This window comes from Ostrea edulis, chromosome 2, assembly GCF_947568905.1.
Source record: "Ostrea edulis chromosome 2, xbOstEdul1.1, whole genome shotgun sequence".
NCBI classification, from domain to species: Eukaryota; Metazoa; Mollusca; class Bivalvia; order Ostreida; family Ostreidae; genus Ostrea; species Ostrea edulis.
The window spans coordinates 48,512,279-48,584,367 of NC_079165.1; the positions used below are offsets into that span (position 1 = coordinate 48,512,279).

Genomic DNA, 72,089 nt, shown 5'->3' on the forward strand with positions numbered 1-72,089 from the left:
GACATACACGTAGTGCAGATTTATGTTTGTAAAAATCATGACCCACGGGGTAGGTTGGGGTCACAATATGGAATCAAAATTTTATAAGCAAATATAATGGGGAAATTTTTAAATATGGGCCGCGGTGACTCATGGGTCTCTTATTTTCATATTGCATGTCACACCGGGCGGGGCATTCATGTCCTATGGACATATTTCTAGTTAGTTTCAAAGATGAGAAGGAAAATAATGATCTTAGGGGAGGGAAAAGACAAAAGGTATGCGTTTACGGAAGACAATGCCTTGGTTTCAAGTCTCCAAAACACCGCCTGGAATCTTACGAGGGAAAAATATTAGTAGTGAAGATTTTAATACTAGTATGTAGGTAATTTGATTATGTAATTTTCACTGGCTGACTCCCTAAGCTTTTCTCAAAAGCTAAACTTATCAATATCAGACTGGTTCCGCCTATTCCACAATCTTTTTGTTAAGGGACCAATCAAGCTTAGTTGCGTGTCACAGGACGGTTTGAACATTACCGTTTGAAAATTACTTTTGTAACTTTTAAGTGCCTAGCTTGGGATTCTCATTGAGCTCATACATTTACATGTTGCAAATATGTTATGTTTATTGTGTGTCACTTCTGTTACGTTTTTTTTTTTTCGTATTAAAACTCCTACACAAGCAGTAAATCTTATGCTTTTTTGCTAAAGTTACTTGCATTTTCATATAAAGGACCTATTTATAAAATTCAAAGAATAGCAGTGTCTCATTCAAACCCAAGATAAACAAGTGAGTTTCCTTTCCAATATAAATATATAAGCTTTTACACAAGGAGTGTAATACACAAATTTTGATGAGTACAATGTTTTTTTTTTTTTTTAGATTTACGTATAAACAAACAATCACTACAATGCTCAAATGTAAATCCATGCACATATATGTTAGTCTAATAACTTTCTAAATTTTGCTTTCAGTTGTACATGTATTTATCTAGCACATTTGGATTCACATTATGTCCCACCCGATTTTGAATTGAAATCAACTTCATTATTGATTACTCCCGTGGGGATCCGGAGTTAGAATAGGTCATCAGCACCCCTTGCTTGTCGTAAGAGGTGATTTAATGGGGTGGTGTTTCGGATGAAACCATAAAAACTATTTTCTATTGTAATTTATCAGCGTCCGTTGTGTGATAAAATTTGAACACTTTCAACCGAAAACTACCATTACAATTGTTTCAAATTTTCAAGCACTATCAAAACTTTACCAATTTCCAAAAATATTCTTCTCCACAACATCACATCTGTAAGAAAAAAAAGCATTGCATAGTCATGTAGAGCAGGGAGGCCTTTGCCAAAATTGTAAAATTTATGATGTTTGGGGATAGAGGTTCTAACTCCAGGGTGGGGCCAAACTGGATATTTAGTGTTTATATGTAAATTTTTCAATAAAATTGTCTTTAAATGCTATTTATACTAAATTCTGATTAAATAGATGCTTAAAAGGAACAGGTGTCCTTTACCAAAATTGTAAATTTCATGATCCAAGGACAGGGTTTTGGTTCCGGATGGGACCAAAATTATTATAGTGACCATTGTGTTTAACAACGTCATATGAAGTTTATATTTCATCATGATGAAAAATTTTCTGGACATTGTTTCCCATCCTCCGTGGCCGAGTGGTTAGAGCATCGCGCTCAAAATCACACGGCTTCTCACCTCTGTCGGCGCGGGTTCGAGTCCCGCTCGCGCCAGTAAGTGAGAAAGTTTCCCAGTTAACTTACTTTCGGAAGGTCGATGGTCTCTTCCCAGGTACATTGTATCTGGGTTCTCTCTTCCACCAATAAAAACTGGGCGCCACCATATAATTGAAAAATTGTTGGGTGTGGGGGAAAACATGAATGAATGAATGAATCAATCAATCAATCAATCCCATCCATATTTTATATTTCCTTACAGAAAATTTAGTTGTGCAAAAATAAAGAATAGTGCATGAACTTCTTTTCCTGTTGTTCCTGCTGACAGAATTCATGAAGTCAGCTTAGCGCTTTTCAGTACTTTTAGTACTTTGATTCCATATCCAGTAGGCTCACCGTGTTTGCTGTCTTCTACAAAGGCAAGAAATGCAGCGACTCGCTCCGATTTTAACTCATAATTGGTTCCCAATCCCTGTATCGCATTTGTTGGCACCCCTCCTTATTTTGGAAAATAAAATTAAGAGAAAGAGAGATCAGTATGGTATATTTTTCGTGTACTTTATTACTTTTGTGTAGGCTTTTCTGCATTTATTCCGTTTTGTGAGGTAATTACCACGATGTCAAACAGGACATTGATTTCATATCTAACAAAAATATTCATTCAGATACGCCCGAGAGGAATCAATGTTGAACTCTTTCAGGGGAGAGATCAAATGATCAATGTCGGATAAAAATCTAAATTCAAATACAGGTACTTCGGCAGAGGGGTTGGGGTTGGGGGGGGGGGGGGGGGGCTGGTGGTGGTGGTGGTTAAAACCCCTGTACATTTATGTCATTCGATATCAATTTTCATACACTGATTATTATTATTTTCAACATTCAAGGGGGAAGGGTGAACGTGTTGATGCAAAATATGTGAATGTAGACAATGTTGAAACTAGCATTCACTGTCCAGCAGCCAATAAGGCCGTGAACACTAGCAGCGCCAAATAGAAATTTCATCAACGTACTGAGAGTACTCAGACAGAATACTAAAAAGTAACACATAATAAATCAATATTGATAATTTTTCAAATAATTAAGAAACATATTCTTAGTTATCAAGTTTCATACTTGAAGGCAATTAAGCTCACATGAAAATTCCAAACGTTACATCACATAATGTTATAATGGATGTTAACAACAACTTGATCTTTGAAGAGTCCACAAAAGGAGTATGCAGGCAAGGAAGTGGACCCCTAGGACTATCATTCTTCCCCCTCAGTTTGGGGATGTAGGGGTACCACCTGGGGCCTCCCGAGGGTGGGGTCACTTTTCAGACCTCTCTAATAATTGACTTTAAGGTGTCATATCTGTAGTGAAAACCTCAATAGATTTTGTCCATCATATACATCTTGTGTTTCTTGGGGCAGTTCGGGAAACTAGTGGAAACTAATGGTCATTTGTTCCTATTATACATACGAGGAGCAAGCCAGTTTCTGTTAAATTAATGCTGATTATTTTATCCTCGTATCAAAATAATCTCTATTAATTTACGATATAGCATGTGTGTTTTTTGTCATACCGGCCATCATCAATTCATGATATTAAGCGGAATAAACTAAAGTACAACTTAAGGTTAGCACAGCCAATCCCTTAATGAGTTGTCTAACCTCATTTGCCCTTCGCTTCCTTTTCCGGCATCATCGACAAACATCAGCAGCCAAAAAACCCACCCACCCTCTTACCATTTTAATGCTTTACATGCTATTTTGCACGTGCATTACAGTAATCTGCGCCTAGCATTTTTATCTTTACAGATTCATCGCCTCTGGTATTTCAGCAATATACACAAATCAGGGAAGAAAATGCCCTTGGCATTCCTTTACCTCCTTCTTCGTCGCATTGTCAGTGTGCTGCGGACCAGGGGATATAAAAAGGAATATTTGGATCTCATCTGGTCTGTTGTTCCTCCCCCATCTGTCTGTTACGACGGAGGGCTGTCAGTGTGCGAAGCTGGTCGCCATTCTAAGTCAGTGAATTTGTCTACGGTACAAAGTAAAATATGGATTGGAGAATCACTAGCCACAGCACGGCTTGGTTTCTCTCTCCACCTCTTTTAAACGGAGGGGAGACTGTGTCTGGAGTGCCTTGTATGGTACGAGGAAGTACCGGCACTATTACCCAGCAGCAATCCCCCGGAGGAACAGGGACATCAGTTAGGTCCAAAACCATTCCAAGTCCATTATGTCATACACGCATTTGGACTTCCGGCGCCTGTGTGTACCATGGGGCCACCGGTTTGCCCGTTCTACATTGTTATGTCGGTATCCGGTTATCTCCCCTGGTTCGGATTTGCAATCCACTCTCCTAATTAGACACCCAGACTGTTGTGTGTGCTTTGTGAAATGTGATGCGTCAGTTGACTTGTTACAACTGTATTAAAAATGTATGTATATATGGGATTTGTTTGCTAATGTTATCTATAGTGAAAACCTCAATAAATTTTGTCCACCATATACATGTACATTTTGTGTTTCTTGGGGCAGTTTCGGGAAACTAGTGGTCATTTGTTCCTATTATACATACGAGGAGCAAGCCAGTTTCTGTTAAATTAATATAGAGGTAAATAACTTATCAACACAACTGATACGCGTAATTGGTCGGGGATTTTTTTTTATCATTGGCATTGATTGGAACAATGTTTCCAAATTACCAATTATTAGGTTCTACACCACTGTCAAGACTCATATTAAACAAAGCAATAGAAACATGCGTTGAGGAATCTCCTAGTCTTCAATGATTTCATACATTTCAATATTTCATCCTCGGATTATAGGTTCATTAATATCGGTGTTTACATTTATAGTTGATAGTATATTCATTTCTTCTAAAAACAAAACATAATCTGGGGTTACTTGATCATTATCATCATCATCATTCAATTCTTTTTAAAAATTCATACAATTCATGAATGGGTATATTTGATTTTGGTTTTGGGTAATTACTTTTAATAATTTTCCAATATTCTTTTGGATTTCTGGATCTTAAAGTACCAGGTATGTTTTTTTTTAAATGTAGCTTTATGATTGGTGACTGACCTTTTTAGAGTTTACTTATACAGGCTGTCCAGCGGCCCTAAAATTCCTAATTTTTTTCAGTTTTGCTAAAATTCCTAAAAAAATGTAAAATTCAAGGGGAAATCCTAAAAAAGCCCTTATTTTTCATGTCAATTCCTACTTTTTTATCAGTCTTGAAAAATCAAAATGCATTCATACAAAATGTGTGTTATTAACGTAGATTGCAGTTTTTATTCAGATAATGCTGATGCAGTGAAAGGCAGTTGACCTGTGGATGCATGTGTCAAGCTTGTTTATTGGTTGTGACTTTGTGATAAAGAGTTGAGATTTTAGGTATGTAAATAATAATATTTTTTAATTAGCAATTTATCCCAATGAAGAATATCTTAGGGATGTTTGCTCCTTCATTGAAAGTGTAGCAAGCTGTTCACTTATTATTAACTACCTGGAATTGTTTTCTATGGGACAGGAGTTTATTACATTGTAGATTCACTATTTTTCAGTAGACACTTGTGTGTGTGTGTTATCTTTGATTACTTGGTATTTTGCTGTTTAGTTAAGTAAAATTGTGCAAATGTCTACTAGCTATAAACACTTCATGATCAATGCTTTAAAATATGTTTACAAGTAGTGAACTCATTATCATTTCAAGATTTTATTAGTTTGTTGTACATGTAAACTTATAACAGTTTAATAAATTTAAAAAAAATTGGTGAGGAAATGTGGTGGCTGAAAGGGGAGAAGAGGAGGCCACATCAATGAAGCTTTGATTGATATAAGGTATATAGCTAGTGGAAACTTGCTCAAATGCTTTTTAAAATGTGGTTTTCTAATCTTAAAGGAAATTATTACATTATAATTCTCTATATTTCAGGTTATAGCCAATAATAGCTGAGACCATGGAACACTGGAATACGCCCTTCCTGTACTTACATCTTATTTGTGTGTCATGTGAGTTTCTTTATTGTCAAATTTGACAAGGTAAGTCCTTTTAAATAATTAAAACTTCCGCAATTTGGTTAAAAATTCCTAATTTTAGCCCTAATTTTTTTAAATTTTACACCTAAAATTTGCCCTTATTTTTTGTCCAAGGGTGCTGGACAGCCTGCTTATACAATCAATCATTTTTTAATATTTCACCACCATATTTTTTATATATTTTCTTTGCTTTTCTAAAGTTTTGTCGTGCGTTTTTACAATATTTCATAAATCATGGTTTTTTAAATTTACATTCACTCATAATATTAACATGTTTAGAATAACTTTAAATTTTAACATGTACTAAAACTTGTTTTGCAGAGGAAACTATTCACCTGATCAGTATAAATAAATAACAGTCTGTTAACTATACTGTCAATATCATCCTTCTGATCAGCTACACTTTGACTGTATTCATTTTTCTTATCATCATCCCATTTACATACAGTTAATACATCATGACAATTACTATTTACATCATTTACATATAGCATGAACAATTGCCTTTTCACATTTCAATTCGACACTTGCATTATGTACACCAGATGAAACAGAAGTGAAGGGTAATACACTAAAATCAGATATTAAACTGATAAAATCTACGTCAGCTATACAATAATCAAATTTATCCCTTTAAGATAAATTCAGTTATTGAGAATGACGAATTTGACATGCTTGGATATCCTGAAGTGCAATTCAATTTTTCCGGAATTTTGCTGTCCTTTCTTGACACCAGACTTGGTCCATAAATACATGTAGTCCTAACGCGAGCATGCGCTCTCGGCCTTTTCATTTTCATCCTCGGGCAAGTGCAGACGAATTTCATGCGTAAAATCCAATTGGCGCAATTTTGACAGAAAACCATTTGCTGAGGGATACTGTTGTCTTCAGGTCCCCCAGCTCTGATATGGTTTGTTGAATATTTGTGAATGCTATGCTGCCAAAAGCTTACAGGTGGTAAGATTGGCGCATAGGGTATGAACATGCGAGTGGCATGTTAACGGTGAATGTTGTTTCAAATAAAAAGCCATGACAGTTCCGCCAATATGCTTTTGAGTATTTTTCTCAGGTCAGAGGTGGTTAAAATAAGTAAATTACCCATTAAGCTGAAATCTGTAGACATCAGCTTTATTCACGTGTATTGATTAATTTAAGTTTTAGGAATTTTCAAATAATCAATAACACTCGTATTTTTACATGTGAAATTCCCAATGTTTTGATAAACATATGATTATATTTGCATAGGTCCAGTAAATGGCGACCATCATCACATGATACTCTAAGTTTGAGAATCCCCAAGTCTTCTACTAAATATATATCATTTGAAAATATACCTTCATTTTCAAAATTGTCATTTTCAGATAAATAAAAAAAAAATCGCTTAAGTTAGCAGATTTACTATTGAAATCACCAACAATACACATACACTACCCACCATAAAAAGTTTTTACACATTTTGGCATGAAATATATTCAATATAATGAAAAAGACCTTAATTCACTGTGTATAATTTTCATTTTATCTCAGTAAAATAATCACTTGAAGGTACAACTTCAATATCTATACACCGTATATACATTCAACATTTCGGCATAGTCTGTTCTTAAATTGTGATATTGATTTATCTTAAGTTGAAAAATGAAAGGGTCTTATAAAAGTACACATCAAATGCACAATAATATGTACTAGTAATTACATGTAGTTTGAAACGGTTTCAAGTTAAGGTTTACATGATATCACTTTTTTAGAGAATTCAAAAAATCAAGTATTCTAATAAAAAAAAATATGGATGCATATAAAAAGTGAAAAGCCTAACATCATCCATTTATATGCAAGAGTTATGTATTTTGCATCGAAAGATCTGTATCTGATGTAACCTCTTTTTTTTATGTGCAAGTAACTTATTTTGGTGAGTGTATACTTATTTATGGTGGGCAGTGTATATTTGTAGTTGTTATTCAAAGATATTGCATCGTTTTCAATTTGTGTAAATACATCTGGTGACCAGAAGAGTACATATATCTAGAGTATATATACAGCTCCTTAATAAAGTATTATCTTTAAGATTAAGCAATTCACCTTTAATAGAGATCCATATAATGCTGTTACATGTTGATTCGACAAGTTTAATAAATAGAGCTAACTCTTGCCTTACATGTATTGCTATAACACCTGATCTACCTAAATGAATCGACCCCCAGAAGCCATCGCGTAATATCCAGTATATCATTTATACACGTACTAAGGATCGAAGCGGCGCAGTTCATATCATCACGTACACTGTCATTTCAAAAATGAAATCCATGGGTAGACATGCATGTATTATCGAATTCCTTTCTTTTAATATATTTACATGTATTCTTCCTTTTATGATAACTATTTTCCCCTCTCATATCATCATAGTAAGAGTGTATAGATACATAAACAGGTATTTGTTCTAAAGTTTCTTGTTATGTTCTGTTTGATGTAATAGGGTTAATTTAAATGTGGAAGTTAGTCAGGACACCATCCCTGGAAGCTGTCGTTTTCCCCTTTCTCTATCGTATAGTCATTTTCTACTTTATTTATCATAGAATAGCTTTCCTTGGAAATAAAATTATTGTGCAATAAAATACATATTCAAGGTTTTTATGACCTTGTGAAGTACAGTGTTTGAAGGTCAATTTAAAGTAAGATTGGTTTTGGTGTTGTTCTTTCTTTTTTTAATTCTATTATTCTTCACGTTTATATCTTAGAATTCGGTCCTGGAAAATACGGGGAAATGAATGACACTTTCAAACGCCATCCTCCTCCAAGCACTGAAAGCTGCTAAATCCGTGCATGTCAATATTTCGGAAATTTGAATAGTCTTAAATAGACTTATAAGTCATGAAGAGGAAGCAGACCTTTGAATTGCACTTAGGAGTACTACCGTACTGTTAAGTGTCTAGAATGATGTAAGATTTTGTAACATGTATACAGTTATATTTTGAGTCAAGAACTATATAGCATTGCGTTATAAAAATTATGTACCTGCGTATTGTTATCATTATTATATTTCACAAATGTCACATAACCATTTTATTCTCTGCAGCGGGATGTAAACTTTGGAAAAAATGTAAAAAAAAAACAACAAAAAACCAAACAAATTAATGAAAGAAAAAAAACCCACCCCGAAATATCGAGACGAAACCCACCAAAAAAATAAAAAAAAAACCAACACGAATCGTTACAATTTATTATTAAAAATATTAAGCAAGCTCCTATGGGTCCACTCCCTTTATCCGGCTTTGTCATTTTCTGACCCCCCTTTCTCCCACCCATTGTGACAGTAGTTAGTATGAAAAAAATATACTGAAAACGAATCATATAAATATAATATACTGAAAAAGTCTTTGTTTTGTACCTTAAAATATAAAGTCCGATTAACAGCAAGTCCGATTTAAATGGCTTTCTTCAGGGGAAATTATTTAGAAAATTATTATAAGATAAGTTTATTCCAATTTTGGGCCCAGAGGGCATAACAGCAAGACAAGCTTATTAAGATGGAAATTTCAAAAAAGAAAGTTTACAACATTAACTACAGGTTACATGGACTGCAAACTACATGTGGATGTAGCATGTTGGGGAAACGAGTACATACATATATGAATTGCTAATCAGGTGTATACACAAGTAAATGGGCAATATCAGTATTATACCAACATATGAATAATAAACTATAATGATTTTTGCAGTTCTTTTTCTGAAAGTTTTAACTAAATATTCACTCAATTTGACAATTACTGGTTTCTCTTAATTAATTATCAACCAAATTTGTCCTTATTTGTTAAATAGATAAATTTTTGTTGAGCTTGTATATACCATAAAAAAACCATTTCTCTCTTCAACATAGAATGGACAATCAGTGATGAAATGAAATTCATCTTCAACACAATTAAGGATACATAATTCACATATTCTTTTGTTTCTTTCTAAAGAAATCTTCTGGCCAGAATTGGTTTTTATAAATTCATACCTTTCTCTTTCAATTCGAAGGTCATGTGCACTAATTCGAAATCTACATAGAGTTTTTCTTAATTTTAGGGATTCTAAAAATATATAACTTTCCATATTAAAGTAACTCCATACTCGCAGTTTTATCTGATACAAGTTTGAAAAATTTAATTATTTTCCATTCATTAGAGTTAAAACTAACAAATTATCAAATAAAATACATAGGTCATCACACTTTTTAAGATACGAGACGTACATATACAGAATCATATATCACCGTCAGGAAATTGCAATTTTCCTTAAACAGCGTTATCAAAATTTCATACAAACTGGTTATTATGATATAGTAGCATTCATAACAATTTCATGAAACTGTATCTCCACAAAAATATACAAAATGTCTGTAACAAATAAAGGAAATATATCGCATAATAGACTTGATAAAGAAATCAATAGAAAGAGTTATTTTGAAACGTATCATTGATTATTCATCTATAACTTAGACTTTTAAAACAGTTTATTTTTAACGAGATATCGGAAAAGACTCCAACAAAATTTATGTTTCTATCATGCATAAATCTAAATAAATTATTGATTTTGCAAAATATGATGACATCACAGGAGGGTGGAATTATTTTAAAATTGTTTCCGTACCTGATTCTTCATTTGTTTTCTGAAAAATGAGAATTTGAGATTTTTACAATTGGGTACCAAAATGCCCATTTATTCTCAAAATAACTAATGTTTTTGTACCAACAATTTAAATTACATGAATTCAGATTGATATTCTCTGTATAAGCTCTGTATAGCAGGGATGATTCTGGGCAATTCTCAAGTCTATGCCAATATAGTAAAATACTTTGGATTATAGAGCAGAACATAGGACATCTACCCAATTCAGAGATTATTGCAATATTAGTACTTCTTTTACCGGCACCCAGTAGATGTTTACAAAACTTTATATTCAGGTTTTCTACCTCCCAATTTTTAAAGATATCATATAAATCTCTGTCTTTTTCTAGCATGCGTGCTGAAAGTGTTCCCCATATCTTCCAGCCATACAAGGCAATGGGTTTTACCATATGGTCAAAAAGATGTAAAAAATGTTTTAATTGGTGGATCTATAGATTTGATGTCTTTATAAAGTTGTTTTATTGTATAGATCAGATTTTGCTTCCTTGAATGAACCACAGAAGGATAATATTACTCCTAGATATTTATATTTGTTAGTACATTCAATATATATGTTACCGAACACAAAGTTTTCTTTAATTAGGTGTCCGATTTTATTAAAATTGACTATATATTATATATTACATGTATACATTGTAACGAGGCTGTCCAGGGGTTAGTCCCGTACAAGATTTAACCACCGAGTCCAATATAAAGGATGAAGAGATTTCCAGTGTTTTAAATGATTTATATAGTATAAAAAATATTATGTTAGACAGATTATGATCTATGAATATAAACAAGAAAGTTTGAGAAGGAGTGCGACTTTTAAGATAATTACCATAATTTTGCCCCTGTCCCTAAAAGCAGCTAATCATTAATCAATTAAAGTTATGTCTGTCTCTCTCTCTATCTAACGTTTTTTTTAAATACTAAACTAAAACCCGGCCGGTCCGAAACCCGGCCGCGCCCAATCCGGACGAGCTCATAGCTAAGGGAGTTAACTCTAAATAAAACAAAGAGTAAAGATGGAAAGTACCTAACGCTAAAATACATTATCAAGGAAAATATATACAAAACCATCACACAATTTTTCAATGTTGTTTCCGGGGGGTAGGGTGTGGGGGTGGGGTGGGGGGTTGAAAACCTATTAATTGGTTAGGTTAATAAAATCGTCATTTATGGTGGCAGCCAGTAAAACATAATGAAATTTGAAAAGTTGAATTATAATTCAAGTCTTTTGCAGTATATTTGTTTTTACAACATACTGTCACAATCGGTAGAAGAAGGAAGGAAGGAAGGGGGGAGGGGATTAGAAAATGACAAAGCAAGGAGGGGGGGGGGGGGGGTAGGCATCCACAGGCACTTGCTTAATATTTCTCACAATAAATTATGATGATTTTAATAATACATATACATTTGTATGAGGTATATGAAACGATGGATTCTGAGCATGACTTCCCGTTCTCTCTGTATTTTCTGCTTTCCTTGTTCATAAGGTCTTTGGTTTTACAAAACGCTGACCTCCTTTCAATATATCACTACATAAAATATTTTCCGTGTTCCGTTCCGTTGTCCGTTTTAGCAGCACCCCAAATACATAGAGTTGTCTCTAGACTTACTGCATATCAATGATAATTTCTAACCGAAATGTAATCATATAATCAGTGGTGGATTTGAGGGGGCCCACCCGGCTGTCCCCCGCCCCTAAAATTTTCAAATTTAAGGTAAATCATAGTATCATGGTCTCTTGTAAAGAAAAAAAAAAGATAAAAGAAGCAATTTTTTTCCACTCTCGGAGAAATAAATGACAAGATCTTTTACTTTTTTGAGTTACTTTCATCGGGAGAACTTATACATGGATATATATTTTTAAAATAAGAACCTTTTTATAATTTCACATAATTAAAAATGACAGAAGATAGTAAAAATGACTACATAGGAGACATATTTCAAGCCCTATAAAATCTGTAAAATCCAAGAGCTTCGCCCTCTGGACCCACAGGCAGTTATATCGCTTGGGTTCAAATTACATATGTTACTATATATTTTTTCCATGATTGAAAGCACTCACACCTAAGCAGATGAAGATAAAAATAAGATGCTACACGTCTCCCAGCTTTTCAACTTTCTCAGACACCAGCTTCTTCAAACAATGTTTGATGCTAACCGATGGACCGCCTAAAATGTATGTCAACCCCGAAAGATCACATAACAAATGTATATATGTGATCACTTTTACAGGGACCACGAGATGCTCGTCTATACCATTTTTATTACAATTAACGAGTTCGGTTATACAGTTTCGTTTCTTTCTGTTTCGTTAGATTTCCTTTTGTTTCGTTTCAGCAGGTTTCGTTTCGTTTCGCACTTTACAGGTACCCAATGTTAACAGACGTGGTTTTTGCCTCAGAATATAGTGTGCCTTGTGCAAGAATCCTGATGTAACTCAGTTTTTATTTCCATTATCCCTGAGATGATCTAGATTGTTATTTTGATATTCTGACACAAAATGGCTATTTTTCACAAAGCTCTCTTTCATAAAACATCGAATTTTCATTCTTTATCTCTATAAATCCATATCTTTCCACAACACGTTTAGTAATAGAAAAACGTTATTTGTCCAAAGCTGTCTTCGCAAAATGAGAATTTAGCTGAAGTTTTCTTAAAACTGAAAAATTGATGTAGCAAATTCGATTTTTTTAAATATATACAGTCATATTTTGAGACAAGAAATATATAGCAACATTTAACAATTTATGTACGTGTGTACCGTCATTATTGTCCTGATGAGTTACGCGTTACGATGGTTGTTTTGTACAAATGACTACCTTTTTTGATGTGAAGTAGACTTAAGACTCTCTTTAAACCCTTTTTAATTTTTTTTTTACCAGAAATGGTCATCATATATAAAATGTTGTAATTTTTCTAATATACCATCAGTTGATAAAACTTGGTCGATGAAGAGGCGTAACCGCAATCAACAAGAATTATTTGTGTAAATCATTTATAATAATATTAATTTACATGCTGTATATATTTCTGGAATGACAACTTTAGGTACGAGAGGTATGACATAGTAAACGTTTCCATATTTAATCTTTTCCATTTGTATTGTATAATTGTTTCAATTATTTATTGATCTATTTTAATTATAACTTAGATTTTCCATTTATATTGAATAATTTTTCATCTATATTGAATATTTTCTGTTTTCTATGAACATGCAATAAAAGCAAATTGTTTGTTCGTATTTGGCTCATTGTTGATCTCAGTGATGTTTTCAATCTTTTCAAGGCGCTGAATGAGCGCTCACTGGTAGCGTTAGTTGCAGGAAGTACCAAAATTAGTTTGAGAATTTTGAGGATCTCGGCAAACAGACTTTTTTCATTTGAATGTCTGAAAAATTCAACCACACTTGGTATATCTGGCATTGGCAAAACAGTCAAAAAAGCTGGCAGTGAAGATCCTTTGGCTTCAAATCTGTATCATATACGGTCGTGACAAAATTAAATTCTTCTTCAAACGTTTGACCTGTGCAAGCCTTAATTACGAGGTTTTCAAGATTAACATAAGCTTTGTAACCTGCTTGGTCAAATCTAGATTTTATGCCAGCTAAAAGCAGATCTAATGCCTCGTAGAAATCTTTCCTATACATATCTGCACACGATGAAAAAGTATGTGCTGCTGTCCCATCATCAAGTTTACGAGGAATTTTGCGTTTTCTAGGAAGAACAGGATCTTCGATGTTCATCTGTTTTGCTTTTTCAACAACTTCCTCGTAAAACTGAGTGAAGATTGTCTCATCTCGGAGACTTTGCAAAGCACTCATTGTCGTTGATGCCATTTTTTGACCATCACCTGCCGAGAGATTTGGAGCCTGCAGAGCCCTTGCCAAATTATCACTATAACGTAAAAGTTTTTCACTCAGTAAACACCGAAAGAAGAAATCAAACCTGCACATATAAGCAGCCACTCCCCGAATTCTGTTTCTCATTTCTACCTCACGCACGTATTGGGGGCTTTCATTTCAAACATTTCTTAGAATTTCATTGTTTGACAAAATGCTCAAAAATGTGTCGGCTTTTATTGTCCATCTTGTGGGACATAAAACCCTTATTCCCGCTGACGTTTTCTCTAGATTTTGGGCATTTTTTAATGTATTGAAAATCATCTCCCTTCTTGGAGATTCTTTAATCAACTTTGTTATATCCTTTGCAATGTCCAGGGTGTTTCTAAGCAACTTACATCCCTTAATAGAATCACTACAAGCTAGGTTAAGAGCATGACCATAACAGTGTATGTATGGGTTAAAGTGCATGGATTTGTTTTGCAACACCTGTCTTTGAACCAGCCATTTCATAACACTGGCCTCGTACTTTGTTGATAGGCAGATCGAACCTCAAAAGGGCATCTTTAATTGCTAGGGTTATTGAATTAGCCCCAATGTCAGAAAGACAGTACATCCCTAATAAATCTTCATGAGCGGTAAAATTTTGATCAACCCATCGAATGCATAAAACAAGTTGCTCTTTGTTGGAAATATCTCGTATTTTGTCTGCCATTATTGAAAAGAATTCAGACGATTTGATGAAAGCAACAATTTGTCGCAAAACCTGCAACCCCATCACCTGCAAAATTCCATTTTGTATATCTGGAGCAACATACTTATTTGTCTTGTGTTGTAGCCATTCCTGAAGCTGGGGATCGCGTTTAGCCTCTAGCATGAGAAGTTGATTAAAGTTCGAGTTTTTCTCGTCTTTGTCACCCCGAAGAGCAATTCCTTGTCGAGCAAGAAACTTCAAAATGTTTGTGATTTTAAGCAAATTCTCTCTGTTAGACTTCTTCTCGACTTCGTGCGTCTTTGAAAGACATTCTCCAACATCTTTAACCTCCTCCTTTATCGTAAACTCCCTTTCCATTGCCTCTTTATGGCAATCACTTTTCTCGTGTGCGGCGAATTTTGTGGTTGCTTTTTTCCAGTTTTTAAAACCACTTGATATGAAAGCTTTTTCTTTCTTGTGACAACTGAGAGTCTTCTTCTGAAATGATTTTATGCAAGGAAAACAGAATACAACATCTTTGATTTCTACATAATGTAACCATGACCACCGATCAAACCAGGAGGCATTGAAAGATCTCATCTTTTTACCAAACTTTTTTGCTGGAAAGAAAATATTCCGTGGCTGATTTGGGGTACTACCGATCTCTGGTGTATGCCATTTTTCATGTACAACCTGGGCCTTTTGAACTGGTGTTTCTGAGATATCATCTTCTGAAGAAGAAGAAGAAAAAGAATCAATAAAGGAAGCAACCTTAACATGTTTGTTTGTTTCTTTGTTTGTAGTTTCCCCCAATTTACCTGTTTCAATAGACTCCTCATTTGTGTTAGACTCCAAGAGTGGGGAAGGACTATCTTGTGATTGTTTTGGTTCAAATGAGCGATGAGGTTCAGAATCCTCAAAGGATAACCTCGAACGCTTTGAAAGAGGTTCCTTATGCTTGTGAATACAGGCAACAAAATGATTAGGTATCCAACCATCTATTTTTGTAGCAATTGTTTGAGTCCACATGATGTGGATAGCATCCTGATATTCTTTAGCATCAGCACGGTCAAGAGGAACAATAAGCTGATTATGATCTTGTCTGTTTACACCAGGGTTTTGCACCTCGGGGAAAATCGACATGATTGGTTTCTGCAAAACGTTAGAAGCTACGAACATATGTAAAAGGCTTGAATAGTAACCGTTCTGGGTTGTTTTTATTGTTTCCTTTTGTAACAAAGCAATCAAATCACCAGTAATTAAACACTCTTCTGACAGGGAACTTTCAAAGACATATTGAAGTGAACTTTTGTTTGTGGACATGGTCACAAAAGTGTTTTCATTCGTGTAGCGCTTCAGGTTTGAAACAAGTTCAAACACAATTCGTACCCTCATTTCCTTAAAATTGTCCTCATGTCCAAACACAAAGAAAGAGAGAGTTCTGAATAAACAATTCCCATCACCATATATCTGAATCGGGATAAGCTCAGAAGGAGCATCATTTGGATAGAGCTCTGAGGAAACAGCATCTTTTCGAATATTCGAAGTTGGGATATTAGGTATGCTTGTTGGAAGAGGATATTTCTTAAACATTTGCCCTTTGAGTCTAACAAGAAAACTTAGTGCTCGCCATCCCTTTTTTCCTGCATTCCTCGCTTCTTCGTGCACTTTTTCGAAAAATGCCTTTCTTTCGTCCGTCTGGGCATACATTGTGAAATATAATCAAAGTTAAAACTGTGCGGATGGTTAATCTTACACTGATACGATAGTGTCTACTCTTGGACCAAGAATGAAACAGGTCTTGACAGCCTGAGACTTTACAAGCTTTGAAAAAGTTGTCACACGTCATGACCTACGTCACATTGGGGGTGTTACGTCACTGATAAATAGTACTTCACACATTGTCGGGTTTACCTTTACCATAAAAACTGTGATGATAAAAAAGTCAACAATTCATCATATTAGCTTTACAAATAGATTTTAAATATTTTCAAACGTTGAACTGGTATTAGGGCAGTTGGGCATATACATTTTTGTATCAAGACGAAGTTTCTATGAACAAGTTATCTAATGAATTATTAGACCTTGAAAGTTAGTCAAGGTCACACATATTAGATACCTTTTGATCAGTCGTCCCTTGCGAGATTTTTTCACTTGTATGATTCGTCAACAAATACCGGTAAAGGACTTTAAACGACACAAGTGCCGGGCACTTGGCAAAGGAACAGTCACTACATATCATAGGTTTGACGCCAGATGCGGAGCTGGGAACGAGAACCGAACCATTACCTCATGATTACGACCTTTTGGATGATGCCCTAAGAAATGTTAAGGCATTAAGTGCTTTTCATAATATTTTTTTTTATTTAAGCTAAAGGACAGTCACACTGACTGACTCTGAGTCTCATTGAATTAAATGAACTTTCTGCTTAAAAATGATTATACATTACACTATATGTGAATTTTACTATATGAATTTTTTTGGGGGGGAAATATTGCCCCCCCCCCCCCCCCCCGGTGACCCCCCCCCCCCCGGTTCCTACGGCCATGAGCGATAACTGTTTCTATATTTGTACGAAACAACCATCGTAACGCAATCTCTCATCATGATGATACACATGTAAATTGATTGTATATTGTTTAATTCCCTCTCGAGAATCTTCCACTCATATGGAGATGTCGCCATAGCCGATGAAGGGCTGCAAGTTTTAAACCTATGCTCGGCGCTTAAATGGCCTTTGAGCAGGAAGGGATCTTTATCGTGCCACACCTGCTGTGACGCGGGGCCTCGGTTTTTGCGGTCTTTTCCGAAGGATCGCCCCATTTAGTCACCTCTTACGACAAGCAAGGGGTACTGAGGACCAATTCCAGTGGCGGATTTAAGGGGGTGGGGGCGCCGGAGAAATAAATGACAAAATCTTTTGATTCCTCGAATTACTTTATTGGGAGAACTTAATTTTTTTCGAAAAACCCTTAAAATCTGCGTCATTTTATTAATTTCACCTTATAAAAAATGATAGAATAGAAAAGACTGAATAGGAGACATTTCAAGCCCAATGAAATCTGTAAAATTCCCCAGACCCCCTGCCTCATAAAGTGGCGCCCCCCGAAACCGCGATTCCTGGATCCGCCCCTGAATTCTGACCCGACTCGCCACGGAATGATAAACGAAGGAAAATTCAGTAGAATCTACAAACATGTATAGGTAAACAGTAAACCCAACCAAAAACAGTCCCCCAAATACAATACAAACATGTATAGGTAAACAGTAAACTGAACCAAAAACAGTCCCTCAAATACAATACAAAAACATGTATAGGTAAACAGTCAACCCAACCAAAAACAGTCCCCCAAATACAATACAAACATGTATAGGTAAACAGTCAACCCAACCAAAAACAGTACCTCAAATACAATACAAACATGTATAGGAAAACAGTCAACCCAACCAAAAACAGTACCTCAAATACAATACAAAAACATGTATAGGTAAACAGTAAACCCAACCAAAAACAGTCCCCCAAATACAATACAAACATGTATAGGTAAACAGTAAACTCAACCAAAAACAGTCCCTCAAATACAATACAAACATGTATAAGTAAACAGTAAACTCAACCAAAAACAGTCCCTCAAATACAGTACAAACATGTATAGGTAAACTGTCAACCCAACCAAAAACAGTCCCTCAAATACAATACAAACATGTATAGGTAAACAGTAAAAGTAAACCCAACCAAACACAGTCCCCCAAATCCATAACAAACATGTATAGGTGAAAAGTAGTTAAGAAAAAAACAATCCACCAAATACAATACAAATGGGAAAATATACAATGCAAACAAAAATTATACAATCCAAACGGAATGTTTAAAAATTATACAATACAAATTGAAAATATACTTTACAAATGAAAAATTCATACCATGCAAATTATGGTTATAAAGTTATTCAACTGAATACAAATGAAAAAGATAGAGAAGGAGCATTACACTCTCGGGTTATAGCATTCAAAAGTGACAATTCATTACATTTTACTAACAATGTGTACTATGTACATATTCAATGCATGTATGTTCCTAAACTAGTGTCCCTTGGTACTTTCTTCTGTTATCTATGCTTTATATACAAATGTCTTCACTTTGTAAGATTTTGATGTTTAATGATTTGTTCTATGTCTCTTGGGTTCTCTTCTTTATCTAGTTCTTTAGCTGTGGTTCGTAATATAAAAATAGACATCTTGGACTATCACTTCACCTTCAGTGCCGTGTTATCTATGGCGTGTTTGACGCTCTAACCTGCGTCTACATCTATGGCGTGTTTGACGCTCTAACCTGCGTCTATATCTATGGCGTGTTTGACGCTCTAACCTGCGTCTACATCTATGGCGTGTTTGACGCTCTAACCTGCGTCTATATCTATGGCGTGTTTGACGTTCTAACATGCGTCTATATCTATGGCGTGTTTGACGTTCTAACATGCGTCTATATCTATGGCGTGTTTGACGCTCTAACATGCGTCTATATCTATGGCGTGTTTGACGCTCTAACCTGCGTCTATATCTATGGCGTGTTTGACGTTCTAACATGCGTCTATATCTATGGCGTGTTTGACGTTCTAACATGCGTCTATATCTATGGCGTGTTTGACGCTCTAACCTGCGTCTATATCTATGGCGTGTTTGACGCTCTAACCTGCGTCTATATCTATGGCGTGTTTGACGTTCTAACATGCGTCTATATCTATGGCGTGTTTGACGTTCTAACATGCGTCTATATCTATGGCGTGTTTGACGTTCTAACATGCGTCTATATCTATGGCGTGTTTGACGTTCTAACATGCGTCTATATCTATGGCGTGTTTGACGCTCTAACCTGCGTCTATATCTATGACGTGTTTGACGCTCTAACCTGCGTCTATATCTATCCAGAACACATGACAAGCTTCTTTATCAGAGCGTTAGATGTTTTTCAGAACATTTAGAATGTCATGATTTCGGAGTCCAAGATATCGATTTTCTCTTTTTAAAAGATACATGTAGTTTAACAAAATCCTACGGAAGAGACACAAGTATTTTACGCGTTTTAAAAATCAATATATGCACCCAGGGGTGCATGAGCCGAGTTGCATGGGATACATTGTAAAGTCAGGAATGATGTGGCATATTTATAATTGTGAAGAACTAATTTCAGTTTTAAACTTTTCGAGTTACTGTCCAGAAATCATATTTGTCTCAAGTTTTCAATCTATTTTCAGTCACTGTGACCTTGACCTTTGACCTTTTTACTCCAAAATCAATAGAGGCCTTGCTTTGCTGGTATCCAACAATATATCCAAGTTTCATTTGATTCAAACTAAAAAATTTCGAGTTATCCTCCGGAAACCAAAAGTTTTTTGAAATTTTAAATCTATTTTCGGTCACTGTAACCTTGAAATTTGACCTATTTTCTCCAAAATCAATAGGGGTCTTCCTTACCTGGTACATAACAATATCTATAAGTATCATTTGATTCGGAATTAGACTTTCTGAGTTATCATCCGGAAACCAAATATTTCTGAAATTTTCATTCTATATTCGGTCACTGTGACCTTGACTTTTGACCTTTTTTCTCCAAAATTTATAGGGATCTTCCTTACCTGGTACCCAACAATATATCAAAGTTTCATTTGATTCGGATTTAAACTTTCTGAGATATCATCCGGAAACCAAATTTTTCTGAAATGTTCATTCTATATTCGGTTACTGTGACCTTTACCTTTGACCTTTTTTCTTCAAAATCAATAGGGGTCTTCCTTACCTGGTACCCAACAATATATCAAAGTTTCATCGGATTAGATTGTAAACTTTTTGAGTTATCATCCGGAAACCAATTGTTGACGCCCGCCCGCCCGCATCACCAAACCAATAGCCGAGTTCAACTTCCTTGCAACTCGGCTAAAAAACAACAAATTAACGTTAAAACTGTTCCGAAAATGTCATGTCGCGATAGATAGGCCTACCACACATGACCGTGTGTAGATGAACATTCAAGCCGTTGAAGTAAAATTCTGGTGATCTTTTTTACTTTTCTGTATCACAAGTATGCTGTATACATGCAAGTCCTTCATCAGAATGTATGGAGGAATTCATTAAGATATGTTTTGTTCAGATTGAAGCAGAAATCATAATTGCGTACGCTTTCAAAAGTCGAGACATTTAGAAAGGATGGTAGATTTTGCGTATTTTATTTATAAACCAAAGTAAGAATTTACACCTGTCCATTATTTATGAACATCAGTTTGTGTCTAAAAACGTATATATATACCTATGAACAACGTAGTGTACACATCTAATAGCATACATTCCTACTAAAGTGTTAGAACCACACGTACCCCAACGACATACTAAAGTGTTAGAACCACACGTACCACAACGACATACTAAAGTGTTAGAACCACACGTACCACAACGACATACTAAAGTGTTAGAACCACACGTACTACAACGACATACTAAAGTGTTAGAACCACACGTACCACAACGACATACTAAAGTGTTAGAACCACACGTACCACAACGACATACTAAACTGTTAGAACCACACGTACTACAACTACATACTAAAGTGTTAAAACCACACGTACCACAACTACATACCACTAAAGTGTTAGAACCACACGTACCACAACGACATACTAAAGTGTTAGAACCACACGTACCACAACGACATACTAAAGTGTTAGAACCACACGTACCACAACTACATACCACTAAAGTGTTAGAACCACACGTACCACAACGACATACTAAAGTGTTAGAACCACACGTACCACAACGACATACTAAAGTGTTAAAACCACACGTACTACAACTACATACTAAAGTGTTAAAACCACACGTACCACAACGACATACTAAAGTGTTAGAACCACACGTACCACAACGACATACTAAAGTGTTAGAACCACACGTACCACAACGACATACTAAAGTGTTAGAACCACACGTACCACAACTACATATTTTTATTTCATCCTTACCTAATGATAAGTCGAATGAAATCGAATAATATAAGCCGTAACAGAAAAATCCTAGGACAAGTTGTCTCAAAGAAGCATGTAAATCCCTGTAGTACTATTAATTAATCATGAATCAATATTGTGCGTAAATAACTTGATGACATTATGTTCTCATTTTAATCACATTGATTACTTTTATCAAACAATCAAAATGAATAAATATATGAAAAAACAGCAACAAAATATTTGGGTTTTTTTAAATGGAAAAGAATAATAAAAATAATTTAGAAAAACTAAAAGACCCCCACAAGACCATAAAAAAAAAAAGGAATGGTTAATTAAATGAAAAGGCGTTCACTGCAAATACTAGTAACTTATATTGCATTTCTTTTTAAACAAGTTTTGTTTCACTTTTTAAAGTATTTTTATCAAAATTAAAACTTTGCAATTCCGATATCATATACTCCCTGTTCCCAAATAATCATTATTCCTCAAACCAACGAAGAAAACATTCCCAATAAAAGAAGATTTATCAGTACATCTTTTGCAGAAGCAGTTCATGACATCTCAATTATCACAATGGCAGACATATGAATAACAATTCTCGATCTACCTGTAATTGACAAGTGAAAAAAATCTTATAAAAGCACCTATATACTGATAGCGATCGCGAGATTTTTAATTTGTCTGTTAAGTAGCGATTATCAATTAGGTATACTATTCATCCCCAGTAATAGGTATGAATTGTATTTATCACTCCCCCTATCGGGTGGAGTTAATCTGCTATTGTTTGGTATCGCATTGTTTGTTTTTTTCTTTCGCAACCGGCCCGACCAAATTGCAATTAGGACGTCGCCGGTATGTGTTTTATCCGCAATCTAGACAGATCTGTGTGTGTTTCCATATTTATCTCTTTAAAGGATCGAGTAAAGTGTGTAATGCCCCGAAAAAAGTCTGATAGGGTGTTGCAGAAATGGCGAGAGCTGATTGGTTAAGAGTTCAATTGCAGTACTTTTTTAAATAAGTGACCGATGTGACGTCATAAAAGGTCACATAGGTTTCAAAAGAAAAATAATGAATATTCATGTTTGAGTGTAAAAACATTCAAAAATTTCAAAATGGCTGACCATTTCTTATCTAAAAACGCGTGTGTGGAGATTTTTTATTCTTTGATTAGTCCGAGGAACGAAATTGAGCTATAAATGATATTTGTGTTGCTTTGGGAAATTGTATTTCATCCTTTTGCAGACAAACATGGTTGCTAAAGTCCTGAGACGTAAAGACAAAGTTAATAAAAAGGCGTCAATTTTTTTGGACGAGAATGGACATTTATAAGCTAATTCAGAACTTATCGTCCACTTTTTCTCGGATTTGCAAACTTGCTAACTGCTGTGACGAATGTATTCTTGATGTGTTACAATTTAATCAGAAAAATCAATGGTTCCGATGAAGGCAACCAAAATGTGAGAATAATCTCTCTGTAATGCAGAATCAAACACATTCTTTCAATTTGTTTGTGATCAGACATCACCCTGCCAGAGCATATTGTAGGTAAGCTATATTCTATAAATGTTATATAATTTAAGAAAAATTAAAATGAAACATTCTAGATTTAAAAAACATATTTACAAAAGAAAAAAATTAGTTAAAATAAATTCGTTCAGGAATGGACAGATTTTCAAAATTCATATCATCTTTAAATTTTCCCATTCAGACTATGCTTGAATAAATAAAACATCGGATGTTTAAGGCAAAAAATCTTAATATTTTCAGTTTTCATTTCATTTTCTATGAAATCTTTGCAAAATTATTAAAACAAATCCTGCTTAATGTGATGTAATCTGTAAATCATCAATACAATCATACAGAAAATAAAAATCTGAATGTTTTGTACTTTAAGAGGTATTTTCATTTTGCTATTAATTGCAGACATTAAAAATTGGTGATGTAAATTCCGAATTATTTATCATTATTAACTGTGCGGCAGTATGTGTGAAAGCTACAGAAAAATTCCATAAATATTGCAGTAAAAATAGATTCAGCAAAATAAAAATTATTATAAATAATATCAAACATTTTCAAGCTAGATATGCAAAACACAAAATTGTATTGTATAATTTTATTTTGTATTCAAACTGCGCTGAGATTCATGCTGAATTATAGTCCGGTTAAAATGATTGAAACACGATTCGAAATTATTTACAAACTCAAGAATCCCATTCCATCATCATAGAAAACTTCCTACCACTTCAGGCCAATCTTTATTAATTTTCCCCAATTTGCTAGCATTTCGCGAAATGTTGAAACATTAGTCAATCAAAGGGGCACATTTTGGACAGAATTCGGGCCACTTTTGCGGCTTTTAACTTATTACAGAAATCTTGAAAGCCTGTAATTTGGGTGCATCCTGCCCCCGTCTGCAGAATGAAGATGTATCACACTTCGTTTCCGAAAGAACATGCAAAATTATTAGTTAAATCATCACGCGTCTTCTAGATTAACCGTCTATTATAGCGCCGCGCGAAGCCGAGGCCATGAATTTACCCTGGCAAGTCTCTTAAATAATGGAGAAAATGGTGCGAAATTAACTAATTTAATACGAATTTCAGGCCTGCATGTTATTGTTATATGATTTCATTGCGGTTGTCATTTTTGTCCAATTAACACGTGTAAACCAATACTCAGGGGTGCTGCTCCTGGCACGCGATGCACAGCGGCTGAAAAAAAGCGCTCTATTAGAACTCCTCAGATGCTCACACATTAACGTGGTTCATATAGTTTCTTTTGTTGAAAAAATTCAGAGAGAGAGAGAGAGAGAGAGAGAGAGAGAGAGAGATGAATCTAAGATTTGAGTTTAAAGCAGCCAGCAACCGTAGCTTGCCTGGATGGTAATCTTGTTGTTTATTGTATTTTAAGAAACATTTTTAATATCATTTTTGCATGAGTGTTATATATATATTTGACTTGACCATTGTTGAAATTCCAAATGTATAATACACACACACACACACACACACACACATATATATACACAGTTTTGTAAAGCTTCTGAAGATGTAATGAAAGAGCTAAAGCTTTACGAAGGATTTCTGTGTTTTCTTTTCATATTATATATATATCCAAATAGAAAGAGTTGATATCACACAGTCAAAATAATTCAATAAAAAAAGCAGGAAAATATACAGTTCCAAAATATATTTTGGAACTGTATATTTTCCTGCTTTTTTTATTGAATTAAAATATAAATTAAAATAAATTAAAATTAAAATATTTATATATATATATATATATATATATATATATATATATATATATATATATGAATGTACAACTAAAAACAGTACGAGTATTATCTAATTTCTATTTGCCTCATAAATGTGTATTAAAATGGTGTTAAACTGAATATTCATAAAGTGTGTGTGTATTTGTTCGTTATACTTTATGATATTTTGGGATTTTTTAATGAATCACGCATGTAGCGAATTTCTGGAAAAAATAGAGTCAATTTTCCCCTCCCTCACCTATACCCAACTCTACCCAGGATGAAAAAAGAAATTCTTAAAACGAATTACCTACAACTGTATACGAATTATTGAATTTTTCTTTGTATATTCGGTACCGTAATGATAATGATAACAATAATACATACCTGCCATAAATACTATGTAACGAATTATCAATGCTTTTCTCATACTTTGAATGGGACATGACCTGAAATTTGTATTTATTTTTTTCTTCAACAGCAAATCACTTCACATCGAATCACTTATGTAGCATTTTCTTCGTTTTTTCCGAATTCTTTACGGTACGAAAATACAAAAAGAATTCCTTGTAGAAAATCAAAACTCTTTCGATTATTCATAAATTATAACTATCTTTCAGTATTTTCTTAAATTTTTAATCTATATGCGAATTCTTTGTGTCAACCGAAAATACTTATTTTCTAGTCGTTTTATTATCATTATCATCATTTTATTTTAGAAATTTTATGTTATATAATTATTGAATATAAATATAATTTCATTTATTCATATAATTTTGTTCTCTAGAAGTTATAAGATTTCCTTACATGACAGAACAGCAATACTTGACAAGAACGTGTATCAGGGTTTATCGCGTAGGATCTAAAGTGCTTAGCTATTAAAATCTTTCTGGGAAAAAAATATCTTTGTTCTATGATTCAGAAAATCTTGACAAAATATTCAGTTGCTGAAAGTGGTTTACTAGTATTGCTTCTGGTATGATACCGAACATTTCTTCCGTGTGTACAGTTGTTGAAATTCCAAATGTATCTTATTGCTGACACGTTCAATTTTTCATCTCGACAATTAGTCATAGAACATTTTTGTTCATTATCAAGGGAAAAATACTCCTATCACGTAGATGGATAAACGGAAGCTAAATGTTCATTATAAAGGTTAAAATCGGCTCATATGGCCGTGCCGGATTTTTACGCGAGCTTAATCTGTTTTCCTTCAGAAATCAGTTACTCATTTGCTTAAATTAGTCGCAGTGGGTATTAAATACCCTCGAACGCACCTAATACACAAACGAAATCATTTGTTCTATTAATTGGCAAAATATCGACATCAACTGAATTTATCTAATTTTGGCGAAGATTTTACATCGTTTATTATAAGAATTATGGCAAATCAGTCGAGTCCCAGACGGCCCACTCCAAGCACGACATCCTTAATTGGGCAAAGAAAAGGCATAGCCTATATGACAGGAATAACTTAGGAAGAGCAAAATGGCTTTAAAGTAATTGAATTACACGGGGATCTTCGTTGCTGTTGACAATAATTCCAAAACCCCAATTGTACACCTGTCTACGGAAAAAAATCAAGATAAACTTTCCGGGTTGGGACAAATGCAACATTTTCTTTCGAGAGTTCCAAAAGTCTATGTGACTGTTAATTATTAGATGTTATTTCCTCAGAACAATCAGATTATTATTAGTAGTACATATATAAGCTTTGATGAGAGAAAGAGAGGGAGATTGTTAAAATTTCTTGTTTATACGATACAACATTTATTGTTCAGATTACACAAACATCACAGAACCGAATATTATTAGAATATCATTTGTGACCAAAAAAAAAAAAAAAACCCAACAGATTTTTGTTTTGTATTGGCTAATTAAAGTGTTTTAGTGATAAAAATGAAAAGGTTCTATGACTATATATATATATATATATATATATATATATATATATATATATATATATATATATATTTATAAAAATGATAATAAAATAAAACGTTCTTCCACGGACCTCATTGTTACACTTTCTTCTAATCCACTTTAATAACACATTATAAGTCTTACACAGTTTATTAGACTCTTCGAACGGTACTAGCATGTTCATAAATGACAAGTGAGGAGCCACTCAAAATACTATACTGCATTCATAGACGAGGACGAGGTGTACAAATTTTCATGCACGGATGAGAAATATCGAACGACTTATCTACCACACATTAAAATGAAATATTCACTTGAAATAATATGTTTGAAACTTTGAGAAATATGAATTGTTTTCCTTAAAGGAACAGCTGTAGGAAAATCAAGTTAAAAATCAAATTACAATAGAATAGTTTAAACATTTCCGCACTTGACGTTCATTGCCGAAATAATGCACGATATTGACAGATGTAGCGCATTATTTCCCTCTTTTCCATAATTAGGGTTAAATAAAGTTATTTTCCTATTCTCCGAATTAGAAATTATTTTCCCCTCATTCTGGTATTAAGACCATCAAATTTGGTTTGAATGTGTCATAACTCATCATAACGGATATTTCTACATCCGATGCGTTTGTCCAATCTCCACCACAACCCTGAGTATGTAAGTTTTAGTTTTTTCTTCTTAAATTAAATTATATATATTAAGGTTTTAAATGGCACGTTACGGTCTTTAGATATTTTCCCAGCACAATTAATTGACTATACACCTGTCCAAACACATTATGATAAAATTCATCTGTACCATATAATGTATTCTGACATTAAAACTTACTGTACCATTTTGTACTTTGGGGTGTATATTTCTTTGAAAATAAAATAAATTGCCCAGGGGAACGAAAATGTTTGTCGATAATTTCAATCCAATGTAAACGGTGTCTCCAATTCAGTAGTTGAAATACAAGAGCCTATATAGGATTTTATTCTTTGGAAATTTTTTCTTTAGAATTACGAAAAGAAATCTTAGGTCATTCTGCCAATGACATGTCAATCGTTAGTATGCATATAGTTACATCATAGTACAATTTATAAAATATAGAATTTTTTTTATTTGAAAAGTGATGAATGTGTGTATGATTAATCAAAGGATCACTTACATTATAAAAAAGACAATCACTAAAGCATTATCCTTACAGCAATATGCATGCAGTTATTAGTGGTTTCTGGAAATTTACATTTTACCAGTAGCTTACAGTACATTTGTAATATTTTGACAGCTCTGAATTGATTTCCTTTAGCACAATAGTATTGTTTTCCAAATGTGTTCAAATTGTCACGTGATGAAATAAGCCAATCATAATTAAAAGAACTATTTCTGAAAAATTATTAATGATTCCTCTATTTCTTTGGTTATGTTATTCATTTTCTACAAGACAAGGTAATAGATGGATGTAAATATTATTCGAATTATTTTCCCCCTAAATTAACATCATTTTTATTGATTCAATGATTTAAGGACTTGGTGTTAGTTAGTATGGTGTCACTGGCTTTGATATACCGAAAAAATATTTTGAAAATTTTTGAATTTATTGCTCAACGTATCTGCTTCTCTTTTACAAAATGTAGAAAGTATTATCTTTTTTTCAACGATCAAGAAATAATGATTGCTTGTTTCGAAATGTGTAAATTGTGTTCGAATAAGATAATTTACCTAAACGACTAGGAGAACAGATTTCCGTGTTACTTCTCATGTATCTCAGAAATCTGAAAATTTAACAAGAAATCTGAAAATTGATTAAAGTTTCGAAAAATCATAAGAAATTACTTTTTCTTATGCGCACGGGGTACTGTCTGTGGAATCAGGGAAGGAATATCGCGATAACGTGATCAGAAATTGTCGATTAGTTGTCTTGCATTCGCTGCGTAATTTAGTTGTCATAATTTGATCTTAGCGAGAGGACCTCAGATGGCCTTCCTTTTAAATAACCCAGTCTTCCGACATCTTTTGTCAGCCTACCGGATTCCACAATTAACACAGTCAGGATAAGGAAACTGAGAATTAGCGGATTTTATACGAGATTTAACATCTCCCTCGCGAAGATTAATTCCATCCATTTTCAAATTTCGCCTAATCAAAGACAGCTTTGACAGCATCTTCACCATTGGCTGATTGCTGTTTGTCGCCACCTCTCGCTAGCACCAACACTGCAAAAATCTAACCATCGACATCAAAAGGACGGATCAAATATTATCGTTTCTATTCTTAATTCGAAAGATCATATATTTTAAGTTATATATACACGAATGTTGATTTCAGATTTAAAATTTCAAAAAGAAAATAAAACAAAAACTAAGATGCAGTTCTCGGATGGACATGGAACTAGGCCAACATCCTTCTTTATTGAAGACATTCTACTCAACAAACCCAAACCAGCATTCCGGGAGTTGCCATCTCTACCCGTGAGACCGACAATTGCAGATTTTCCAGGTTATCCCTATTTTCCCGGAATTTTCTACCCTCATCAGGTTCTACAACAAACGCAAAATTTCCTTCATAAACACCCAGAACATCCGTTTTTGATGCCAACCGTTGCTGGTAAGTACATTTTTGTAATCTTTCTTACATATTGTTATCTTGTATAGATTTGTAAAAATTTGTATTTATTGCTTCAAAAAAGGAGAGAACCTAACAAAAGTTCACATCTTAGATTCTGTATTATAAAAATTTAATCAAACCCAATACAGAAAATTTCTTAATAAAAGTTAAACTTTTATTTGATAGTGAAAACATTCGTTAAATGACTTCGTTACCAACAGTAATCTAATTGGTGTTTTGCGAATATCAAGTCTTTGAAAAATCAACTGGTTCCAAATCCAGGAAAAAGGACATGTTTCTAAAATGTAATTTAAATTCTTGATAATTTTTTCTTCAAAGATACCTTAGAAAGAGGGGACTAATTTCAATCTACTTAGACTCATCTGGTACTTAGCTACTTACATGTACTAGTATTTGCGTTTAAAACGGAAGCAGTCTGTTTCAGTGTCACTGAAAAAATTGCATCAGATTACACAATTTTTATGGTTTAAAAAGAGTTTGATAATAACATATTTGTTTTAAGGGAAGGCTCTTTTTATCGAGAAAACGCTCATGATCAAGCTATATGATGGCCAACTAATTATATTCAGGAAGTGGAGACATTTGCAAAACAGGGTTGCTTCTTTCCGGTTCCCTTGTCAGGAGGAAGTAAAACTCTAAATCTGTAGGAAATGAAAGAAATGTTTTAAATCAGGATTATGAATGTATTATTTACCGGGATTCAAGGAAATAATTATCATACTGTATGATCGCCAACTCGAGTCGAGAAAAAGTTTATGATATGATGAGAGAGAGAGAGAGAGAGAGAGAGAGAGAGAGAGAGAGAGAGAGAGAGAGAGAGAGAGAGAGGGGTTGTTTATATAATAAATGTTTTTTGATTTCTCTTCAAAATATTCTCAGTTTTCAAGTTGAAATCATGAAAATTTAGTATTTCTGTATTAGTTTAAACAAATATCAATTCTATAGATGTTACTGGGTTTACCAAAGCTGTGTGAACCATCTTAACAAAAGCATAAATTCATTCATTCCAGGAGATTTCAATTCTAAGGATGCATAAAAAGAAACACTGATTGTATATCATTAAGTGAAATGAAAAATAAATAATTGCTTAAATGAGCTAAATCATGCAGATCGTCTGGATGAATTCAAATATATCATCATTTTACTGTTGAAGTTTTATGAATGTCCCGGTAATCGGTCAAACCACCATTAGTTTCTACTGAGACAGAAGTGTTAATAGGGTTATATTGATAATTTATGCATTTGCTCGAATGTGATATTTGAGCCACAGATGCAAATGAATTATTAACGTGCTTGAAAATACGTGTTGTGTATCCAAATTGCTGTAGTGGAATTTTAAACACCTAATAATGTGTAATAAGACTACACCCTGTAATAAAATGAAATAGTATAAAAGGATAAATTATCATTTGTACTTTTGTTTAACTTAAAGAAGTAGTCAGGGTGTGCCTACGTTACCTTTTATTTTGTTAATTTGCAGAACGTTTGCCTTGTTTTGAAAAGAAAAGATTGTCTCATGATATACAAATTAGTATTGTCCACAAGGTCTGAAATCTTTACCTTCCTTCAAATTATAGCACAAAAATAAATAGATTGATACATAATATAGAAATGCAACCAACATGAAAAAGATAGACAGAATCCAGACCAAAAAATTACTTACTATATTTGTAAAATGATTAATGACGATGTGAGTGAAAGAAAAAACCGCATTGGATGGATGTATCTCAATGAAAATACATGTAAAAGGTTTTATGTAACCAAAATAATCACGATGATTGAAAGTCCTTTCATTGTTTTCTTTTTGTAAACCCAGTGTCTGAATCTTTACGTGTGCTTTTATGTGGAATGTCCTTATTCTCTCCATCAGCGAATTAAATTTGACGAATGTAGTAGTAATTAGAAAAATTAATTCGTGATGCGGATTTCTGACACAAAATGGAATCACTGTTCTCCTTTTATCTTAAATTATTACTGCTTATTCGATTCCAAAAGGAAATAATCACATTTTGCGTGATAAAATAGCCCCCTATTGCCCTCATAAAAGCGTCAATGTTTACAAAAATTAACGTAGCGGGGTCAGATTCTGTTAAGTGTATCACACACACACACACACACACACACACACACTATATATATATATATATATATATATAAAAATATATCTTCGATAAAAAATTAATTTTGCTTTTATTCGCCCTGTTATTGAATATGGTAATTTAGTTTGGGATAATTATACAGAAAGAGAATCCAATTTACTAGAGAATGTTCAGGTTTCTGCAGGAAGAATAATCACTGGAATGAGAGTAAATTCTTCCAGGTCAGCACTATATGATGGATTGGGCTGGGATAGCTTATCAAGCTTATGAAAAGTTCATAAACTTATTTTATTTTTGCAAAATAGTATATGGAATTGCTCCTCAATATCTTCAAGAACTTTTGATACATTTCATTCCTCCACAAAATTTATATCAATTGAGAAACTATGATAATCTTAAATTTATTCTTCCTCAAGTTAATACCTCATCATTTATGAATACCTTCAACAATTATACTATGGAATGACCTACCTGCCCATATTAGAAACCTTCCTACTCTAACATCGTTTAAAACTGCTATAAAAAATATGTACTACAATTAATCATGGTAAACGCAATGCAAACATCTGGCATTGCCAATTGAGAAATAATGCTAGTAATCTAAATTTTGACTTACATAGTCAATTTCTACGAGATGATGCTACTTGTGATTTGTGTGGTCACCCTGCTGAAAATGCCTATCATATTTTCTTTGAATGTGTTCCGTACTCAGTACAAAGAATTACTCTTTTAAAGTCAATAAATGCAATGCTATGCAACTACAAGTTCCCATATCATTAAAGTTATTGCTGAGTGGTGATGAGATTCTTGGGTTCAAAGATAACATAAAGATTTTTGAATATGTTCAGAAATATATTATTGAAAGCAACAGATTTTAAAAATGCATTTAATACATGAGTGTTTGTTATGTATGTCTATTCTTATCCTGTTGAGTCGGTACTCTCATTTTTTTCCACTCCTGTTGTACTTATTCGTTTTTGTTTCACTATTTTTATTTGATTTAATGTTTTCTCTTTTGTATGTCATTTAGATCCCATTAACCACCCCACATTTCTATTTTGTTAGCCTATTATTCATATCAAGAAATCATAATACTTAATAATCGTTATATTTGGAATGACTTATTATCCTTTTACTTCATATCTATATTGTAATTTCTTGTGTGTGTAATTAGCTTGTACCTTAAAGGAGAAGGCTTATATAGGCATTGCCTGCTGCCTAATCCTTAAATATTATGTTATTCATAATATAATACTGTTTAAACCATATATATATATATATATGTGTGTGTGTGTGTGTGTGTGTGTGTGTGTGTGTGTGTGTGTGTGTGTGCTTTGGTTTGCTGATTTGTGTTTTTAAAAAGCAACCTTTAGAAATAAATTTCACATTTTTGAATATACACGAGGGTATGAACTGCGAGTCTTCACGCCGGCACACTTCACGTGCTTCATGAAAAGTATATGCCGGCGTGAAAGCGTTGCAGTTCATACTCTCATGATTTTTTTTCTTTATATACTTACATTCTACTTTCATTTTTATCGGAATTCCAAGTTATTAGAATAGAAGTACTATAGTTATCAAGCATTGTTTACAACTGCAGCGCGTTCAGGAGGAAATGACTATCATTACGATTTGTAGAGAAAAGGATTGTTCACCAGCAAATTCCCCGTACGAACCCTTTTCTGTATTACATTTCCTTATACATCTTAGATAACAGTAATGTCGATACTTGTTCTATTATTCAAGTGAAATATCGGCATCGATTGTCAAACCTTTAATTTTCATTAAATATTGTTTTCTTCAAATGTTGAATAAAACATCTACAGTTTAAGATATAAAGATTATCTCCCTTCCCGAGTGTGTTCCAGGGTTGCCGATCAATTGGGAATAGGGTCGTACTTTGTATTGTTTTTTATGTGAAGAATAAGAAATTAATCAATTACTGGTATTACAAAGGGGGGGGGGGGGATTATTTTCAGTTAATAGTATTTTTAAAATGTATTTACCGTATTCAAAGAAGTTGTTTTTCTTACAATGAAATCGATTTCTCGATGATGATGCGAACAATAGTAAGATTTTGATTTTGTATATGAAAATGATACCACTGATGTATTCAAACCAAAACCAATGCCTTTTTACAATCATGCGTGAGACATTTTCAAAGTATAAAATGACTCTTAAGACCTAAGCCTTCAACAGATTATGTGTTCAAGATATCTTTTATATCGGGATCCCCAAATGGAGTTATCTTTCTTTTCGCATCAAAATTAATCACACCGCTTTGAAATAGTTTATCTTAAGGATGTAATAGACTCGATAAATTCAAAAAGAAAGTGAAAACCCGTAAATACAATTATCAAGAATGATTACGTGATCACTGAATATGGTGTTCGACGTTACTTAATACGCTTTGAAAATGTGATATGAATATTGACGGTATTTCCGCATTTAGATAATGTTACCTATAATGTTCAAGGTGTTATATCAGTGTTCAGGTTGTCATTCTGACATCAAAAAGAAGGGCTGCAGGTACCGGTGATTTTTACGTTAAATTCAAAGAATGATATTTTGAATATTGAAGACAGACATGCATTTTTACCATGTCTTCAGTACTGTACATCTAGTGTACCCTTTATCTTTAGGATTCCCCGGATCTCTAATGGAATGCAATATCATTTTTAATGTGCCTATGCATAGTCAACGTTTCGCAATGGAATCATTCGTTCAGTTGTGATTCGAACTTCCTGTTGAAGCTTTGTGAAATTACAAAGAAACAAAACAAAACATAAAGTGACTTGTTTAATGCAACAATTGTGAATTTCTCAAATTTCAAATAGTTTGTATCACCTGTCTTTACGCCTTCAAATAATTTATGCAATATACACTTTTCCATACCTTTCGCGTGGAGGTCTATTTCGTAATGCATTGTTTAAGTGAATTAGTATTAGATCACCTTTACCCATGTATGCAACTGTACAATACCATGTTTATAGCTCTAGAAAAGACACCCCTTCCCGATTAGATAGGAGTAGGTTTGGAGTCCACTACCCTTCGTCAATACTTTCAATTAATCAATAGCATCTTCAAGACGGGTATTGATACGTCTCATCCCAAAATGTACCGATAGGAACTCGCTTAAAATCTAATCGCCTGTCGTGCGACCTCTCTTATGTAATCCTGTGAACACACACACACACACACACGCGCGCGCGCGCGCGCGCGTACAATCATATAAGAAAGATTTGTTATCAAATAATTAAAATGATAAAAAAAAATATGCAGTTCCAAAGTATATTCAAAACACTAGCGCTTTCTGATTTTAACATACACCCTCAGGTGAATGTAAATTGGTTCAATGCTTTGGGACTGCATATTTTCTTGATACATGTATAATGTTTTTGCCGTTGATATCTTTACAAATTGTGATGACAGACTTTCCTCTTCAGTGTGCTGTAGTTGTGAACATATCAATCATAATAGATCTTAACAGATATACTGCGTTTATTTCAACGGCTGAAAAATTCCGACAGAAATTAAAGTAGCATGTGAAAAATAAAACCCTCGAGGACAGCACCGCGTAACGCCGCCTACTTTTGATGAAGCGTTAACGCGCTAAATGAAGTGTGACGGTGTGAAGCATCCTCATGTATTTTTCAAAAACTGCCTTCGTCAGCATCTTAGTATTCAGCATTGTCAATATTTCTAGGTTTTCCGTTAGCACCTATATATCAACACGACAGCCCAGGTAAACACTGCCGACGACGAAAGGCACGAACTGTCTTCAGCGACCAGCAGCTGAACGGTCTGGAGAAAAGATTCGAAGCCCAGCGGTATCTCTCCACACCAGAGAGAGTAGAATTAGCCAACCAGCTTAGCCTGTCGGAAACACAGGTCAGTGAATGAGCGTGAAAGCTTAAGTTCATTCATTCTCTCAAAATCATATTCGTGATGTATGAGGTACAAAATATACCTAAACATATAACATAAAAAATTAGCAGAGTTCTTCATTCGTTGACTAACACTCCCTAAAATATATTTTCCTGAGTAAAATATTTCTTTTAAATAGTAAGCCTTCTTTCCGAATACAATTGTGTAACATTCCCGGCATTCTTAAATTTTCTTTGTGTGTACAATTCCATGTTTTATCTACACCTATCTATTTAAATCAAGTGCAAACGGTAAGTATCTGATAATTAAGTATTTACGCACATTAGAATCATAACTGATTATTCTAAAGGTATTTATCCACAAAGTAGTCATATTCAGGTCAATTTTAAAATTGTGTTGTATTGTGATTGAAAGAGAAAAGAACAAAAACTGATAATGTTGTACATATTGTTTGAAATCTGAATTTAACAAAACTGGTTTTAAATTCTCATATTGACAACCTTGTGATGAAAACCAAACCCAACTGATACAATATTTTATTGTAATGCAAATAAAAAGTACACATTTCTTTATCGACGAATTCTCTCGTCTAATTCAAAATGAATGTCGAAGTACTGCATATCCATTTTCTCCAGCCACATTGAAAATAATTAACCACTTTTTGATATAAAAAAAATCGGTTGCTACAGATCTGGGCGAAAAAAAAAATCCAAATTCGTATCATTTGGGATCGTCGAATAAATCCAGTTTTGTAACATAAAGTCTTAAATTAACCTGCACGGGAACTGTTAATATAGTTGATAAAAATAGACAGGAAAAGCATCCTCGAATTTCATGAAAATTATAGGAAATGTCGCTTTTTGATGCTTAATGATAAAGAATAGATAAAAAAAGACTTCGCATCTACTGAATTAAAGGAACTACGTTCACACAATTTTACTCTGTAAAAAAAGTGGGAAACCGATTCACATTATGATTAATTATAAGGGCATTTTGGAGAGGATTATAGACAAAACATACGATTGGAGGATTCTATATTGTCACGAACTGAATACATACAATTTTTAATTCATCATCACTTCAATAATGCGATGACAGAAATCAAATTATTTACCGTCACTTTGCTTGTTTTCATGACAAAAGTGTTTGAAAATTAGTGCTTGTTGACAGAGGTATGAAAAGGATACAATATCTTAAATTATATACACACAGAAATTGGTGTTTTGTAAGGATTCAATTTGTACATCCGAATAAAAAACCCAACAAACAACAAGATAATAATACTCTGTTATCGAATTTAGTGTAGGTATTGGAGTTATTTGTAAAGCATTCTGCTTCCTGTTCGGCAAATGAACTAGAATTAAATTCATAAAGTGAGTTGAATTACTAATGCAAACTTATAAATCTTATTCTTACAAACATCTTTACATAAATCTTTATTCTGACAAACAATTTTTTGGTACCCATCTTATGGTTAAGAGAAGATGGACATCTGGAACCAAACAAATATTCAAATAGGCAAACTAAACTAATATAATGAATATACAAAGGGGTGCATGTAAAAAGATAGCCATATACTAGTATATGTAAATTTCAAAATGCTCTGAAAGATTTATTTTCTTGTGAATTGTTAGGTAAAAACCTGGTTTCAAAACAGACGAATGAAACACAAAAAGCTACAGAAGAAAACTAGTGAAGATGACGAAGAGACAAATGCAGATGAAACAAAAGACACCGAATTTGACGATGAAGAGTCGCGTGAAAGTTTTGCTTCTGATGGTGTTTCAGACAAAGCGCAGTGTTCCAAACAAAGTAAATCAGGAAACAAAAAATCAGCAACGCCATTCTACAAACCTTACCGTCTTGAAACGGAGGATGAACACGAGGATGAGATTGACGTAGTTGACAGTGAAAGTGAGGGGGATATTTAAAAAATGTGTCTTACATATTTGCCATATTAAGTTTTTGTAGTAAGAGATTGGTGCTGAAATATCATTGTTATATATTATACATTTCAGTAGAGCACACACACACACACACACACACACACACACACACACACACACCCACACGTGTACGCACACATTCCTTCATTAGTACGAGGGTGGGATTGGGAAATTCCACCGAGGGGTCAAGATCAAGACTTGTCTCTTCTGTTTTTTACATTTTGCCGACAATTTAGTGATTTAATGAAGTAGCTTTGTGAAAATTCAAAATAATCAAAATTCTCGTATTGACTTAAATGCAAAAAGTAATTTTACAGCCAGAAAGAGCTAATCCCATAATGGTGTTATATATAGGGTATGTGTGTGTGTAAATCTACCCATCTTGAATCATGTTAACGTGCTTTTTTATGCTCTAAAATACGTACGGGTTTAAAGAACTGGTAGCTTACATTGGATATGCTTTATACTTACAATTTGAAACATCTCCAAGTTTCGAAGCAAATGCCACATCTCTTTTAAGATTGCGTTTATTTGTAAGACTCTATTACTTTCCATGTTTATTTATTACTTAAATAGTGCTGGAAGTTTTTTTTTCAAATCCAACATCGCAAGTGGAGAAGAGAGTAATCTGACTTTCTGATGTACAACTAGTCTAGAGTAATTTTTACAATGCAGTGCTTATATCTATATTTACTTATTTTAAGATTATCTATTTTAAGGAGTCCATGTGCTGAAAATCAAATGTACAGATTCCTTATGAGAAATCGAGAATTTTGATGACACGAAGGCCAAATATAAGTTTATGATTCGTAAATCTGCAAACTAATGCTTTGTGCACTTCATTATATATATTTTGTTGTCCATGTCTATGAAACTTTTTAGGATATATTATTACACTGTACTTCGACAATGCCTTTAGATTATGACACAACATGCATGTTACAAATAGATCTGTTTTATAAATGTTTATTGTACATAATATATATGTATTAGAACAGATACTCGCTAATCATTTCCTGTTTTGATACTTGAAATATACATTGATAATAATAATAAATAGGACTATCGATGAAAAGTGGGTTTTTTTGGGTCAAAATCAGAGACAATTTTAAATAAACCCTGGTTCGTGATCCGTTGCATGACATATGGGTAATCGAATTTATGCAGCCGATCTTTATGTCAAATACGATTAATTGTGGTTTCTTAAACGACTTTACGTCTCCACAGTGTTAAATGCCCCCGGAGTACTCATAGAAAGTTATTTCGCTTTAGTCAATCCTTGTGTATTATCGAGCTTAAAAGGATGGTCTCCCATCACAACTGACCCATTAGAGTTATCTAACATTTGTGAGACTTTTACAGAAAATTGAAAAGATGACCCTATTAGAACTGCTTAAGACCATTGGTAAGATTCAACAAGCTCAGATAAAAGATTGAAAATGTAATGAGAACATATATCATCACGACCCATTTAGGGGGTTGTTGAGCTTTCACAACTGCAATGAACATCCCGGCAACCGTCTGTTATATATGATATAATTGAGTCACGTGACTGACAACTTTAGTTGTAAGAAAACTGATATCCTTGTGGAAGCGTAATAATTATGTATCAACAAATTTGTGTTTAAGTATCCAATTAAGGTGTGCTCTTCAGGAGGCTTAAATCCACCTCCTTCCGCTTGTTTCAATATTTACAACAGGCTACTTTTAATGGATCACTTTGGTTCGCCATCTATTGTCCATGTGGAAGCAACAGGTTTAATCCTTTCGTACCACAAGGCCGACTTCTATTGTCCATAAAACAACTTTTTCCAATACAACGAGTTAATGGAATGGAACTTGTGACAAAAGAGTGGCGGGAAACCTTTGTGATAGCATAATATTGTGTTTCCAAATGAGCTAATTGCTAGTCCAGTTTCTATAGTTGTTCAGGCCAGTTTGTTTGATTAGGCTTCCGGCAATCTTCACGGTAGAATAACATCTATAAATATTGAAACACTTGGGCATTACAAATTAAACTTTATCAAGAGTTTCAACACAGACACAGGAAAGATATTTGAATATGTTTCGAAATTTTACACCTTGCTGTTTGAAATGTGTTTTCCATTTCTATCCCCAAGACGAGATTCAATTTTAAACAATGCGTTGAGATTTTGGCCCCGAATGCATTAAAATACATATCAAACAATGTAATTAAAATCATGCTTACTAGTAATTCATTAATCAATAATGTTCTTTAAAAATAGTTCGATCAACAGACCATCCATTACAATTTTTAACAACTATATATATATATATATATATATATATATATATATATATATATATATATATCCAAATGTGAAAAATTGTCTCAGTGTCCGGTAATCAATAGGTAAAATATTAAATAAAATATGACACCACTTTGTAAAACGTAAGCGCTTTCATTTTTAAAATCTTCAGACGTTTTACATTATGAAAACAAATTATGTTGTTATGACTATAACAATATAATGACGTCACAATACCGAGGGAGTCAATTGGAGCGTATTATTGTGACGTAATACAAAGAATTTACATTAACCTATTAAGCGTAGGTCTAAATGAGCGAATGAAATATTTTTATTCTTCTCTCTTTTCCACTAAATTGTCCGTGAAAAGTTTGTAAAAAGGAAAAACGTTAAAATGTCAATTTCCACACAAGTCTAAATGTTCACAGAGTTTTATTTTACGGTATTCCGGTACATGAATGAGTTGCTTATGTACATGAATTCTGGCTCTAAGAGTTGTTCCTGTCTCTCCGATATAGATTTGTCTACACCCCTACATGTAACTGGGTCAAACTTTTAATTTCAACGGAAAGGAATTCACCGTAAATGCGGATATGTTTTGTGGCTCTAAGAATTTAATATATGTTATTACATTTTTTACCTCCCCCCCCCCTTTCTCTCTAATCTAAAAGAATAAAATCCAAAATGGTCACATAAGAATCAACGATCAGTTCCTGCTAGGGAACATTATATAGATAGATAGATAAATAAATAGTGTGTGTGTTACATTACAATTTTTAACAACTGCAATTAATTTTGAATAGAATATTCTGTAGAATGAAAAATGTTACAAAATCACAAAGGGAGTTTATTTCAATATCAATTAAAAAAGTATCTATGTAATGAAGAATTTTTCTATACGATCAGTATGTTTAGGAGAGATACGTGTGAAGCCTCAGATAGATGATAAAAGTTTTGAATATAGAAACTTAGGAAGAAAAATCATGAAGACAACATCACTTTGTTATAGTTTATTTGTTGTTTGAAACGTACGTGGTAGAGTGAAGAAGATTTCGGTGAATTTTCTGGAAGAGTTGTTACAACCTGTCGCCCGATATCCACGTTTTATTTGCCTGGAAAAGTGTTCAAATAGTCGACAATTTGTAATTCAACACGATACAGGAAGCTAAAAATTTATTTTGTTTGAATACAAATATGCCAAAAGTGCTACAAAACAAAACTGTATAACGAGGGTAAAGGCAAACATCACCTTCTTAATCAAAACAATTAGAATTAAAATCACGTGCGTAGAGCATGTTTCGAAAAGGGTGTTTGATGCCTTTTTCAAAAGAAACATTTGCAACCAAACAATGTTACATACTTTATATTGCAATTGTTGAAAGGACACTTACAGAAAATGCTGTCTTTCTTGGCATGCAATCATATGATACAAATTGACATCTGAAATGGGAATGACAGGACACATAAGGCACATGAACACATATTTTAAATTCATCTACATTTGATATATATTTCTTGATATTGCAAACATTAACGTTTTGAACATTGATTCATGATGCATTGTTTGATGCTATTTATTATGACAAGTAAAAAGTCACATTCTTTTTGTATTGATTTCCTTAATGTTTTACGATGTTCCTTAAGGTCGATCGATCCTCATGTAATGTCATAGCTTTTTGCAAAAATCTTAATAAATTAAACTTTGCACATGATGGAAATATATCTTTCTGAGGAATGTTATTCACTGGATATAATAAAATATCTGGTAAACTAATAATACTGAAAAAGTTTATATTTTCCATAGATAATCAATTATTTATTATTTTAAAAATGTTGTCAATGGCAATAACTCCTATGCTGGAATTTCATCTACTGGATGTCTATTATACATTGGTTTCCCTAATATCCACAATTAATCTATACATATTTATGAATTAGCAGGTTTTTTTTTTTTTTTAAACTGTTGATATCTAAATTTTGTCATTTCAACAAGTTTTTATCTATTTTTATTATTCTGTTTAACGAAAATGTGTGATTTTCTGATGTTGATGTATACTTGTTTTTGTATGTCTGACATCTTTAAAAAGGTGGTAACATATACATTTTCTTTGGTTATTAATTAAATTAAACTATATTGAGCGGAAATTAATAAAGTTTTTCCACTTTTAACCATTAATATTGATAAGTCACATGAGGATGGAGCTACCTTAAATATACTAAGCAACTCGCTCTAATCAGAAACATGATTACTCTCTTGTTTTGTATCAAGTTTTGTTTAGATTACTATTAAAATAACCAAATATTAATAAGCAAAGAAAAATCACATAATAACATCTTAGATATATATATGTAATTATACAGCGCCTGTTTAAAAAGTAAAAAACTTTCATTTGAAGTGTTTCTTCACACCACCCTCATTTGGATGTGCTTATCTCAGTTATATAATGCTCGGCATATTAATTTTAGATATACAGTTTAATGTAATACATATACTTAACATAGCTATAAAACATTAATAAAAGAGATTAACAACTTTTTAATTTAAAGTGATTTTTCCGCAACACATTTAGATAAGCCTCTTAGGAATTTTATATTTGTTACTTTTACAAGTGTTCATAAGAGCGAAGTCAACAAAATACATTCATATTGATATTTAGAGAATTTAAGAAGGTGTATATTAAGGGGGTCTCGAAAGGTACATAGTTTTGCCTTTCTCCTCGAAGAAGCCTCGAAGAAAGATATCAAAGTCAAGTTGAGTTTCTTAAGACAGACATGTTATTGCTGACAATTACAATAATTACAACAGAACGGAGTAACGTAATAGTGAATCTCTGACATATTGCGGTGACTTCGGCCTAAGGTATTTTTCTGACATATTGCGGTGACTAAGGTATTTTTAAGATTCCTCGTACATTAGACTACACAAATACTCCCTTAAACTGTAATTAGATCGATGGATATAAAAGACATAGAAACCGTGAAAAAAGATAAACATAATGTCTTTCTTCACATTTATTATCACATTCAGTTAAACTGCTTAATGTTTTGATTTATAGTCCAAGGCTGGACACTTGTACATGTATGTCAAATGTCTTTCTAAGCATACACCTGGAAAAGGCGAGCCGTTTCTAAAAGTAGAAAATGTAACAAAGTTTAGAACTGTTTCACGAACACCTACATCCATTATAGCTTGTTTCATGGCTATCTTACGAAATGTTTCATACATTTTATTTGAATCATACTTGTGTACACATTTTATTCAATTAAATAAAATGATACGTTCTTCTTTTAAAAACAAGTAAGTTTTTCCCACCAATTTTTAAATGTTTAGTATTTCCCGCGTCTCTTTAAGATGTCTGTTACACCCGAAATCGTCGCCCCATCCCAAATCGTCGCCGAGGCGACGATTTGGGACAAGATTGCACTATCATTACGGGCGACGATTTGGGATGTACTGTAGTACAGGAACACATGTTCATGTACTCTGTAATCTAATGTAATCTGAGGTCACTATCACATCTGACGTGCACAAGACCTAACAACTCCATGATCAGCAGAATTACCCTACAACAAAAGGCAAAATGATTCATTGTCGGACACATCTCTCTTTCTCTCGGGAGGATTGGACGAAAACAATTTGTATAGACAATAATGACACCACCACCACCACCAACAAATACAACTCTTTCAATAGTAACAACATCACTACCAACCACAACAACAATAACAGATATTGTGATCATAATAAATCTTTTCTTTTTAAAAAAAATCATACAACAGAACAAGTAAAAGACGAAGTAAAAGATTAAAATGTCTTGCGTATAGGGTCCAGAGAACATTTCCTGTCATAGCTGGACCACAGAACAAAGAGGTGGAGAGGAGAAGGAGTTAACAAACAGGGCCAGTTTGTATGTAAATGATGTTTCCAAGTAGTTGCAGCAAAGGGGACGACAATTTGGGATGTGAGGTTATACCTAAATCGTCGCCGGCGACGAGTTAGGACAGGCGACAATTTGGGGTGTGATATAAGAAACCCCAAATCGTCGCCGAGACAATTTGGGACGGGCGGCGATTTGGGGTAACAATGTCAAAACTGAAATTTCTTGTTCTAAAAAATTACAAATAATTGTAAAATATGTTCTACGAGTTCGGTATTTCAAAGTTGAGAAAGTTTATCATAAAATTTGCAATACATAAATATTGTATTTAGCCATCTTTCTATTCATATTTTTTTTAAAGTGAGATAATTAAAAAATCCAAAACTAAGTCGCTAAAAATGTTTTGCACAATGCTAGAAAAAAAAAAAAAAGAGATATAGAAATAGTTTTAACAGCATGTCGGTGTACCTCACAGCTTAGTCGTTTATCAGTAATCTTTGAAAAAGTCGTGAAAACTTTTAAATTTACAATCATCGTCCAATGTTCACTGCAATAGAATTCCTCCGACCACCTTCAATTTTAGAAAAAAAATTGCTAAGATTATCTTCAAAGTAATTATGACAAAATTTTCCCTTCTCATTAGGCCTCCCATTAGCCCATTTTCAACACATAAAATCATTTAAATACGATAGCTTAAGGCGTTAGTATTAAGTACTTAAAAAAAATAAAGCAAATCTTAAAAATACATAACGAGGGGTTTTGAATGGACACAAGTATTTATGGTTTTTGTTCATAATCTACTTATCAAGTTTTTTTTTCATCTCCTGAGGTTAAGAAATTTAGCAGTTATCCATTTTAACTGATTTGGAGCTTTATACAATGAATATTCAAGGCCTATGCACTCGCCTCTTAGCAAAACACGTGCTCTAATAAAAACTTTGTATTGCGTTGGAATAAACAGCCCCAGAGACATACACCTGCGCGATATCTACAAGCTGGATTTCTGCATTTTACTTCGTAAATATAATCGGGTTGAATTTCAAATTGAGGGCATTACAATAGACATGCTTTTAAAGTGTGCCGACGAACGTTTGACATAAAAGGAATTTAACCTGCATCACATTCCTCTGATACTTATAAGTTCGGAACATTTTAATTTCAGAGAATGCCGGGATGATCTGTCAACAGACATGTTTGAACACTGGACATGTGTGTTGTTTTAAAATTGTTTCCAATCTATAAAACCCATAAAACATTTTAAGAAATCAGATTCAAGGTTTTTCTTCTTCATTGTTTTGGTTTTGTTGTTGCTGTTTTGCATTTAAAATGAAAGGAAGTCACCAACCACTTACAGGAAAGTTTTTTATTATGCTTCTATAAAGTAAAGAGAGGTTTTCAATCGCCTGTTACGCAAAACATACCTCTTAACAGACAACCAATAAAACCCTATAGTTTTTCACGTCCTTGAACAAAATCCACCCCCACCCCCCCAACAACTGATACTTTAAAAGTTCTAGCGGGGGTTGGACCTAAACAGAACATTACCACTGGAAAATCAAGAGATCGTGTACCAAAAATAAACATACCGATATTGAAGTACTTTAAACAATTTTCATATAATGTTTAATTACACATACATGTATGGGGATTATTAACGAACGTATTTTCTTTCAAATCACAGGTGTAGTTTTTCAATAACTACGTGTAATAGCCTTTCTTTATATTTCTAAATGAAATTCGCGCACTATACTCGCCATGTCTCGTGTCGTTTGTGAGGTGAAAGTACCCGTAAAACAAAATAGAGAAATAGATATCCGTTTTCAAATGCTGTGCAGTGGAACCAGTGTCTCCCAAGGTCAAAGATTTAAATATCTACTGGTTTCTGATCTCATATTGTCTTCCCTAACCATAAACGATGCATTATTCATATTCAAAATTCCCTGATAAATAAGTAAATATTAAAGCGTTAATTTCACAATAATTAAGATAAAATCAACAGAACTTGAATATTCTCAAAAGTGAAATATTGGGTAGGGAGGGAAAAGGAAGGGGGAAAAATCAGTATGGGGTTTCTCATGTGGTTCCAACCATCTAAACACCGAAACCGTTAACTGAAAAACAAAAATAAATTTTATAAAACATTGACCTAACATAAACTATTCTAAACAATTTTCATTCCCTTTCACTGTAGTTTTAAACGTGTGTCAAATTATTTCTAGAAGAGCTATGTCCTTTCATTACCACCGCAGACAATTACATGTATGTCGTTTGGGTTCGAATTTATTAGTTAAAAAGTAATGATATACCAATCTAAATATAGGGTACCCAAGTTTGTCGATGAAAATTCACCAACATAATGTTTAGTGGTATATAGTGCCAGGGCCAATTTCGGGATAAACTTCGGCAGATTGTAGATTGATTATGTATGCATATAGTAGAATACAGAGTAAAATTCTTTACCAAATGGTTTATTATTTTTTCATCGCCGAACTTCGTTACCCTATATTTTGATCATGAGTTGTATACCTTTACTCTTTAATAGTAAATTAGAACCCAGGCAATATATACATGTACAAAATGCATTTACCACCGATACTTGTATTTTGTCTCCAAGGTTTATGTAATCAAAATGGATTTTTACTTACAAAATTAATGTTATCATTTGACATAACAGCATGTTTAGTTTACAAGAAATAGACAGTAATAAATATTATTTTGAAAGTTGAATAGAGAACACAAATTCTAGAATATTCGGTGTCCATATCTACATGTATCTTTACCTTTTAGAAAGTTAATCCCGGATGCAAGCGAATATATCAAAATATGAACGAGGAGGTCTTATACATGCCATGAATTACAGCATTGCTGACGGTATGTTAATATTATGGAGAATAGCCGATCAGGTCAGCGCCCCCACGAAACGCCTTCTTCCCGATATCTCATCTATCAAATTCACCTGTAAGATAAAATCTGTCATTGACCTTTATCCGTTTTTACACCCAACCAATTGATTTTCGAAATATTCTCAAAAGGTCGAAAATCTCTCTCTACAAGTACATTGCAATTGAAAAATATAAAATTTATACAGTACCAATTTTGATGCACCAGATGCGCATTTCGACAAATAATGTCTCTTCAGTGCTGCTCAACCGAAATTTTTGAAATCCGAAATAACAAATAACTTGTAAGAGCTATTTTAGGGGAAAACAGAGTGCCAAAAAGTGGAGTCAAATTCGGCTGAGGATGAGAGCTATGCAGGAGGGAGATAATCCTTAATTTTGAAATGATTTTCTAAATTTTATCACAGCAATTAAATGCACATCCGTATTTTCAAGCTAGTAACGAAGTTAGTACTTAACTACTGGGCTGTATAGACACTCGGGGACAAACAGTCCACCAGCAGAGGCCTCGACCCAGGGGTCAGAATGTAACTTATACGGTACCAATATATTAAAATATATTTAATATTCATGACTAGGATTAAAACTTCAAATGTTTATATTTTGATATGTACTGTGCTAATTATTAATATTATTCAGTTACTGACATTTCTGAGGCCAATTCGATGTTTTAGTTGGTCTTAGCTTGCTCAACGTGGCCAAACATCATTTAGATACAGCCGTTCCTAATATAATTTAGATACAGCCGTTCCTAACATCATTTAGATACAGCCGTTCCTAACATCATTTAGATACAGCCGTTCCTAACATCATTTAGATACAGCCGTTCCTAACATCATTTAGATACAGCCGTTCCTACGCAGGATACAATCGTGCTTATAATGCAGCGTACAACCCCAACGGCAATTACCTATGGAGAGTGTAGATGTTCGTGAGGAAGAGTTATAGAAAGTGGCCCGTATTTTTCTTTATACAGACAATTCTTAAGAATTATATAGTCTATCAGGTGACGCAATGAATGAAACATAGCATTTGGTCAGATCCTCTACCACTTGCTCAAATACTTCAACATAGTCGGATTAGAATAGCTCCCTAGTACCCTTTGATTGTCGTAAGAGGCGAAAAAAGGGGGTGGTTCTTCTTATGAGAGCGCAAAACCGAGGTCCCATGTCACAGCAAGTGTGGCACGATAAAGGTACCTCCCTGCTCAAAGGCCGTAAGGTTGCGCCGTGCATAGGCCTATATCATCGTCGCAAACCACGGGTTATTGTTTCATTCTATTTCACAAACCCGTGGCTGCCTACTACAACATTCGCTCGTTCTCGTGAATATTAATGACTACCAGCCAACCAATCAAATAATGATCTGACGACTTTTCTCAGAAACTTTCTCCAATGAATTATCCAATGAAAATCATCGGCATATCCTCTGTTCGGAATCAGGGTAAACATGGCGGCAATTGAAAGTAACGTGTGTCGAATGTTTGGTATTGAAAGTTTCAATGAAATACAGTCGGAAACAATAAGACAGCTGTCAAATGGAAAAGACGTATTTCTTTTGATTCGGACAGGGGGTGGGAAATCGCTGGCATACCAAGCTTTCCCGTTGCTGAAAGAAGAAAAATGCCAGGTTTTATCATCAGTCCGCTATTATCCATCATGAAAGAACAGGTAAGATACTATGCGGTATGAATATTCCGTAAAATGTCCGAGTTTAATTCGGAAACGAATTATTTACTTGGTGATTGTGCAAGAACGTTATGTTGGTCAAAAGAACCCTTAGCCCGAATTTTCTCGATGTTGAAAATTTATGAATGCGCATGTTTAAAAATCGATTCATCGCTTGTATATAACGTTTATGAGTTTAAGAGTAAAGTAAAAAAATATACGTGAGTTTTTGAGATATAAATTCAAATCCATGCGTTTAGGCCTATTGATCTCATGTATTTTTCCAAAACTTAGGTGGCCTTTCTTAATTCATTGGGACTCCCTGCTGATTACATAAACAAAGATTGTGACATAGAAGCCATACGGTCTGGAAGGACAATTTATGTTTATACTTCTCCAGAGGCTGTTCTATCCAACAAGAATTGGAGGGATCTATTGGTAGATTCTACAACGTTCAGGCTTTTTGTTGTAGATGAAGCACATATGGTCATCAGTTGGTATGTAGAAGTTGGGTTTTTTTTCCCCACTGGTTCTGAACCATTACTATGATTTATTATATCATCAATAATTAGTGCTTTGATACTGTTAAATTCACAGTGTGATACGACTTTCTAGATCACCACTGCATCCAGAATGAGATCATGACTCTCTGAAACTGATGACATCACAATGCATTAATGCATGTTTGGGGGGGGGGGAGGATTATCAACTGCATACACAAAAATTAATTTCTCTGTATGTTTCTGTTATTGATAATATGGAAATACATTCATTATCGTATTTATGAACATATAGTTAAAAATATATAAGAGGTATATAATAAATTTACCACTACTACTTATAACTTGTTGACAGGTATGAATCATTGAGTCTTGTTAAATGATCTGATGATTCATACCTGACATGTTCCAAAGTTCCTTTTGTAATATATAATTTAATACATAATTTAGCATATATTTAAAAGTTCTAGTTGACGTTCAATCATGATAAAAAGACAAAATATTTATCAAATAATGGTATTAGGTCATCATATTTGAGATTATCTGTTACACGTTACATTTTCTTCCCATTATCAGTGAGCTTAGTGTTCATTTTTAATCTATTGTAGGGGTGAAGGGTCAGGGAAAGAAGAACCTTTTCGGGAATGGTTTGCAAGGATTGGTGAGATACGGTCTCTAATCGAATGTCCAGCTCTTGTTATAACAGCAACAGCAAGCAGATCAAATAGAAAAGACTTTTTAAAAAAAACTTGCTTTGATTAATTGCCATGAGATAATAGATAGTCCAGATCGGGAAAACATTAAACTAAAGTCATCTTGTATTTTTATATCAGACATAGCTGTATCAAGATCTTCTTTAATACTGTCCAAATTATTTAGAAGATTCTTGAGAGGTTTATAAGTCTTATCAATTAAATACCTTCCAGCATATGCTGGGTTCATACTTTTAAATGTCATAATTTGTTGTTCCAGAGCAGTTATCTTCTTTTTCCAACTCCACCTCCTGTTTCTTTCAATAAAAAAGGTTTTCGCATGAGGACAATATGGCCAAAAACTCTGGTAGAAGTTTTTTAAAACTTCATTATAAAAAAATACCAGTCTGTCTCTTTGCATTGGGTATCCATCCATTCTTTTGATTCATCCACCTTTCTTTGACTTTTCTGTGATGTTGTACCTGTAAAACATAAAAATTCAAACTATTAAAATGTGCAATACATCATAGGCCATTGGCATAAGGCTATAACCATGACATGACTAGGGCGTTACATTGTACGTATTTTGGATTACTTATCTGCACCTTGAGAATCATTTGTTTGAAGTGTTGACCATTTTACTCTTTCATCTATCCTGATCAAGACAATATATTAAGCAATACAAAATAGAGAGTTGGGAAAACACGGACGCCTGGACATACCAGAGGTGAGATCTTGTGCCTAGGAAGAGTAAGCATCCCCTATTGACCGGTCACACCTGCCATGAGATCTATATCTTGATCAAGTAAACGGAGTTATCCGTAGTCAAAATCAGTGTGCCAAGAACGGTCTAACAATCGCTATGAAACACGTCAGACAGCATTTAACCCAATGATAGGTTGTATTGGCAAACCAGATCATTATAAAAGGTTAACAGCATGGCTAGAGCATAATGAGATTTTCATGAAATTGAAATGGAATATCTTGAGTTTAGAGATTATTATACTAATGTATGTTTACTTGGCGATATGAATTCTAGAACCTCACACTGTAATGATTTTAACGAATCAGTAGAATTCTCTCCACAGGAGTACCAATTAGATGATGATGAAAATGAGTTAACAACAAAATTAACACAAATTAGAAAAATTCAATATTAGAAGAGAAAGATTTTCAAAGGATTTTAATAAAAATCGGTACGATAATTTATTGCTAAATATGTGTAAATCAAAGGACTTTTATGTACTTAATGGAATTGGGGTTTGAAGATGGTTCTTTCACTACAACAAAATCAAGTATTGTTGATTACTTCATTGGAACATTTAATCTTCAAAAATGTTTCGATGAGTTCCAAGTTAAGGATTTTAGTTGTTTATACATACGCCAATATCATGTACACTGAGAATGAAAACCAAAACTACTCATACTATACCTATAAGATGACATGAATCAAACTACAAAGATAAAAACATGGTCATGGGAAAATAGTGAAATGTATTGTAGAAATTTAGGCAGATGGTGTATTGATTTAATTGATAACGATTTAACTCAACTAGATATAAATAGTGTAAACAAAGAAGACATTGAGTGCATCTTTACATGTACGGCAGATGTGATGTTAGAATCAGCAAGAAAAACATTTGGTACACAAAATGTAAACATTAACAACACACTGAACAAAGATAAAAGTACTCATAATTCATAATTCTACGTGTTCTTGTTCTTCTTTCAACTATAGTCCAGCTGAACATGTCATTACTGGTGATGTTGATATACTTGAAAATGGAGACCTCAAATCACTTATTCTCAAAGGTCCTATAAACAGAGAACCTCGGGCTTTCAATTGGCGACAGAACTTCATCTCCATTATGAATTATGTCGAAGAATATGCCAGACGATGGGCTTAATATGAAAAAGAAGAACTTGATACATTGTTAGAATGGATTAAAAGTATAAGAGGAATATTAAAATCCCGTATTAAACATATTTGAAAATACGGATGTATATTTAATTGCTGTTATAAAATTTAGAAATTCATTTCAAAATTAAGGATTATCTCCCTCGTGCATAGCTCTTATCCTTGGACGAATTGGGCTCCACTTTTTTGGCACGCTGTTTTTGGCTATATTTAGCTCTAAAACTTCATAGTTATTTCGGATTTCAAACATTTCCGTTGAGCATCACTGAAGAGACATTATTTGTCGAAATGCGCATCTGGTGCATCAAAATTGGTACCGTATAAGTTTTACATTAAAACAAAAATACGTACCATCTATCCTTCTGTGTTTAGTAAACCGGAAGTGATAAAAGAATTAGATAGATTACATGAGGAATATGTTTTGGCATTAATTCCACTTTTGGTAATCGTACTTATACTCCAACTGCCCTTTCAAAAGATGGAATTCTTCAAAACCAAGCTTTAGTGTTAGACACATTTAATATCCCTGTCAGTGGATCGAATGAATATGAGTTACCGTACCTACTGTATACCGTATTCCTAAACTACATAAAAACCCTTACAAAAATACATTACTGGATCCATTAAGTGTTCTACCAAGTCTCTATCTTTGCTCCTTACGAAAATATTAACAGCTGTGAAGGAGAAACTGACTATGCGACTACATATGCCAGAAGTGGTGTAAATCAAATGTGGATTCTAAAACAAATTCTAAAGAACTTCTAGTAAACTTGAAATCGCAAAACGTTTCTCAAATTAGTAACATCAAAATAGCGGGTGTGACCGGTCGACAGGGGATGCTTACTCATCATAAGCACCTGATCCCACCTCTGGTATATCCAGAGGTCCGTGTTTGTCCAACTCTCTATTTTGTATTGCTTATAGGAGTTATGAGATTGATCACTGTTCGTTATATTCACCATATATAGGAATATGAGTAGAAGGAGGATTCCCTATAAGATCTACTGGGCTTAAAACACCACGACATAACACGGAGAAAAACATGTATTTCCTTGAATAGTAGATCTATATGCGGTAAGGACATAAAGAAGATTATCATCCCAATTATCCCTATTCTGGTTTGGATAGGGAGACAACAAGTAACGAAATCCTATTCATCTTCTCGACTATGAAGTATTGCGAATCTTATCAATGCTTAATTTCTTACAAAAGACATTAAAATGTTCCGACTCAAACTCACGACCTAGATATGAGTGAATCTGCTTAGGAAAATGAAATCTACAGAAATGTTCGGTTACTACTTTGTGTCCAACTATCAATGCACTATGATCAGAAACTGCCCAAGCTTCAGACCACTTGGAAAAATAATCACAGAAAACTATGATGTACTCATTGCTAGTGCGAGTAAAGGGCCTACCGGTACTATATCTATGACTACCCTATCTAAAGGAGCACTTGGGATTGACTGATGGTAAGGTGATTTCCCAAAACCTGGACCAGCGTTCGCTTGTGCACAAATATCACATTCTTTACACCAACGCTTAATGGCAGAAGAAATACCAGACCAATATACCCTGCGTTTGACTGCTTTGATAGTACGTTCTCAACCTAAGCGACCAGCAGTTCTGTTATCATGTAACTCGTGAAATATCTGAGATCAGATTTGACTTGGAGCAACTAACAAAATCTCTCTGTCATCTTGTGAAATAAATATGTTATACAACATATTGTTGTTGACTATCAAAGACTACCATAAACATAAAAATGTTTTTAAGTCAGGGGACGCATCCGAAACAACACTTTTAGAAGGCTTAACTGTGTTGCTTTCGTTCAAACTAATAAATTGTCCAATTGCAGGCTCTTGATGGTGCCAAGTTTTTAAAAGATCAACTGACCAAGCACCCGACCAGTTACATGTAGGTAATATTTCAGAATCACAACTTAAACTATTGTCACCAATAGAATTGCGAGACCCTGACTCCACCGAATTGAACCTTTCTATGGATCTCACAGAAACAATCCCAGCGGGAAAGGACAATGCATTTCTGTCCAATTGTATGGGCAATGAATATGCTCGATCACCAGAATCTACACAATCCTCAAGATGACAATCTCGGCAATCCTTGCGTTTGGGGTAACTGGAATGCCTTTTAGACAAAACATTATTACAATGCAACCTTCCTGGCCTATGCTGAGTAAAAAAATAATACATCTCTAACACTGAAAGCATATAGCCAAAATTCCTTCTGGATTCCTGAAGTTCTTAAGCCAGAATAGTAATGCATGATTCGTTCTGATCGTGAAATGTCTACCCCACAAGAAATGTCGATAGTTCTTAACAATTCCTTGTAAGTGGTACAATATCTGGCGTGTGCATCAATAATCAATCAATGGCCTAAGTTTATCAAACACAATGATGTAATCTAAAAAGCAAAGCCAATTCCCCCATCTCAGACTTATGAGAACTAACTCAATTAACCTGTCATAACAACTGGCAGCATTGCACATGCCAAAAGACAATACTTTGAACTGAAAACCCCCATATGAATAGAGAAGGCAGTTTAGGGCTTATTCTTTTATTTCCATTTCCAAACTGCCAATAACCAGAAACTTTATTTAAAGTGCTAAACCAAGCAACACAAGCTAAAAAAAATCAATATATTCCCCAATCTTAAACAGGTGATACGCATCTTTGTAACTTGAGTTAAGCTGTCAACACAAAATCTCCATGAATCATCTTTCTTTCCTTCAGTTGAGACCACAAAAAATCGAGACCCCGTGTCACAGCAGGTGTGGCACAATAAAGACCCCTCCCTGCTCAAATGCCTAACTTTTGCAGCCCTTCACCGGCAATGGTGACGTCTCCATAAGAGTGCAAAATTCTCGAGCAGGACGTTAAACAAAATAGAACCAACCAACTTTCATAGCTAGATATGATAAAGGAGCTGACCAAGGACTTTGACTCGGTTCTGTGGCATCGTTCTTAAGCATCTTTGAAGTTTCATTTTCTCTGGGCGAAAGGTAGTCTACGAGGTGGAATTTTAATGAGCTTAGAATCTCCCGTATCTATACTGTGTTTAACAAAATTAGTTCTCCCGAATTTACCATCAGAACCAACAAAAATATCTTGATATTGTATCAGGAGTTCTCACAACAGAGATTTTTCTTTTCGAGGTAAATTTCCACTAGACCTCTCATATATACACTTTAAATGTCGAAGGAGCTCTGAAGAAACAAGATAATTTTCAGACTCTGATTTCAAAATGTCAATCTCATGAACAGAAGCTACAGTTGTGTTTTTGTTTTATCTTAACGGGCCTGTTGGAAATATTTGCAATTAAAAATAAAATATTCTCTGATTGACCAAGGTCTTACACTAACATACCAACTAATATACCCTTTTGACTTAAAGACTGATATAGCTTAATCAAACTACGTACAGATTCCTCAACATTATCAACTGAAAAGGCAGGAACTATCAATTCACAATCAGGGGGAACAACTATGTTCTTGGCAACTTTAACTCTAACACAGACAGGAACCGTCTCTCTAACTGGATAGACTGATATCCAAGCCCTAAGAGACCTCTAGAAACCTGACAACCAGTGTCAACTAAACTTATTTACAATTTTCCTTACAAAACAAATGACACTAAACATGACTTCTACATCAAATCAACTTTAAGTTTCTGAGGAGCCTTACTACCATTGAAGTCATGGGTCACTCTATAGGTTTCTAGGTTAACACTTAGTTGTTTTCCTGAACATTTGCAGACTGGGTTGAAGCAGATTTGGTGTTACTTTGATCTACTTTAAGATGGACGTTAGTGTTTTGAGCACTTCAAAATTTTTGCTACATGACCCAATTTGTAACAATTGTAACACTCTACAACTTTTCCTGACTGACGTTTACCTCTCCTATCTCGAATTGGATAGTTCGTTAATGCTAATCTCTGAAGACTTCAATGCACTTAACTTGTCAGGAGACTTAACTCGACTAGACTGTACAGCATTAACACAGGACTTAGTGATAGAAAGTTGTGGCCCCTTAACTGCTTCGAATACTGTGGCTGAAGAAATAGCACTTTCTAATGTCTTAGGATGATGTAAAATGACATGAGATCTAATATCAGTATTCCCAATGCCATTCATAAATTGTTGTATGACTATTTCCCAATCTACATAAGAATTTTTTAGGAAAGCTAAATTGTCTAATCTCTGAAGAGCATACCCATAATCAGAAGGACTTTCACATGACTTGCGTAATCGAATCTGAACTCTGCTTTATGAGCAACTGCGAGCTCCTGAGGGTATAACTTACTTGCTAGAATGGATTTAAAAGTCTTTAAGTTGACTTTGGGATAGGTCGCCTAATATTTTCAGTGCCTCCCCTTTAAAGAGATGATAGTTGTTGGGATATTTCTGCATATGACCAACCATTCCAGGCAGACATTTGCTCAAAATAATCTTGCCAAGTTACACTTCCATCAAAATTGTCATGTTTTTTCTCTTTTCTAAATCTGTGGGGACTATCAGCAGGGAGAGCAGACATAGTTGTCTGGGACTTATCATGACCTCTCTCATTCATTTCAGTTTATTGGTGGAGGTGTTCTACTTCATGCACCAAAAATGATGCTTACTAGAGGAGTTTCTGTCTAACTTTCCTTATTTACACTATAACTTCACCAAGTGGAATATGGTGTCTGCTTCTTATGGTCTGCTCAAGCTCATCTCTGCATCCCTGGTAGTCAGATGTCAGCTCGTCTAGTGCATTATTCATGCTTGAATTATGAATACTCTGCCCTTCCCCACTCTCACATTCACTTACTACAGATGGAGAAGGGGAATAATGACGGACAGGCAAAATCGTAGTCCTTACACCCTGGGTTGATGATAACTTTTCAACTCTTGGGGTCGATGTAGCTCGCCCTACATTATCAATAATAGAAGGGATTTTATTCAGAAATCCTGACCATGGCACCAAAAATATGTAACCGGAATCAGTATAACAGGGACAGTAACTCAGGTGATCAAATGCCCCTCAAACTATGTACACTGACTGTAGTAAAAGTTCAACCCAGGTAAGGGGGATTCCTGAACTATGGTCAAAACATCGGAATGAAAACACCAGTATTAGGAGTTTATAATTTATCAATGATATAGGGTTGATTTATTTATATTGAAATTGATAACAAATACCAAGTTCTATAAAAAAAATAACAAAGGGTAAAGTGTTATCAAAATTGAAATAAATGAACGAAAACGGAATATCCTGAGTTCTGAGTAAATTAACAAAAAATACTCAGTGATATGAGAAAATTCTGTAAGGAAAGGTAAGGAAATGTGACGAAGTCCAAATGTCACTACTGGACCTCTATAATACTGAACACTTCCAAAAATAGATGGGGAGTGAGCTATATCTTGACTGCGTAGAGTATACCTTTTAAAGATGAACTATATAAAAATGATGAACTCTGAAAATATATGCAATACTAAGTATAAAACTTCCTATTACTATCTGCAACACCTTGAAACAGGATTTGGTAAGGGAAACCTAAACATCTTGATGTTTATTTGCTCAGAAAAAGGGAAGAGAAAACTATGAAGTTAGTGCCCAATCAAGTGAGTAAAACTGATCAAACACGGCCTTATATACCCTGGATTCTATTCCCTAACTTATGCAAACCAAATCCAAAGAAACTATCCCGACTTTTCCAATCAGGAGACGGATAGCAGAATAAGCTTATTCACTTAGGAACGGATAGCTTATTCACCTAGGAAAGATTGCCGACAGGGACGACACTTCCTGTTTATACAAAGCAATGTGGAATATATCAACCATATATCAACATGAAATATACTCAAAATTGAATAACTGGAATGATCAGATTCACCACATGTTTAAGGAAACCAACTTTTAGAAGGAAAGTGCCACAAAATTTAAGTTTTTCGCAAAAATGTTAAGGAGCTGGGTGTTTGTTTCAAATATATGTATATGATTAATTGAAGGGCTTGAAAAATTTGACCGACATTTAACTATTGAAAAGTGAACTATCGTCCAGACAACAGTTCACTATTCAGAAATTACAAATACTGCAACACGTCTAAATGGAAGGCGAAGATAACGAACAGTGATCAATCTCATAACTCCTATAAGCAATACAAAGAAGATAGTTGGGCAAACACGGACCCTGGACACACCAGGGGTTGGATCAGGTGCCTAGGAGGAGTAAGCATCCCCTGTCGACCGGTCACACCCGCCCTGAGCCCTATATCCTGATCAGGTAAAACGGGGTTATCCGTAGTCAAAATTCAGTGTGCCAAGAACGGTCTAACAATCGGTATGAAACACGTTAGACAGCATTTGACTCAATGATAGGTTGTATTGACGAACTAGATTAAACAAAATATGGGTACAAACGAAAACGTACACATATTGTCATGATAACTATTAAGAAACCATTTTTAGTTTCATTTGTATAATTTCATCATATAATAAAGATACTGAAAAAACATCGGAATCAGACACCAAAATCATTTCTTGCCATATGCTTACTCCTCCTAGGCATCTAATTCCACTTCTGGTATATCCAGGGTACATGTTTGCCCAATTCTCTATTTTGTATTGCTTATAGGAGTTATGAGATTGATCACTGTTCGTTATATTTACCTTTTATGTATAGCCTTAATCATATGTTTAATACAAACACGTAACTCCATTAGGTTTTCACGAAAAAATTGAATTTTTGGAAGTAATTTCTGCCAAAGGTATAAATTACTGAGTTTATAAAGCGTGATATATGAATATCTGTCATAATGAAACATCAAAATCATTCCTTATGGGTATAGCCTTGGTTTGATGATATATTACTAATATGTTTCAGGGGTTTCAACAGTCTCGTTTAATGTCAGCATTTCGCGAATTCTATGGTCGTTATAACGATCTAATATACAAATGTACCAATACAACCTGTCTATTGGGTCAAATGCTGTCTGACGTCTTTCATACCAATTGTTAGGCTGTTCTTTCCAAAGTGAATTTGACTACGGATTATTATCTGGTAAAGATAGGTGGCTCACAGTGAATGTGACCGGTCAACTGGGGATGCTTACTCCTTCTAGACACCTGATCACACTTCTGGGATACCCAGTGGTCAATGTTCGCCCTACTCTTGATTATATATTCTTTAAAGGAGATATGGGATTGATCACTGTTCGTTTTCTTCACCTTTTCATGTTTGACAGAAACACAGCTTCTTAAGGGTACTTTCTCTCTAAGGTATAAAAAGTTGATTTCCTTAACCGTAATATCAGAAGATTTATGGTGTAGTGAAATATCAAAATCACTCCTCGTCACGAATAAAACACTCAGCTACCTAAGATTTACAAAACAAATTTGAAAGTTATGTTGTTTTCCTTGAAATTTATAAATATCTGATAACACTAGACATGATATCTTAAAAGTGATGTCATACTGAGATGTAATGTCTTAAAAGTGATGTCATACTGAGATGTAATGTCTTAAAAGTGATGTCATACTGAGATGTAATGTCTTAAAAGTGATGTCACACTGAGATGTAATGTCTTAAACGTGATGGCATACTGAGATGTAATGTCTTAAAAGTGATGGCATACTGAGATGTAATGTCTTAAAAGTGATGGCATACTGAGATGTAATGTCTTAAAAGTGATGGCATACTGAGATGTAATGTCTTAAAAGTGATGTCATACTGAGATGTAATGTCTTAAAAGTGATGACATACTGAGATGTAATGTCTTAAAAGTGATGGCATACTGAAATGTAATGTCTTAAAAGTGATGGCATACTGAGATGTAATGTCTTAAAAGTGATGGCATACTGAGATGTTAAAATCATGGATTGATCCTTGTGTACACAACGCTGCATTAATTAATTCGTTATTGTAAGCACACATTTCATCTTTGAAAACTACAATGTATAAGTGGATGCATAAGATAACGGTTTTCTCCGTCACAACATATAAGGTCATTTTCAAATTTGAAACTCACTTTACACTATTTAACATCCCGGGAACTCTTTTACTAATATGGAGACATCACCATTGCCGGTGAAGGGCTGCAGAATTTAGGCCTATGCTCTGCGATTACGGCCTTTGAGACCCCTATCCTTATCGTGCCACATCTGCTGTGACACGGGGCCTCGGTTTATGCGGTTTCATCTGAGGGACCGTCCCATTTAGTCACCTCTGAACACAAGCAAAGGGTACTGAGGACCTTCCTATTCCATCGTCGGAAACCCACGGTGGGTCGCACTTCTTTCACCTCCAGTGGGACACAACGTCGATATTTTCGCATAACTCATTAAAATGCATGACCTTACTTGACCTATCAAGGACCAATGGGAATCGCCGTAAGTATTCCCGAAACTCTAAGTTTCAGCAGTAATGACGGAATCCATGAAAGTGTGTGTGTTTTGTTGTACCACTATCAAATATCGTTGTTACAGAGCTCTGTTGTCAAATACTTCATTTGAACAGTACAGCTATGTCCTAGAGTACCTCAACTTTCACCCAACAGACGCATCATTTGCGTGCAGCCTTTGTACGAATAAATTAAATCGTGTATACAAATTCAACGAGGCAATTGTCACGAAAGTGGACCAGATGAAGGAGGAAAGAGAAATGTTACGTTTGTTTATATTTTGAATAGAATTAATTATGCCCCCCCCCCTTTCAAAGAAGAGAGGCATATTGCTTTGCACCTGTTTGTATGTCGGTCGGTCGATAGACCACATGTTGTCCGCTCAATAATTTGAGAACCATTCACTTGATCATAATATTTCATATGTGGGTTGGTTATGAGTAGAAGAGGACCCCTATCCAATTTCATGTCAAAAGGTCAAGGGTCAATCAACTCTGGATATAGGAAGACACTGTCCGCTCACTATCTTGAGAACCCTTTGCTTGACAGACATAAAACTTGGTACACTGGTACATCCTAAGGAGCAGCTGACCCCCATGATTTTGAGGTGACATGGTCAGAGGTCAAGGGTCTAACTGGACGTAGGAATATAAGACTCTCTTATGAGTAACTATGAAATATAAGGTGATTCCACCCGAGGGTTGCAAAAAAGCCTGTGAAACCCGAGGCTTTGCCGAGGGTTTTACCTCTTTTAGGCAACCCCGAGGGTGGAATCACCTTAATATTTCATGACAACTCATAAGAGAGTATTTTTCTTTCATATTTCTAGACGTTTTCCTTGTGCCTAGCGACGCCATATTGAGAATTTTCCAATTAATTAATTTTTCGCTGTACATTAAAAATAACACCAGAATCGAATTCTACCACCTTCATTTTGGCAACTACGTTGCTGACAAAAAATCGGCCGACGAGTGTATAAGTGAATTGTTTTGGAGTTATTCCACTTTGAATAAGTACACAATAAATCAGGGTGATGCGTGACGTCACTCGGCAGTCCATCAGCGCGAAATTTTTTGACAGACCTAATCAGAATCTGAATCCACAACTGCACGCTGCATTGATATTGATATTAATTGAGCAGTTATTTAATGGCGAGTGTGTGATGAGAGATTCCAAGTGGTTTTTGTTGGTGGATATGGGCATGGATAGACTTTCGTTTTCCACACGTGCAAGGACTCGAGTCTTATGGACATTGGAGGCACTTGTTTCACCTGAGACACATATAGGGACAGAAGACGTTGGTAGAGTGAATGTGGAGGTAGGCATAGAACTAGTAGACCGTGTGGGTTGGGTTTCTGTGAACTGGCATAATGCACCGGGTCGGATGACATAGATGTACTCGACAGCATTTTCGATATGAGGAGTTTGTGAATGTAATTGTTGAGTGTGCGGTAGATGTTCAAGGAATGTGTATTTTTGTGTCCGGTCACATACACATGGAGATTATCAGGGACATTACAATCTGTCATTTTTTGTACAAGAGCTTTGCGGCCGCTAACTATTGCTCGTCAATCGAGGTAAGTTGCAGGCTAGTTGTGTATTGATTATTCATGGGATATGAAAGATAAACGTCACGTGATATGAAAGATAGAAATATCTTTCATACCGTTCTTTCATAGAATATATGTATCTTACATACGTAGATATGAGAGAATATACTGTCCGCTCAATGTCTGGAGAACCCTTTGCTTGACAGACATCAAACTTGGTACACTGGTACATCTTAAGGTAACTCCATACTCCCAGTTTTATCTGATACAAGTTTGAAAAATGTATTTATTTCCATTCATTAAAGTTAAAACTAACAAATTATCAAATAAAATACATAGGTCATCACACTTTTTAAGATGCGAGACGTACATAAACAGAATAATATATCACCGTCAGAAAATTGCAATTTCCCTTAAACAGCGTTATCAAAATTTCATACAAACTGGTTATGACGATATAGTAGCATTCATAACAATTTCATGAAACTGTATCTTCACAAAAATATACAAAATGTCTGTAAAAATAAAGGAAATCTATCGCATAATAGACTTGATAAAGAAATCAATAAAAACAGATTTATTGCCCTTGGATTCAATATTTTAAAACGTATCATTGATTATTCATCTATAACTTAGACTTTTAAAATAGTTTATTTTTAACAAGATTTTTTACAATAACTATCGGAAAAGACTCCAACAAAAGGACAAGGTACGGTTTTAGCCAAATTCTGCCCGGCGTTTATGGAGGGAAATTATTTTGCGTTGCAGATATTTTCCTGTCAAATTCCTAAAAGAGTAACTTATAGTAACTCTCAAAAGCATATGGAAATCAACTCATCTACGAGCATGCGTAGTACATAATCAAATAAAGTAAGGGCTCTCAGGCTATTTGTGGTGTTTTCATAGTTTTTGTATTGATAAACTTGTAAAATTGAACATCTCTTCCCTCGTCGCCCGGAATAATTTTTATACGAAAAGCTGAAGATATCGAATAGTGATGAATTCGAATTTGCGTAATTTCTATAAAGAATACAAAATAAAGAGTAGGGCAAACACGGACCCCTGGACACAGTCGAGGTGGCATCAGGTGCCTATCTGAAAGACCCGTGATTCTCACTTTTGTCGATGAGCACATGTGTGTCTACGTCTCAGGTTCGACGTGGCATGTCATGAGCGGGGTTCGAACACACTATACCTCCCGGTTACGAAGCGAATGCCATATCACTGATAACCCTAACCGTTTCATAATTATCTTCCCTTTGAAGTTGTGTTTCTAGTTTCTCAGAAACGCTTCGTTTTTTCCTGAGTATACCTATGAATTGAAAATTTGCTCCAACTTAATACCACGCATATAATATTGGGAATATACATGTATGGAATATTGCGTATGCCAATGAAAAACAAATACCGATGAATTCTATTGTGTTCCGATTCGTGAAGAATTACATTGGTGATAACCCAAACTTCGCATAAAATTCAGTGATTTGAATTTGAGCTGCCTTTGATGTCATCATTTTTTTCCGAATGCACGCGAGACTCTAACAAATATAAAAAAAATATCTTAAAATTCTCCACAATAAAGGAAGTTGGAGACAGAAATAAAAAATCACTGTTACCAGCATAATAACTGTTTCTTTAATTAATTTGGTGTTCAAACCATTATATTTCTGCACCAGAAAAGCTTTCCGCGAATACCTGCAGTTTTTGCCCCTGTGCGGCATATCTGATGTGGTTTCAATTTCCATTTAATACCCATTCAAATCAGTACAAAAACCAATAATTTCTCATTTATTAAGAATTAATAGTTCTATGTGTGATACAGTTTATATTTTCCTACTCAAAACATCGCTTGGGGAGAACTCTCGTATATTACGTCAAAATTAACGTCAAATTTGGTGACGTCGTCAGGTTAATATAAAGTTTTCCGTTGAATATATTACAGCTACTATTGTAGATAAAGAATAACAATGCTCATTTTCATAAATGGCACATTCTCAAATACCAGATTTAGTATTTTGGTGAATTTCCTTGACAGGGCAGATTTTGGCTAAAACCGTACCTTGTTCTTTATGTTCCTATCACGCATAAATGTAAATAAATCATTGATTTTGCAAAATCTGATGACATCACAGGAGGATGGAATTACTTTAAAGAGTAGATGACTCCTATTGATTTTAAAGTCACCTGGTCAAAGGTCAAGAGTTAAACTGGACATAGTATTATATTGTGTTCCATATTTTAAGAATCACTTGCTTGATTGACACCAAACTTGCACTGGTACAGCATAAGGAGTAGATGACCTCTATTGATTTTTAGGTCACATGGTCAATATCTTCCTATGCCCAGAGTGGACTCTGGACAAATTAGGAAGATATTGTCTGCTCAATATTTTGAAAACAAACTGACAAAGAAGTTGTAAAGCATCTCGCTGAAAGCTTTGTAACTTGTTTAAATCTTTGCTTCGAAAGCCATGTTTTTCTATGCTCCAGAACACCGGAAATAGGGGGCTTTTTATTGGTTAAATATCGCAATAAGGAATGGTAAAGCGACCAATCGCATTAAGAAGCTGGGACACACCTTCCAGCTAAAATATCAGCATTGTGTCCCGCGGGAGGTCAAATAAGTGCGACCGACCGTGGGTTTCTGATGATGATTCTAACCCGGTTTATATAGTATTTCCTTTGTAGAAATGACGTATATTTAAAGAGGACATTAGAACAACAAAATATTGTGTAGAATTCTAATCTTTAACACAGTGATTAAATATTTTAGCATTCAGTAATTCGACAACGTGGAAAATTCTTTTGGCGTATATGTAACTCTAATTTTCTCAGTTCTAGTCGTCAGCGCTGACTATGCGATCGCTGTTAAAATAATCTCAGTCCCGATCCTCTCTATCTTGGAGTTATATTTTAATCCATTGAAAAACCAGACATGCCCAATCTAATCAAAATCAGGCTTCTTAAATCTGTGTTGTATACTCAGCGCAGAGTATACGGTGAGAATCTTAGAAGTCGGATTTTGATTAGATTGCAGACACGCCTTTCATCAGAAAGAAAAAAAATATTACTCATCCAAACTTTTAAAACTCTTTGGGTTATTTTTTCAACAGCAACCAAGAACAGACATTTCCTTGCAAGTAAACATTCTTAATTATATATCCATATACAGACAAGACCAGACTGATGCAAGGCGTTTTACTTTTTATGATCATATTGTAACAATTTTTCAGAGCAATACTATTTTGATAACATTTTTCACCGAATTTAGACTTTATTTTGTTACTGTGTACTAGCAATAATAAATGGACGGAAAGAAGAAAAATTAAAGGTCCTTATACTACGCAAATCCATACCATAAAAGAATTGAATACATTCGTCAACATCAAATGTGATAATGTCGTAATCCATAGAATGACTGCAGATAAAAAGATGAATCTTCATAGTTTTGGAAATGTATATGTATGAAAGGTTATAGTCAGGAGCAATTATCTCTCGTAATAATGTGATACTTGTACATAACACACTCAGATAATTCAACTCATAACACAAGTTTTCAAATTACCGAAATGGGAATTTTCCAAATTTAGTTTTTGTAAACGCCCATGCATGCGCTGAAGAAAGATGATGTTTTATGAAGAACAAAATCCGAATTCCACTAGCATAGCTTCATATAGCAACCTCTGTACAAAAATTACAGAGGATAAAAAATAATCATATTTATAATTCAAAATATTTATTACATCAAAAAAAGGTAATATGGATAGATAAAAGAGTTTTTGAGAAACTGTCATAAAACCAAATAATATTTTGCAGAAATCGAATAATCTTTAACAAAAAATGCGACTATTCTTTATCTCAAGTTCTTATTTTGTTGCCTTAGCTAACAATTCTTTAATCATTTTCAAGATATTTTTCTGGTATTTTGAAGGTGTTGAGTTTCCCTTTCCTGAAAAAAAAAAAACAGTCTTCAATGTTTATTTCAAACATTATTCTAAAATGATTACAAAAACACATATATATATAAAGCATTAAATAATCATAACTAGGTACTGAAAATTTTCACCCCATTCCGGGGTCGAACCAGCGACCTACGGCACCCACCGCCTAGCAAGATTGTCAAACCAGTGTATAAGTCCACTCGGCCACAACGACTTCTCCAAGAAATAAAGTTTTGTTATGTTCCTAAAGCGCTACTTATACACACTGATGCAATCTCACACACTCGCTGTGTTATTCAGTGTTTAAGATATTTTTATAAGGAGAGTGGATCTTTCGATGCAATTGTATAGAATATTTAATAGAAAGCACAAACAAACAATTATAACACCCAACCTTACATTAACCCCTAGGATCTAAACGATACATGTGATAATCAATCAATTAATATATAAAGCACTAATATATATATTTAGCACTAATATATATATATATATATATATATATATATATATATATATATATATATATACACACAAATGTATACACACGTAAAGCGTAAATGTTATCAATCAGTCATGATTTATATGAAATAATAATTATGAATAGTTATACCTTCATCGATTTTTGAACAGTTCTGTGCAGAACATGCCATTTTCCCATCTCTGCAAACACTGAGAAAACACAAGAATAGAATAATTAAAGCATTTAAAATACATAAGTGCATTCTTAATGTATCTTCCAAATAAAAGTAAAAATTGGCTATGAGTTCGTATCAAATATGAAAAATACACACGGGTAACTAATTTTTTGAATAATCATGTACGCATTTACAGCTAACGTCATCTCAGCTATATGTACGAGCTATTCTATATATTTATACATCTAACACTGGATAACGTCATCTCAGCTATATGTACACGCTATTCTATACATTTATACAGCAAACACTGGATAACGTCATCTCAGCTATATGTACACGCTATTCTATATATTTATACATCTAACACTGGATAACGTCATCTCAGCTATATGTACACGCTATTCTATACATTTATACATCTAACACTGGATAACGTCATCTCAGCTATATGTACACGCTATTCTATACATTTATACAGTTAATGTCATCTCAGCTATATGTACACGCTATTCTATACATTTATACAGCAAACACTGGATAACGTCATCTCAGCTATATGTACACGCTATTCTATACATTTATACAGCTAACGTCATCTCAGCTATATGTACACGCTATTCTATACATTTATACAGCTAACGTCATCTCAGCTATATGTACACGCTATTCTATACATTTATACAGCAAACACTGGATAACGTCATCTCAGCTATATGAACACGCTATTCTATACATTTATACAGCAAACACTGGATAACGTCATCTCAGCTATATGTACACGCTATTCTATACATTTATACAGCTAACGTCATCTCAGCTATATGTACACGCTATTCTATACATTTATACAGCAAACACTGGATAACGTCATCTCAGCTATATGAACACGCTATTCTATACATTTATACAGCAAACACTGGATAACGTCATCTCAGTTATATGTACACGCTATTCTATACATTTATACAGCTAACGTCATCTCAGCTATATGTACACGCTATTCTATACATTTATACAGTTAACGTCATCTCAGCTTTATGTACACGCTATTCTATACATTTATACAGCTTACGTTATCTCGGATATATGTTCATGTTATTTTAAAGAAAAAGTTATAGCTGCATGGTAATATACAGGCACATATTCCACAGAAATTTCTAATCCAGAAATATCAGCATATTTTGGAGGCCTTGATATGATCTTAAAAATATAAGCAGGTTTGTAAGGACTTGATATGATCTTAGAAATATAAGCATGTTTGTAAGGACTTGATATTATTGTTTTGGAAATATAAGCAGTTTCTGGGAACTTGTTATAATTGTTTCAAAAATAGAGATGTTTGTTGGGATTTGATTTTATGGTTTAGAAATATGAGCATGTTTATGGAGACTTGATTTTATGGTTTTAGTGATATAAGAATTTAAAATATTATCATGTTGATGGGAACTTAATTTCATAGTTTTAGAAATGGTGGAGTTCGAGTGCCAACTATGGTCACAAAAGTGAAACTATAGTTCACCCGAACATGCTTTAGTTTGCCGGAAGTGAATGAGTCTAGTCGAAAATTACTAACTATTCTATCACGTACTAGCGGTCTAGTTCAAAGATGGCGGACAAAGTGTGAAAAGTAGATTGAACACGTTAGCAGAGATTAAATTTTGAGGAATATATGACACAGATCACAAAGAGGTGCATGTTTTCAGTTATTTTAGTCAATTTTACTCATTTAGGCCCATGCTTTACAATTAATTTTACTCTTGCCCAAAGCATGGTAAAATGCAACAATCGATATCGAAGTCAGTCGTTCTCCACTTGGAAAGCGAGCTTAATAAATGCAATAAAAAAACTATTCTAAATTAAATGATTCATAATTTTGGGAAAATGTTCGATACCGAAAAACATGGTTATCGAGAAACAAGCTGTAGCTAGTAGATTTATTCTAGTACATCTGTGATTCTTCAACGCCTTCATCGAAAACTACAATGCAAAATTGACAATTCCACAACTGATTTGTTGCAGACAGCCATATTTTTATTTCTGAACTAAACTAAACTTCGTTCGCGTGCACTAGTTGACTAAACATGCGTAAACTAAACTCCCGCACTAGACTATAGTTTTTTCTTTTTAGAAACATAGGCATGGTTATGGGGACTTGATATAACGGTTTCAGAAATATAATTAATATAATAAAATGTCTGACGTGTTTCATACCGATTGTTAGGCCGTTCTTGGCACACTGATTTTGACTACGTATAACTCCGTTTACCTGATCAAGATATAGGGCTCACGGCGGGTGTGACCGGTCGACAGGGGATGCTTACTCCTCCTAGGCACCTGATTCCACCTCTGGTATATCCAGGGGTCCGTGTTTGCCCAACTCTCTATTTTGTATTGCTTATAAGAATTATTAAATTGATCACTGTTCGTTATCTTCGCCTTTCATAAGCAGGTTAATGAGGACTTGATATAATGGTTTTAGGAATATAAGCAGGTTTATAGGGACAGGAGCATGTTTATTATTATTATTACTGCACGTTTATTGTTTTTCTCATTATCATTTAGCGCCTTATATAATCAACACAACAATTGCCCTTTACATGCAAAACAAACTAAAGCAATCTACAATAAATAAATAAAGAAGAATATGTAATAATACTAAAAAAACATAGTAAGGAAGAGTGGACAAAACTATAAAAGATTATCTAAGACATACTAAAAGTTTATGAGAATGGGATTTCTTTTATATTGACCTGTAAAAACAACTGCTTACATATACAGAATTGCAAATTAAATGCAAGTTTAAAAAGATACGTCTTAAGTTTATTTTTAAAAACAGCTGACTTTTCGAATCGAAGATCCGGGGGGAGGCAGTTCCATAAGGTTGATAAGGACACATCGAACCGTCTTTATCCATACAGTTTAGTACAAACGCGCGACTTTAGAAGGGATAGCGAATCCGCAGACCGAAGTGTTCGATGTGGATGGTAGACTTGAACCAGTTCCTGGATGTATGCTGGAGCTAATCCTTATAGAGCCTTGAAAGTATGCAACAGGATTTTGTATTTTGTCCAAAATGTCACATACATGTACAACCAGTGAAGCTATATGAGAGGAGAAAAACTAGCCGGACAACAGTGATTTGAATTTTCTGTAACTTCTGCAAGGATGCTGAATTCACATCATAAAGAAGTGCATTTCCATAATCAAGACGGGATGTAATCAGTGATCCAACAAGTGTCCTGCACGTATCCTCCGTTATAAGAGTTTCAATTCTACCGATATTACGAAGTTGGAAATAACATGATTTAGTCAATGCACTTATCTGACACTCCATACTAAGTGTGCTGTCGAAAAACATCCCAAGATACATGAAGCATTAGCGATGGCATATCCACCGAAAGCCAGTTGATATACTGAGAATTCATTAGCCTTACGTTTTGGGGGTAAATGTGATAAATTCTGTCTTTTCCTGATTTAGCAAGAGTTTTTAGGTCACCTGAGTAAACTGCCCAATTTTCAAAAATCTTCTCAAGAACCGCACATGTGTAAGAAAACCTGAATGCATGGTGATGGAGAGCAGGAAGGCCTCTACCAAAATTGTAAATTTTATGATCCCCGGAGTAGGGTTTCTGACCCCAGGGCGAGGCCAAACTTGGTATATAGTGTTTATGTGTAAAACACTTAAATAACATCTTCTTTAGTGCTGTTGATACTATATTGAAACTAAATAAATATTTAGAATAGGGGTTTTGGTATCAGGGTGGGGCCAAAATGGTCAGTTATTAAATGGTGATGGAGAGCAGGAAGGCCTTTACCAAAATTGTAAATTGCATGATCCCCGGGGTAGGGGTTCTGACCCCAGGGTGGTCCAAACTTGTTATATAGTGTTTATGTGTAAAAAACTTAATTAACATCTTTAGTGCTATTGACACTAAATTGAAACTAAATGGATATGGCAGGTAGTCTTTTACCAAAATTGTAAATTTGATGATCCCCAGAGTAAGGGTTCTGACCCCAGGATAGAGCCAAACTTAGTATATAGTATTGATGTGTAAGTTTGCTGATACTGTGTAAAATCTAAATGTGAAAAAATGGTGAATTTCAATCAAAACCCAGGGTTATGACTTTAAGACGAGTCCAAATTAGTCATATCTTTTAATGTTTTAATGTTAATACACCTATTATTTAAAGCCTTTCATCAGTGTATGCACTTTTGAAGGCAGTGAAGTTTTAAGAACACATCTTGTTTTATACTGTTGCTGAACATTAGAATTTAGCTTGGATATTCAGAACAGGAAATTTTTTCTAGATTTCATAGCCCATGGAAGTAGTGATATTTTTTCCACTAGTATCCAGGTGACCGATAAGGCATGTGGGCCTCTTGTTTGTTTCGCATCCAGTTGTTAATATCAGAAAGACACAATTAAGTCTGTCTGCAACGCTGTTCTAGCTGTCGTTCGGATTTATAATCAAGTATACCCGAGTGTCGTAAGTTGGTTTAATTCCATGATGTTAAAATTTCACGATTCGTTACAAGGGTACCAATCGCGATGGTTTTATTTTCACGCTATATGATTATCTACTTTTTAAATTTCGCGCGCTCAGTCTCGGTGATTCACTGAAATGACCCTTAGGCTGCGACTAGTACATTGTAGTATCAACTGCTGAGTAAAATTCACAAGAAACTTAAGTTTTGTATGGTCATTTAATGAGTTCATTTTCAAGGTAGCCTTTGGAAAGTTAACATGTCTATTTTAAACTGTGTGAAAAACGGATAGCTTGGGATAAAACCTTCAAATTCCCCACTTCCCCCAGGTGCCAATTAAAAGTATCAACGACAAGCGTCAAATAACTGGGGTATTAGCGGCAACGAAGTCTGGTGTATTGCTCACTACCCAACTTTTGTATCAGGGCATCGCCGATAAATGTCACCCCTCATACAACTTTCCTAAAGACTGGGATATATTTCACAGTGAAAACAATTGGAGCAATTTAAAAACAATGCATAGATACATTGAGAAGAGCATCGTCACCTATGTTGAGACGAGTTGGATTTACCCTTAAGATAAAAAGCATTGTGTGTTTTTTATGTTTATAAAGCTCACCAAGATAAAGCCTTATTCACTATGCTGGAAGAAAAGGGAATTAAAGTGGTGTTCGTCCCCGCTGCGTGTACGGACAACCTGCAGCCTCTTGATTTTCAGATTAACGGACGATTTAAAACGCTTTTAAAATCCGAATTCCAAACATACTATGCGAACGAAATCAAAACTTCTCTAGAAAAAGGTGTCGACATTGAGAATGTTGAAATTAACTTGCAGTTGTCGTAAATAAAACCGATCTACATGTATGCTAAGTCACTTAAAGTGGTTTGTGAGAGTCATTGGTATACTTGGTCAAGACAAGGAACTAATAACAAGGGCTTTTGAAAAAGTCGGTATATAATGACAATGTGCAAATTGAATGCGACCTACAGTGTAAAAGCAGTTAAGAATATACAAGTACATGTATACCAAAATGTCATATTGTGTGTATGCATTCATATATTAAATGATGTAACTATTTTTTTTAAAAGTTTTTTTCCAGCTGATCATAGTATCCAGTTCACAAAAATAAAACAGAGTTATCTCTCTTTGTTTTTAATTATAGCCGCATTCAAATATTTTACTTCATTATTCACTAGGGTTTACTCCATATGCCTGATCAGAATATTATGGTCTATGACGTCGAATGCGGCTAAAAGATTAAGCTTCATGAGTGCAAAACATAAAATCCTGTCCAGTGCAGAAGTAATATCATGGTGAACCCGTAATAGAGCCGTTTCTGTGGAGTGACAATTGCAGTAGGCAGATTGCACGTGATTATGAAGCTGGTAAGCGTTCAGATGTTTTCAAGTCGATCTGCCACTGCTTTTTACAATATTTTAGATAGAAAGGGTAAGTTTCATACAAGTCTATGATTTTTGATAATGGTTATGCAACAGCATTTTTCAAAGTCAATGGCACGTTCGATTCTAAGAAAGATTTGTTGATAATTTGAGTAATGATTGGTAAAACACACTCCAATAATTGTTTCAGAACTTTCGTGGGTATTGG

General features: G+C 34.3%; 3 protein-coding genes across 4 annotated transcripts in view; 2 read left to right on the top strand and 1 right to left on the bottom strand.

Annotated features, from left to right (window-relative positions):
• Positions 1-27,673: 27,673 nt before the first annotated feature.
• LOC130051766 (brain-specific homeobox protein homolog) lies at positions 27,674-39,893 on the top strand. 2 transcript variants are annotated; one of them, XM_056154391.1, is made up of 4 exons: positions 27,674-27,753; positions 29,407-29,685; positions 35,512-35,696; positions 37,328-39,893. In XM_056154391.1, the coding sequence occupies exons 2-4, from the start codon at positions 29,445-29,447 to the stop codon at positions 37,622-37,624; spliced, it is 723 nt and encodes a 240-aa protein (XP_056010366.1). In that variant the 5' UTR covers positions 27,674-27,753; positions 29,407-29,444; the 3' UTR covers positions 37,625-39,893. The 2 variants fall into 2 exon arrangements, with proteins under 2 accessions (XP_056010366.1, XP_056010367.1); XM_056154392.1 differs by lacking the exon at positions 27,674-27,753 and having other exon boundaries at positions 28,520-29,685.
• An 8,243-nt stretch (positions 39,894-48,136) lies between these two features.
• LOC125668383 (ATP-dependent DNA helicase RecQ-like) lies at positions 48,137-49,755 on the top strand. The gene is given in 5 exon segments (XM_056153394.1): positions 48,137-48,317; positions 48,320-48,357; positions 48,649-48,851; positions 49,463-49,595; positions 49,597-49,755. Coding segments are annotated over 5 exon segments (714 nt in total).
• A 15,376-nt stretch (positions 49,756-65,131) lies between these two features.
• Positions 65,132-72,089, bottom strand: part of LOC130051765 (follistatin-related protein 1-like) — a 21,667-nt gene continuing 14,709 nt past the window's right edge. The window contains exons 9-10 of the mRNA XM_056154390.1: positions 65,967-66,025; positions 65,132-65,361 (exon numbers count right to left, since the gene is read on the bottom strand). Coding sequence (XP_056010365.1) covers positions 65,279-65,361; positions 65,967-66,025 — 142 coding nt within the window. The 3' untranslated portion in view covers positions 65,132-65,278. The remainder of the gene's footprint in view (positions 65,362-65,966; positions 66,026-72,089) is intronic.

Bases quoted from the DNA above. Each gene is read 5' to 3' on its own strand.
- LOC130051766 (XM_056154392.1), top strand. From the start codon at position 29,394: ATGTTGATTTCAGATTTAAAATTTCAAAAAGAAAATAAAACAAAAACT. The intron at 29,686-35,511 runs GTAAGTACATTT...CAATATTTCTAG, and splicing joins TTTGATGCCAACCGTTGCTG to GTTTTCCGTTAGCACCTATA. The intron at 35,697-37,327 runs GTCAGTGAATGA...GTGAATTGTTAG, and splicing joins TTAGCCTGTCGGAAACACAG to GTAAAAACCTGGTTTCAAAA.